Here is a 68709-nt window from a genome sequence, read left to right on the forward strand (position 1 = left end):
GGGAAGAACAAGAACTACGTCATCTAATCTAGTAATCAACTGAAAAAAAAATTTTGCAACAAAAATGTCTAACAACACAAAAACTCAACGACCAGCAGCCTCAAGCTAAACGAAAGAACCACAGTAAAGAACCACTCACTGACTTCAACACCATTCATCAAAGCACATGACTAGGGAACTGTGTTCCGAAAGCTAGCGCAACTTACTATTGCCACAGCAAACTCGCAGCATCAGGCTAAGACAGATCGTTTAAATCTACCTTGTGAAATCTAACCACTTGTTCGCATTAAACTATCAAACATGTCACCATCTGACCTCAAACTTGCTTTAATACAGATAGAACTTCTCCACTCATAGAACTGTCGCCACTTGTGTCCCGACGATTGTCGATGCTCTGAAGTTAAGTCCACAATCGTCGTGAAGTGTGACGTCACAGTCACAAATGCAGGTCTAAAAGAAATGGTTTAACATTAGAATTTTATGTCAGCGCTTCAAACCTGCAAATGTCAACTTAGATGTCGGAATTTTCATCAACGATTTAAAGCCGCAAGTACTTCGTAATGCCATTAAAAAGCTTTCAATTTCAAATGTTCGTTTCTAAATTTTGCCGCAGAGGGTCTGAAGGGCTTTCCCCAAAAATTGTTGAAAAAATGCCTTGAAATTGCGCATTCTAAGAGTAATTTTAGCCTAAATCAAAAGTAAAACTCTGTCGAATGATGCTGTGACAGAGCGTAAAATGGTTATTTAAGTTAGATACAAGTTAAAAACCAAAACAGCAGTGAGAATAAATAGACTGGACTAGGCCTATAATTTATTGCAAGCCTAGTTCAGTCTATTTCTCACTGCTGTTTTGGTTAGGGCTATAACCAATATAATAGTGGGTTGAATGGTGAGTTTCTGGAAAATTTTATGTCGTCAATGTGCATTGTGATGCAATAAAATTAACTTGAACAGTTGTGCTCCCCTGCACTAGACACCACGGAGTTTGGACTCTAATTACGAGGAATGGCGTTGTCGATATTAAATTATAAAAATTACTTTTCAAATCAAACAACAGTTTTTTGAAACAAATTTGACAGAATTGTATGATGCTTCGACTGATCAAGATGGAAGTGCGTGGAAGGAAGGCTTGCTCTTATAATAATTGTTCCATTGTGATGCAGCTGGTGTATCACTATATCATCAAAGCAAAACATTTCATTGCAACTACACATCTTCAACGAGCTGGCCCGACTCAGAGGTAATTCTTCCAGTTTATATCGAAGTGAATGGTTTAAAATAAACAAATATCAACCATCACAGCTGAGTGGCTTGATTTTGTTTTAAGAAAGTGATTGAGAATAGAAATTCTAAATTATTCTGTTTGTGTAATTCATCAAACATCTTGTTTACCAGTAGATAGTTAACGATAAAACAATTGTTGGAAAAGATTTTAATCGATGCTTGAATCATTTCAGATGCGTCACCGCTGGGTCGGCTATTTTTTGTTTTGATAAAAAATAAAGATAAGCGCGGCATTATGAAGGAACAATAGCGCACCCAAGCGACTCACCATCGATACAAACGTCGACCCATCATTTCAAACAGTCGTTGCTGCGATTGTTGGTCATCTCAATAATATAAACTTGTAAATGTAAAGTGATCATCTGCGAGAACTTTCAATCTTTTCTACAAGTTCAGAAAACTTAACGCATTATGTTTGAACGTTGTACTTTCAACTCGACCACTTGTCTTTGTATCTGCACCCTCCTAGTAGGTTCAAACCTTACACTCCCCTCGTCGGTTCAAACCTTACACTCCCCTCGTCGGTTCAAACCCTGCACTCCTCTGGTCGGTTCATTATATTCACTACGGTTCAAACATTTCTGGCAAAAACATTTTTCAAAATTTATCAGAGGTTGTGCATTTTAGAAAAATATTTTTCTCGCTTGCAACATCATCAAGACAATTGGCATTGTGACGCATTGACGCAGTAATGCCGCAAACAACAATTGTGGTTTCATGACGACAAAACGCCTAAAGCGTCACCGCTGCTATATAAGCGGCTGCACGATGGACGAGACATTATTCACGAATAATACTAACAAAGCGTAGAACAATATAAAGATTCTAGAATGAAGTTGAATGCCATTTTATGCATCATTGTGACAGTGGTTGGTCTATCCGAAGGTGAGATTTGTTTCATCATAGAAACCAAACCATACAAACTTGTTAATTCGGTAAATACGATTACCGGTAGATGGCGTATGGAATCCTCTTGAAGTTCCGGTGCAATTGACGAAGTTGGTCATGAATAGCGTAGAAGCGTTGAAAAGTTATATCGGTTGATATGAGAGTGAGACCACCCCAATAACTGTAGCCTAAGTGCTAGAATAAGCACAAGAAGCAAAAAGTACAAATTAACAGAAAATGTTGGGAAGATTATTGACAGCGTAGGATGTTTCCCGGTAGTCGAGTGCAGCAAAATATGACAGCGATAGACACGTGTTTCGCCTATGAGGCGGGGCTCATCAGTATCGCACCACTGCTTTACACCACGCACCACTAATTCATAGCATTCAGCGCAGCGTGATGCATCTACTGACCCGCAAGTTGAGTGTAGCGCCCCCAAATGAATGCATTGCAGACCCCAAAATGTTTCGGGACATACCTGTTCTTGTGCACTGCTTTGGTTAAATTTAAATTTTACAAAAAAGTTGAAATGTTAACGGTCTGCTTCTAAACACTAGTTTCGCTAGCGCCACCTATCTAACCGTCACTCGGCATTCAGGTCTGCGATGTTGGACTTGTGATAACGCGAGAAGCAATGAGGAATGCGTGAGGAGAGGAAAACTGCAAACCTGCCAACAGAACCAGGTAAGGAGAGGCTGGACGAAGCGGTGTTTCAACGGTAAACAACGTAATCACAACGTTGCTGCTGGAACAGTTCTTTGGCCCCTTCAGTTGCTTCGTATTCGTAGCCAAACACACTTCGGCTTATAGGAATCATCAACTTACAAATATTGCCGCTAATTTGATTCCATAACTTTGATTATTATTCACTCTAGCATTTTCACCATCTCTTGACCTTGTTTATTACGAAACAATCCATTTCGTTATAGCGATAACATCGTCAGCTTTCTGTTGTTGCTATGACAATCCGTAGATATCCCTCGGCACTTGCGCACTTGAATCAAAACAGACACTAGTGCAGAGAAAGTGAAAAGTAAAAAAAAATATTTTCAACAAACCAATTTTCTATCTTCAACTAATCCAAACAACCAGCGTCGTATTAGCTCCAGGCATTGTTACGCACACGCAGTACGCATTATCACGTCACCATCACTTGCTACAGCGTGCTGAGAGCACAAAGCAGAAACAACAAACAGAATGCGACAAACGCACCAATCAATCAATCAATCACCAAAGCTGAATCTATTCTAGAAGAAGCAATTGGAAAAGAATTAAAATAAAATAACATGGAATTCATCAGTAGCCTACACCTACATACACATTCCAGTCTATCTTTAGCAACAAAACAATTGCTATTTTTACTTTTTTTATTCGTAATTTTATTTTTAATTTGCAAAACTCCTCCAGAACTAGACCTTTGCTGCCACTTTTGTTATGTATTTGCTGTGATGACCAGAAAGATGAATGAGTTGCCACAGCGCTGGTGCTAGAATAGGTTAGTTACTTGGGTTAGGGTTAGCTACTTGGCTGTTGGCCCACTGTTGGCCAACTGTTGTACCAACTGTTGTACCAACTGTTTGGCCTACTGTTGTCCACTGCGTTTCCAGTCCAGATTCTACTATTTAGAAGTCCATGGCTGGTGCTAGAAAGCAACACTGACCGCTTGACCAACCCTTCGCTTGAGGGGTGCCACGAACCCAGATGCCTACTGGCCGGTATCCCACCACTGGGTGGGTAGTTGCTGGTTCGATTCCAGGTTCAAATCATTTCCTTAAAACACGACCAATTGTGTTCTTTCTTGCATCAACTAGTGAGGGTAAACTCCATATTATAAAATCGACTCAACATTAGAAGGAGTGCAGAAGGTACAGTTGCTAAAATTCGTCACTTGCGCAACAACAATAATAAAACAAAATTGTTATTATTTTAATAGGAGGCTTGCCAGAATGAAGTGAGGAGGGGTCCTCAAGGGATCCTTGTGACCAAACGATGCAAGCAGGCTAGAGCCTGCGACAACAACTTCGCGCAGGTGAGACTTGCTGTTGGCTCACAAAAGCTCATTGTGACCACAAAGTTAATATTGTTACGTAAGGAATCGAATCAACAAGTTTGCGTCAAACTAATCAAACTTTTCGTATTTCTAGACGACCTTACTAATCTTTGCATTGGAGGTTTGTATCAAGCTATCAACTTATGACTAAAGCAAATAATATTCATAAGTGGAATCATCGAGCCATTTATTCGTTCACAATCCCACAAATTCATTTCCTTTATCATTGTTGGGATTCAAATAAACTATCACGTCATAAAGAAGCAGCAATACAATAAACACGCAGCAGAAAAAGTGATGATCAAAGCAAATTATTTCGTTTCGTTTTTACGCAAAAGGTTTTACGTTGTTTTTGTTTCACTTTGAAAAAAGTAATTTTGTTTTGCTATAAATTTGAAACGATTTATCAGTTATTTGGCTTATGAGGTACACAGGTTGCTTACTAGCCATGGGTGCACCAACATTTCGCTACGTTTCGATAAAAAATTAATTATTTTCTTGATTTCGTTTTGAACTCAAGTTTTGTGAAGAGTTTGGTTTAACTGAGAAAATAACTTTCCTGGCACAAACAGATGCATCCGACACAGACCGTAAAATTGCGATGTCAAACTAATTTTATCTCGAACACTAAACCAAATTATTCAAGTTGCAAAACAAGGGAAAAACTTACCAAAAATTTCAGACACTTCTGTGATTCCATAATGTAAACTCCATCCAGTCTGTTGATTTTCGTGCAAGTTGCAGCCTACCACTTACACAACAAGAGAAGTGATTAAGTGAAATTTTATCTCTTCTGTTTCATCTTTCACGGTTTCACCAACCCAGCTGAAGCTTCCATTCTTGCCCAACTTGGTCTGTTTGCGCCAAAACAAGTCTTTGTGACGTAACAAAGTACAACGGCATGTCAGATAAAAATGGCTGCCGCAAGAGGTTTCGTTTGTGAATTGTGAAAGTTGACTGAAGTTTTGGAATTAAAATTTAAACTAGAAGAGTTCAACAAAGTAATTCAAATTTAGATTAACAAAACAATGTGCCGTCGATTTAATTTAATTATGACGCAACAGAACCCTCGAGGTGTATGGCACCCCAAACAATGCAACAGTGATGCCCCCACCTCAGTGTGCAGATGTTGCTGCAACTTCGATGCCTGCAACGCTCCGGCGCTCAATTGTTTGGAAGGTAAGTTGCTAAGCAACTAATAGCTTTGTTTATGACGTAACAAGTTTAACTTATTGGTGTCCCAGAAAAGTTTCTGATAAGATTGTTCGCGGAAAAGTTATGAAATCATAAACTCCACGACTGCGATGTCACTGTGGCGGTTACTGGAAAAGCGCATCGCTTGGCTGTCGGCACCAATCGATTTTGACAACAATGACGCATATTTGTTTCAGACAATGATGGATTTCGACTTCGCGATAACTCTTTCGGAGAGTTTGAGGTGCCCATGTTTGCATGTACCATTCCAGTTACCCCCAAGTTTGGAAAGAAGACATGCAATTCTAGACAAAATAAAGTTCCAATTGGAACGAAATGCAACTTTCAATGCAACAAAGGTGAGTGCCCTGCCAGGAAATATAATTATTCATTGTTTTCTGCTAAAAAAAGCTGATTTCCTTACAACTTGTTGGCACTAAAGTGAGCTCACATGTACTTGAATCAAAATAGCGATATTGTCCATCTAATGACGCGGGAAGACATATGTGGCAACCCCTGGGCAAGGTAGGAGCTGCCTTAACTCCCCACTGGTCCCTCTTACGTAATGTTATTATCGAGTCACTGTTGCGTCAAATAATTGAGTCACTGTTGCACAGGTTACAGGATGATTGGCGCTCCCACTAGTGTTTGTGATCAGAATAAAAGATCCAAGAGATTCCGTTTCAACCGACCCCCTCCAACTTGCCAACGTAAGTGTAGGCTTTATACCGTCATATTACCTTACACACAGTGATTCAAATCAATTATTGAAACTTCACAATGTATAATTCTATATACTAACGTCTAAAGACAAGCAACGAACATGCTGCTAAAAGTGAAGCTCAATCTATTATTGAATAATTATTGAACCTTTCTATTCAATGAAAATCAACATTTTATGAGTTGCAAGCACTGCGTCAATATCAACATTAATATTATTTGAGGAACAAACCGCTTAGCTTGAGAGGGGGGTAATGTTTTTGTATTTTCAGCGACTTTGTGCCGCAAACGTCAAAGAGCGCCCAAGCGCGGATCTTTGCGATGCTCCGCTTCGAACAAGATCCGAAGTATTTGTTCATTCGGGTGTGAGGAAGGATTCATGCTGAGAGGGAAAAGAGCCACCCAGTGTCGTAAGTAACAAGACCAAGTCTGCCACGAGAGTCCTGATCTTACCACACTATGTGTTGGCGACGTATTGAGGTGATATAGCCGTAGAAGAATAAAACATTTAGGGGGTGCGATCAAAATTTGCCCAAATTATATTTTTGCAATGATAAACGCAGCAACTGGCGACGTTTTTAGAATTTTTCCAAATAACTGGACATGTTTGGCCAAAGATGCGATGTTTTTTTGTAGCAGGGATACGATTACATTGATTCAACGTCTGCAGATGTTGAATCAATGTAAAATGACGGACTTTGTTGACTGGTTGGCTTTTGCCGTTCCTAACATGTTTAGTTGAAGTTCCAGACGTCATTTGCTTTCCAGGGCCCTCCCAATCATGGAGCAGCCCCACTCCCAGATGCATTCCCGCCAAATGTCCGCCCATTCTCACCCATTTTACCAACGGATTGGTCACGTGCACTGACGTCAACAATCAAGGAAGCGCATGCGCGTAAGTAACTGTGTGACGTCAGATGAACAGATATTGTGAGCAGCGTTGTGTATGATCACGTTGCTTTGTGTGGACCCAAATAAAACACGGAATTTTAACTTTTACTTTAAGATTTCAATGCAATGCTGGGTTTTCACTGGAGGGGAATTCCCTATTGCAATGCTCGTGGGTGGGAAGTCACCTCAAATGGAGCCACGACTCTCCAAGGTGCCAGGGTGAGTTAGATTATGACGTCGAAGCTCGTAAATAAACTCTGTTTTGGAAGCAGCTTTTCAAACTGGTTGTGCATTCTCTCTGCAGCCATCTTGTGTCCACCCCACACAGCGCCCACTAACGGCGAGTTTGAATGCACCCGAAAGGTAGCGCTAGGGAGCATCTGCAATTTCATCTGTGACTCCGGATATTTTATGGACGGAGGAATGGAGTCGACATGCTTGGATGATTTTGATGACGATGCAATCGGAATGTGGAGCTTTCCGGCGCCTTCTTGCAAAAGTACCTGAGTATTTAAATTTCAGATTTGTATGTTTGGAAGTGAATTGTAATCGAAGCTATGCAAGATTACTAATTTGTTGGTGGCGAAAAGCTTGAACACAAAACGTTTTCCAAAGCAAAAGATTTAGCAATAAAACAAATTACACAAATTGAATAAGAATACACGAATAAGAATGCGCACAACCACCATTCAAGCGGCCACTACCATCATAATCACTACACTCCTGCACTGACACCCATGTTGGAGCCTCAAAAAAGATTAGATGACAGCGGAAGATTTCTTTTTATTACACAACAGTAATAATACAGATAATACACACAAAGAGATACCAACACAGACATTGTTCTCACCAGCATGGAGGCAAGTTCGAGTTTACCATCAATCTTAGGTGGTATCAGTTGGTGGTTTTTAAGTTCTCTTAATTGAACATGTTGCAAAACAATGACACCATGTGGTTGATTCTTTACAGCTCTCTTCTGCCCACGCGTGCATGAGGACCCATCAAACGGATCGATGATTTGCACAGAAGACACTTTCGAAGAGGTCGATTGTACTTTCGCGTGTGACAAAGGGTTTCGTCTTGTTGGGGTCAGTTCATCTTTATGCATGAGCATCAATGGGTCCCACAATGGGGCGTGGTCTACCCCAACTCCAATTTGCACACGTGAGGAATTGACATTTTGTTTCATATAAATTTGTTAAATTGAATTCCACCAGTTAAAGAAGAAACGTTTTCATGACGGTCCAACTGAACTTTTCTCCATTTCTCTTTGCAGCTGTGCGGTGCACAACGCCACTACTAGCGCCATCTGACGGCGTGATGTTCTGCACTCACGGTGATCACTTGGGCAGCGAATGTTCGTTTGAATGTGGGGAGGGGCTGACCATGCTAGGGGAGGCGATGGTGGTTTGTTTGGATGACAAACATAGTGACGACCTGGCGGTGTGGAGTTCTTTACCGCCAACTTGTGAAAACTACATAGGTGAGTTCATTCGTGCAAAGCAACTGCTCAATCCGACCAGGCCTCCCTTGGTAATCGACTGGCGGCAACACAGCATCTTAAATGTATTTTAATCCTTCCTTTAATCTTTCATAACAGATAGGATGCTTGTATATCAGATACAGTAATGTTAGAAAAGCGGCGATTTATGTCACTTTGCCAAAAGCACTATTTTAGGGCAGTGTTGATTAATTGGATGTTTTCGAAAGATTTCCTTTGCTTTTCTTGTACTTGGCATTTTGATGCTTTTCCTTTTCTTTTTTTTTAAAAACTTTTCTTTTTTTATCTGGCTGGTAGAGGTTCAACTTTGAATAAAAAAATTGTGGAACCGCTTTTATATTTTCTCAGTTGCCAAATGTCCAGAGTATGGCGCCCCAGAGCACGGCAGTATGTTTTGTTCAAACCTAAACATCCAGGACAGTGTCTGCGTCTTTGATTGTGACGTCGGTTATCGGCTGGATGGGACGTCTTTTGCTATGTGTGAACGACTGCCATCTGGTGATGAAACAGAAGGTCTTGGAAAATGGTCTGCAATGGCGCCCTCTTGCGAACGTAAGTAAAACTAATCTTTTATTACCAAAGTTCAACCAATGTGAAAATAAGTTAAAAGACAGATTTGATAATCGTCAATGAAAGGGTTACACATTCTGAATGAATTGAATGGAAAAGATTTGGATGTTCGAAGCTGATTATTCAGTCGGAACAAACTGATTTCGATTTTGTGTCTTGTACTTTTCAAACATTTACAAAAAGAGATATTTTTATTGTTCGTACATTGCTCCAGCTTTTGTATCCCACATGCATTATGACCCAACAAATTAACCTTATGACCAGTGAGTAAAAGCAATTGTGGCCTTTGTAGATTCTTACTTAAATATAGAAAGTGAGAAGAACAACTCAAGCGTAACATTATTTTTATTTAATAATTATGACGCGAACAGACGATAGCGCCTGTCATGGGACTGTAGGCTATAACTAAAAACCTCCAAACTGAAACAAAAAGAAGAGCGGTAAAAAATAAATCATAAAATCACCTACAAGATGCCTGAATGAGCTGCATCTGATTGGTTGAAAATTATTTCAGGAAATCGATGCCTACTTTCCCACAAAGCTCCATCTAACGGCCAAGTTGAATGCAGTGAAGAAACAGCGGCCAACAGCATCTGCATCTTCAGATGTGATCCACATTATTCGCTCATAGGAGAATCAAGAATCGTCTGCACTAATGAAGGCGTATGGAGCCATCCTGCCCCTTTGTGTAAACGTGAGCAACCTTCTAATATAATTTTCTTTCAGTCAAAACACTTTCACACATGAATATGTGGAACAAATAGGCCTCAATGTCCCCATCATCCTGTATGCTTCCAAGTATCAAAACTATTTGTTTTGCTATCTAGTAGAAACAATGCGTAGGATTTGAAAAGTTTTTTGAAATTTTTGAGCCCCTGATCTCGCAAGCTCGGTTAGTCGTGACTTAGTTGTGACGTAGCCTTTTTCTGATCGCTCCACTGCATACGGACACATTGTAACGTATGAATGACGTCAGCTTTTCTTTCATTAAATCTTGTTCTTCATCGACAGCAAGCGAATGCAGCGCAGTGACGTTATTAAACAATGGTGAAACGTCATGTTCACATGGCAACCTGACCGGTTCGGTGTGTGCATTCGAGTGCGACGAATACGCTGGATACACGTTGTATCCATCCACTGCTTCACAACGTGTATGCGAGGATGGCGAGTGGACACGACCGATGCCTTGTTGTAGAAGTGAGTGAACTTCTACGATTCTCTCAATTTACTTTCTAAGGTTATTCATGACACTGCATGAGCTTCGAACCGCCGAACTCACGTCTTTCCCAACTCGCAACTTCTTTATACATTGATTCGATGTCGTTCTGCAGCTGGGGTGAACACCAACCCACTATGACAACACAATAATCGCGATTATCTCACTCGCAGGAGAATGTCCTCCCTACGCTCTCATGGATCTCGTATTAGTCATCGACTCTTCATCTTTGATTGAAAAAAGGAACTGGGAATTGATCAAAAACTTCCTCAGTGAATTGATCAAGTGAGTCAAAATTTCCCACGTGGTTACTCTCTAGTGCACCCTCTCCTAGCTACAAGGACGTCATAAAGTTGGTCTATGTCCTTGCTGACGTCATTAACTTAGTCCATCGTGTTATTTGGTGATGTGTCAGCACTTTGCTCAAGTGGAGTGTAGCCAACTTTAAAAGTGTTTCCACCTGAAAAATCCGTAAACACTTTTCTAATTACCGTTTCACTGCATCGATTCATGCGCCATGACGCAATAATCACGACAATTCATGGAAACTATCCCATTGTAAGTTGACATATGACCTGTACGACATAGGTTGACCACTGCAGTGACTGATAGAGAGGTTAGGGTTAGACCCAAATCCTCTTGAACAACAAACCCTCCATTACAACAAAGTCTAAAGTCATCCACTCCGCCTTGAAACCTGTTCCCTAGCAACATGTAAGTCACGTGGTTCCAGAAGCAAGATCACGTCTGCCGCTTCTTGGGCGTTGGACAATCACTTGCTGAGCTCCACTGACTTGAAACTTCATTTTTATGTTTTCTTGCAGAATCTTCAGGGTTTCCCCGGAAATGACGCAAGTCGCCGTGTTTCGCTACAACCGCGTTGTCGATGTGACGTCACAGATATTGTTGAGCCACAGCAAGAACAACATGGAGTTTCTCGAGCGCTTCCATGATCTCCCTTACAATGGAACAGGTGAGTGATGAAGCAAAGTTTGTCATATCGATGAAGTCATAGCGATGAATGACGTCATATCGATGAAGGGGTTATCGTCATTAAAGTTCAAAATATTTTTGTTTAAAATTTGAGAGGAACCGTTTTCATGAGTGGCCTGATGGAATGTTGCTTCAGCAAATATCCGGCCAAACAACATGATATTAAGTTTAGTTTTGGCACTTCAAATTCTATGATGAAAGCCTTCCCGATGATTTGCATTCGTCATTAATTACTCGTTGATGAGGTCACAATGCAATGCGTTGATCGGCTGTTGTGATTGATCAGGGACAAACACCGGGCGCGCCATCGATCACGTGACAGATGTCATGCTCGCGACCGGCAGCGGCAACAGACCGGAAGCGAAAGATGTTGTCATAGTGATCACGAACGGCAAATCAAATGATGACGTGTTGTTGCCATCGCAACGTCTTCGGTCAAAAGGAGCGCTGGTGAGTTTTTTCGATATTCTTTTATTATCTTTCTAGTTATCGTACCCTACACCACTTTTTAGCCTCATTGTGGCTGTCAGATGGTCTTTCATTGGAAATCCTCCGCTTGTTTGCGAGTCTCGGCCAGGACGAGGCCGCTTCTTGACGAATCAATCAATCACTGGTTTATTTTTTTCTTAAATTATCACGACAAATACACTGGTACAATGGTACATTACATAGAAGTGAGAGAGGAAGGAAGCGAAAGACCTTATGACGTCACCAAGTCAGCTTCCACCCCGGGTCGGTTTTGTATCATCGCTCTCCGATTCGTTTTCATCAACTAATCGAAACATCCCCTTCCAGATGTACGCGGTGGGTGTGGAGCTTGGAACGTCGCGATTGGATCGAAACCAACTTCTGGAAATCGCCGGAAACGAAGATAACGTTGACGTCACAAACGGAGATTTCCAAAGTTTGAGGAAATCTGTGATGGCAAAACTCGCTAGCTCCATCTGCCGAAACGAATGCGTTGATTCTTATGGCCGCTTGTACAAACCTGAGCTCAAGGGAAGAGTTGAACCCGAAGTGAACCTCCCCATTCAGCCACTCGCTATTAGGGGTCTGGGGAGAGTCCCTCTATCGCGATCAACATTTCTAGGATCGATTTCAGGGTAAACATCCTTTGCAGCTGAACAATAAGTTAAATTGTTGCACTTCAAAAAGAACGTCCGTCATTGTGTCGTCATGGCTCTGCATGACGTCATTTCCAGATAAAGCAAAAGTTTGTGCATTGAAGTGATTAAAAGTAGGTTGGACACTAGACAGACATAGTTGAAACCCTCATTCCTGGCGTAACTACGCAAAGATGAAGTCACGACTTTATACCTATCAACCCATGATGACGTTTGTGCTTTATTAGATGAGAACCATCGTAGCGCATCAAGGCGACATCTGCTTCGCGCAAATTCTTTCTGCTTTTATTTATATTTTGTATTATTTAAGTTGTAGGTGTTGCTTTTTGCTTGATCTGTCAAGCCTAACGTTTTATATTTATTTATATTTTTCATGTATACCTTTCATTTATTACTTTTATTTCGCATTTTACTGTTGTTGCAATTGTCAATGCTTTTGTACGTGGAGTATCTCTAGTATTACGTCATCATTTCATAATAAACATTCTTTTGCACTTAACGGTTATTGGGTTTGTGTCGTGCATAGATTTGGCTCATACTATCCTCCAGCGGCCCTGCTTATGATCTACAACTCACTGAAGCATTGCCAGCAAAGAATCATTTGAACGTAGATTGCTAGCACGGAGTTAATTAAAGTTGTTTCGAGCAGGGAGTCGAACCGTTTGATTTTTCCGGTTCGGGTCCGGTTCTGGTTCAAAGATTGTTTCAAAATTTGGTTCAGTTCCGGTTCAGGTTCGAAGAAACTTAAAACCGGTTTTATAAGTTCCGGTTCGGGTCCGATAAAATTAGGCCTAGGCCTACTATTGCCCAACTACTAACTAGCCCAATTGGGCGTAAAAACCGCAAGGTTGGCAACACTGCTATGCTCAATTAACTTGCCTTTGTTGTTTGTTGCACAAGTTACAATCAAACTATATTGTCTATGATGTCACAGAACAGAAGTTGTTTACCTCAAAAATTCCTCTCCAAAGCATCGATGATAGTGGATCGTGTGTTACGGAATAGGCTATAATTCATCCGTACCATGTGGCTTCCAAGATAACAACATGCTACGTACAACTTCACTTACCACAATGCGAACAATGACGTAATGCTGGAGTGAACCGCTTTTTTCAACCGGTTCGGGTTCGGTTAGGGTTTAAGCTAACTCAAATTTTCGGTTCAGTTCCGGTTAAGGTTCAGACAAAATCGCACCAAAACCGGTTTACAAAAATCCGGTTCGGGTTCGGTTCGACTCCCTGGTTTCGAGTCATTGTTCGTCAATAAACTCTTCTGTGTTATTATCAATGACGTCATGTTAACAAAGGTTGAGCCAGAGTTTCTGAAGTTATGCCTGATCTTCAAAATATCTTCAGTTATAACGTCATGTTTTATTTCTGGGATAGTACCATAGACTATACCGTCAAAAAGTATTCCTCATAAATAAAAAAAAGTATAAGCGACAAAACGCGAACTTAGTGAGCTCGAGACTAAAAAGTTTAACAAATAAAAAAGATTTGATTGCAACATCTTGTGGAATTTATCAAGTGAAAGAAATGTAAAAAAAACATCAAAAATTGGTGTCTGAGACAAAAAAAAATCTTGATAGACAATGTCGGTCGGCTGTGATGCGATATCAAGAGAGTTGTTTGGCTGCTTTCCGTTGCTTGAGACATCAAGCACTTTTCCTGCGTAATTGACTTCAACAAACCAACATGCAGAAGTTATTTGAAGCAAGATTGTAATTACTTTGCTATCAAGGCGTGGCTGAAGAGGTTGCGATGGAACAATGAAAGAATTTTTATAAATAAATAGAAAATAATGTAATAGATTGAATTTAGACCTAATTTAGGTTTCGCCTCTTTATCTGATGCTTCTCAAAATATTATCCACCTGAGATATGGAACATAATTGTGACTATGAAAAGCATCAAATAATCGCGCCGATAAAGGGATCCATGGAGGACTTTTAGACCCGGGATAACTTTAGAGGCCGTTGCCATTCCAAGGACGGGGGGGGAGGGGGGGAACTAGAAGAAATCACCTCGCATTGTTTAAATACAATCCGATTTTTAGAAATGTCTTGATTTTGGTTCCGAGGATCTCGTTGATACCGGGCCCAGATTATCCTCCCAACGGCCCTAGCAACAAGACCTATTTGCATAACTTCAATATGTATCAACAACGCCTAGCCTTGAACCCATCCCTGCTAAGAAGCGTTGGATTAAGCTAGGCCAGTCAACTTGCTTCCACTAGAAATCGAACCGGTGCCGCCCGATTTGGACAAACCACTTCAACTTGGCTACCTGTAGTCGTCACAACATCCCATGACAGGTCAGAAGCATGTTTGTGAAAATACAGTCTAAGTTTCATAACAGATGCAAAAATACACTTGTGACAAAGTAATAATAAAAAATATCTTCGGAAGTGAATCAATTTGTCGCTTTTTCTGATGGGTCATCTCATTCTATTAGAATGACAAAGTAAAAATACAAAACTTTAAATAACAATGTTGAGAACATTCATTGTCAACTGGAAATAGCGTTGTTTCAATAATAGCCAGTTTCAATATAAATCGTGACATGTATTTCAGTCGTCACCCGCCATAAAACTGTCGTCACAAGCGCATCGCGGCTGACGCGATTTCTCATTCTTGCCAGGTAAGTGGGCACCTGTGGGCGGGAATAGATTCTTCCCTTCTCCGCCAGGATTCTAGGAATCGATCAGACATTGTCTCCAGTTAAAGGATACGACGAACAGGCAGCGGTCGCTTCGTTTGTTGCGTCACTGAGGCAACTGGCCACGTCATCATCGCTTTCCGCGTCGCTGTTGCGAAAACAAAGTAAACTCAACGCACAAAACAATCGAGGCATGTCAACGGCGTCAATAGTTGGATCGTTATATCGTGAAACAAAATTCACCCAATTTTTAGTAAATACAAAAACTTTTTTATAAAAATAAGCCTCAGGGAATTTTGCCTAAACGAAACTAAAAGGGAAAATTTTACCCAGAAAATGTAATCAACCTTTTTGCGGCGTCGTTCCACGTTGAACGACAGTTAAATTGCATCAAAAAAGCAACAATCGCATTTCGGCCGAACAACTTTCTATACAAATAATCAGGAAATGTTGAAGCCAATGAGCCAACAACCAATTCATCCATCGCGGTATTTGACCGACGCGTCACTGTGACATCACAACGCAAGCATTGCAACCAGCCATAGATAGAAATCGATGAGGAGACAAGCTTCAGATTGTGACGCAATTCGAAGAATCCAAATATTTTTGAGAAAAGCTTCAGTCATGAGGTGGGGAGAGTAAACACGAAGTTTCCATGGCAACAAACCAAATCGCACTCATCACCACCAACAATCGATGTTTATCCAACGTTGCTCTGTCGCGCAAAGCCGCAGGCGATGCCATGTGAGAAAATGCACGAACAAAATAGACCTGAAGGACGACTATGACGTGAACAATCATCGATGTATTTCACGCACTCGCGATCTATCTATAGAAGAATCCCCGAGGTGAAGTAGAAAAAGCAAAGTCCTTCGGAAAGAATTCAGACAACAGGCTATGATTATTTTTATTACTCAAGAACTTTTTTCTTCGCTTCAATCGTCGATGTTGTGATGATATAAAAGAAATCGCTCAATTGTAGCAAAACACAGTTCATTGGTTCACCAGCTCAACTGGTCTCAGAACAACTTGCTCCATCAACACTTTTCTTCAAGAGATATTTTAAGCTTATCAGAAGATAACTGTCATCAGTAATGACATTTCTTTCTGCTTTATTTCCAATGGCATCAAGGAATTCCAAATAAGTTGGCAAACTAACTTTTGTGGGAAGGATTTTACTTTGTAGTTTGACGATTCGTTTTATCGTTGATTTCTTGTGAGGGGCTGGGTTGCTACTCTGAGTAGCAGGAAGATGCATTGCAAGGAAAAGAACCCGATAATAGGAAATGTCAACCAGAATCAAGCGACTTGTTTAAAAACAAAATAAAAAACACAAAAGTACAAACAAGTTTTATTATAGAAATTTGTGGCACAATAATCTAATTCAATATTTTTTTATTTCAGACGAAAATAACAAAAAACTATCTATTAATTTATTTCAATTATTTATTGCAAAATGAACTACTTGATTGTCTGCATGCTCTTTTGCGCCATCAGTGTCGGTGATGGAGCTCCCGTGCAAACCATAGGTAAAGTGACGTCATAACTAGTGTGGTGAAGTTTATAAAAATAGAAACTCTCGAAATTAGAATCTATGTAGATGCAATTTGGAGAGCTACGAACCAACTTTAACTTCATTCTGTGACTAAACTTGCAATCGATGCTGTTTTGTATTTTGAAATGTTTTCACATTTTTAATTTCATTTCAGGGAGATTAAGTGAACTGCTCCTTCGGTTTCTTCAACAAGAACTTGGTGATTTGGACCAAGATGACACGACCATCCCTGAATCAACCACAACCACCCCGGAACCAACTACAACCACTGAGGAACCAATGGTGAAAACCATGCCTGGACAACCGGTAGGTGGCGCATTGCATGAATATGTTGAATATCCTTCATTTTCTAATCACCAGGTTTCACCTGGCAACCCTGTTGAGCCCTTGTGGACTTGGTAGCCACTTTAACAGAACAACCTTTGTAAGCGCCTGCAAAGCATGAACCAATCAGAAGCTGCGTTGTCTGTGACGTCATTACGTAAATGGAAGTTAGAGGTAGAACAGAGAAAACACGCAAACAGTTTTGATGGAAAGTAAATCAAGTGAACGTTTCGCAGTAACCAGCGTGTCTTAGAGGGTTGGGGCAGGGAATTTATTTGGATGACGTGGGTTCGATTCCCTCCCCTTCATAACTCTTATTTCTTCTGCAATTACCAAACAACGTTCAAATCACTGATCAACTCTCTGGCTGAGTGGTAGAAGGGTCACAATCGGACGGTAGCCACTTAAACGTAGCTTTTGATTGGTTGGTTCATGCTTTACAAGCTCTCACAAAAGTTGTTGTTAAAGAGGCTACCTGTGGACTTTTGACCAGCTATTGATAATCTTCATCACGTTTATCAAAAACACCTGATCAATTTCGATTCATCGCGAGCGTTCGGAGAATGACGCTTCGATTATTACGTCATAATCTTGAATTACTTTCATGAGTCATGTTTTAAAGTGATTGGTTATCGTGACTCGACAAAACGCTAGCGGTGTTTCTATCAAGCAAATATTCCAATATCCCACTAAACAGTTGTAAATTTTGTCACAAAGGTCACTCTCTCCGTCACGATAGAAACAAACAAAAACAAGTGATTTCATACCGGTAATTATTGTGACGTCATAAAGCACGGAGTGGTTAAGTCGAAACCCAAGTAGAAAACAAGCGGAATAGAGCGGTCCACAAATTGCTTGTTGTCTTCAACAGTAGTTGACAAACATCTTTCTTCTTTCAGATGACAGTGACAATAAATTGTTCTCCGTTCTGTGTACGGAACCAATACACGGGAATCTTCAAGATCAAGAAGTGTGCCGACAAGAAGAGACAATCCGGTAAGTTTATCACAAAATCAACATTGTTTAATCGTTTATTGACGTTGAAGTTTTGCATAGCAAACAGGAAAGAATATCAGCAAAATGTTTTGATGAGTCTGGGCAACTTAAAAAAGTTGAAATTATTTCTTAAGCCATGACAAATGTGCGCGCCATCCGTGGACGCAACATGCAATGAAATTGTATTTCTAGAAAATTGAATGAAATCTTTGTTTTGAAGGTGTTTGCTTGTTCTGCCGGGTAACACTGAACTGCATGACCAACTCCCACATCTTCAGCTGAGGAAGGAATGGAACGCGTCGCTACTGTAACAACTCGCATGGTGTTTCTACCACGCGCCGTCAACGTCGCTGTATCGAGACGTTCTCCAGACGTGGTTTGCTGACGATGAATTTCCATCATTCGATGATTCTATTTGAACTGAAGTTTCCATCGCGAACACTTTACAGATGATGACTATGCCGGGAAGTACCGACTGGGGACTTCCCGGGCACTCACTACGTTCCAGTTTAACTTTGCAAATATTTCGATTTCTGACGTGGCTCAATAAAGCCGAAAGCTTTTGATTTTATCGCTTTGTTTGTTTTCATGTTAGTGAATAAACCGATTATCGTTTTCAGCGTGAACAAATCGTTGCCGATCTAATCGCGTCGGTTTCTATGCATTCCTTACAGGCTACTTTCCACTTCACGTGCTGCACAACTTGAAGTTTATTTATGATTCTTATTGTCATTTGTGCTTCGATATTGAAAGTGACACGATAGGGAATTGAACCCGCGTCCTTTCTTTTGCCAACGCGTTAAATCTGCTGTTCTTCAATTACGTCATTGCTTTAACGTGCTTAGCACTGCCATCTAGCGATGAAGCGAATTCAAACCTCGCTGAGCAGATTCGTTTGTTGTAACGCCGTGCGTTTATTGTCATCTCTTTTCATCTGTGACGTTATGCTCGCTTCCAATAAAGAAAGCGGCGACTACTTTGTCTTGGGATTCGAGAAGCATTCACAGCAAACTCAGACAACCACAAACAAGCAACACATCGACGTAGAAGAGGTTGTAACATATCAGGATGTTCCCTGAAGAGTCAAACGAGCGCGAATCAAATTCAAACGATGCAGTTCATATTTATTTCTGGCAATCAAAACGAAAAATAATAACACTTGCCATGATATAACAGGGTCTATAAATTGTACTATATGGAGTTGGTAAAAATATCGGGCCCCTGACAATCATGCAGGGTCAAAGGGAACAATGAAACAGCGCTCTCCTAGTGGATATTTAGAAAACTGAAGATTCGGTTGCAATCGCACATCAAGGATAGAACTAACCTCTGGTAGACCTAAAACGCACGGTGTTGCTTAAAAGCAGACTGTTATCATTCAAAATGCGCGAATAATAATCTATTCAAGATTACTGCTCCATGTGAAATAAAATTGCATAGCATTAATACTGCGTCATATCACGTCATCCTCGTAATTAGAACAGTGGCCATTACGTCATTGCGTGTCAGTCTGTCTTGGGGGGGCTAGGAAAAGCCACTTTAAGAGGGGTGGTACTGAAGTGCATGATGTGGCGCTTATAGTGGACGCTGGCGAGGAACTTTCCGTTCGTGTTATGGAGTCGATCCAGGATTCCAAGCACTCCATAGCACTGGTTGAAACTGCGGGAATGAATCATACAAAGGTCAATGATGCGTGTCGTAACCAGCGATGCGTGTCGTAACCAGCAACATTTCAACAACAATCGGAAACTTCACTCTGTCAATCTCGGTAACCGGGCCCTGCGCCATGAGTTCAAAGCCTCTACAAGTATGCGAAGCTGCCACGAATACGATAAAACCAGAAAATCTGTCAATTTCTGCATTAATTTAACGTCTGTAAACGTTGAGTGAATGTAACATGGACCTTTTTACTGATTGAGAGACAATCACTCACACAACCGACTACAATGCTTACTTGAGGTGGTGGTAGTCATGTTGCTCTGGGGAGGGAAAACTAGGGAAGTGATACCCACAGTGGGAATTGGAAGTGTTCACCAGCGCCATGGTCACCCATAACCACATGGTGGCCAAGTGAGCCCCAACCACTATGGGACCGAGCAGGACCGGGAGAACGATTGAAAACTAAAAGTGTACAAAGGTTAGGGTTAGATCATTAGATGACAACGGGAATTTCGAAGCCTCGAGAATTGCGAATCCTCAAATAAAACTTTATGGAAACCCTCAAGTTGAACGAGTGGCGCCCTGGAGCTCGCATACGATGGGTCAAGGGTCATAGCCCATAGGTCAACAATATGATAACTAAGACTCCACCAACATTGCCGGATGCACAGATCAGAAGTACAAGCTTCGCAGACATCCCTGCAAACGGTGGACCGGACCCAAAAAGACAAAACCTCTGACCAAGTCATCGCTTGACGCGAATTAAAGCTGCAACGTCATCATGATGTCACACTCACCACGTTCTCCACTGGATGGCTGTAGAGACCGACGATGCCGATGGGGGCGGTCCACTCGTGATGGATCTTGTGGAATCGTTTGTAGAGCAACGGATGGTGGAGGAGCCTGAACACGAGAGGGCGGTAACTATCAGCCACAACCAACGCATTATGACCTAACATCGGCAAACCACACGAAACTTCTCGGTAATAAGTGATATTCTCTAGCTAAGCTACGAAAATTTGTGACAAAAAGCATGGTTCTGATGGGGGTTAAGGTCTTGTTGCAACTAAGAATTAACCAAGGATTTTGTTTCGAAATTAAAGCACTTGAGCAAGTGTCAAAACCAACTTTGATTTGTGAACTTCTAATCTTTGCAGCGCTCGCTTTGTGACGTCACTCTCACAAACAATACGTGAAGACCACTTCCTTTGCGTCTCATCCGCAATGAGCGGATTGATGGGCTCACGTCGAATACCTTCGCGGCTGGTGTCTGTGTGTAGACCGATCTAGCTCATACAAACAATTCGAATTGTCTTGTGTTATGACGTCCTTAGATCGCGAAAGATATCATGGTTATTGGTTGTTTTGCAAAAGGGCAACACTACAAAACACTTTTAAGGTTACTTCGAACTTTTTGAACACCCATGGTGTAAGTTAACCTAACAACTTAAGACCGCAAATTGGAAAGTAAATAACACAAACAAACTAAACATTGTCTTTCTAGGCTGCACCGCCCATTAGCGTCATGCTGTAAGATGCTGATGGTTTTGTTTAAAAACGTCATCTTGCTTTGCTTTGAAATATCATAGATAGTCGATTATGACGTCATCGACGAATAATAAACCTGTGGGAATAGTAAAAGCCGAACTCCTCCACCAGGATACAGCCGGACAACTCCAGGAGGACCACGAGGAATGATGGAAGTTGGGAATCCCAGAGCATTCCTCTCCACCGGAACACTGGGTAGAGGAGGGTGGTGACGATGAGGGAAACAAATTGGTTCAAAAGGACCACGAGAGCGCAGTGGATCACCTTCTTCCGGTCCACCTGAGGAGGAAGATCACTACGTCACAATGCACATCGTCAGATCTATTTATATTCAAGAAAATAAAATATTTATAAGAAACAAAACTTTCACTCTGTTGAGACAATGAAAAGCAAAAACAATCCAATTATCCTTGAAATGGGAAAACAATATAAATTTCCTTGCAACTTAACAATACAACATGAAGAACCAATGCAGAGAAGTTCTCCCATGACAAACTTGAGGATATCCAGCATAGGCACTGCATGGCTTCAAGTTTTACTTCTTCACAACAATGCTCAACATTTCATACCGGAACACGTTTGTCTTCCTGTATTTTGTAAGCTTGGAGAAACTTAGGCCGGCCGGTCAGATCGATGAACAATAGAAAAGCGTTATAGGTCCAGAAGACGGCGACGAGAACGATGTTCGTGCCTGGAACAAGAGGGGAGCTAAGTGCCCGGAGAAGATGCCGCTGAAATTGATCAGTATTTCTCAAAATATAAATTCCTGACTCAAAAGTAAACCAAATTGAAAATTACACGTTTTGTTTAGTAACCCACGGGCAACCCTATTAATATGTAAATAATTAAAATAATGAAAACATTACGCAGACAAAGGTAAGTTAAAAGCACACCAGTCTATGAAGAGTCTATTGAATCAAAAATTAAATATTTGTATTAGAAGCAAAACTAATGAAGAATTGCTTTTGAAGCAAACCAATGACAGAATACATAACTTAGGTCGTTAGTATACATTCAAGAGAAGTATAAGCGAAAACATTGCGTAAAGTATATCCGTCTACTAAGTGTGTGTTCAGCAAACAATTAAAAAGTATTAGCAGCAGCAATTTTATTCTAGAAAGTACATTAATCCAGCACAGATGATACTGACCCACAATGAAAAGCAATGGAGCATTGTACCCAAACAATTCCAAAACATTATCCCAAGTGGTTTGCCAAAAGTTATGGGAGACTCCCCACATCTGGGTAAGATGCCTGCAAACAAACAAACATGTTTAGTTAGCAATCAATCAACAGATGTTCTCAAATGAGTTTGTGGATGAATAATGAGCTAACAAACACAGAATGAAGAATTATGATGCAAAAAACATTGTCAAATTATGTTCAAAGAATAGTTTTCTCTTCCACCTAAAACTGTTTTGTTGTTTTCACTTTATTGTCTTGCCGGAAGTGCTCCAAGAAAAGTTCAACAATGGAGCCAAAATAAGATGTTTGGCAGAAGATTCCCTTCAGTGCACAACGAAAATAAAAAATCTTACAGTGAGATAATGCAAAAGCGAAAAGAACTTTGGAGGCTCTATTAACATTGTTTTTTAACCTCGAGACTATTGCCCATCCTATTGTGATCAAATAAACTACAAATGTTAATGAACCAAACAAATTGTATCAAGTTGATTCACTTCTCACCAAGTCAAAGAATTCCTGATGGCAGCTAGTCCCAATGTCAGCCCACCGATGACTAGCAGGGCAGCCTTGAGGCTTGAGCCCAAACTATACATCTGCAACATCAAAAACTATAAAATAAACTTTCTCAATGCAAAGTAAATGCACAACATGGCACCTTTGTTTCACACAGAACATATCCGACCCCTGGTAGTAATGCAGCCATTTGATTGTGCTTTCTGTACAGACAAGCAGTAGGATATCTATCAATCACTTGAGAATATAGAGAAATAAAACATAGTAACTGAAGCGGGTTTAGCATACTTTATTTCACACAAAATATAACATGATTTTTCTTGCAGCTTCGCATAATGTGTGCTCTTTAATTGCACATCGCCTCTTGTGAAGCGTGCACTGACAATGTCTCGATCGACCAATTTAAAATCATCTCTCGAGGCAGATCTGATTTTCAAACTAAGATCATGGAAGCCTTAAGAATCAAACGTAACAATCCATCTCTCGACCGGCAGTTATTCGCCTGTGGCTCATCGTTCCTTTTGTGTGTGTTCTAATTGTTTTTGTCCAACGCCTGTAGTTTACACCTCACGTGATCTGTTTCCCACCGCATAATTTACTCGCAATCATTCTCGTATCATTTGTTCAGTTTGTGCTTTCAGTCCAGTGTCGTTACTACAGTGCATAGTCAAATTTATCTTACGATTTTTCATTTTATGTATTGCAGATTTAATTCCTGATGAGGACACACGTACGTGTCGAAAACATTTGAGTTTATTTTATTTAATTATGTTATATTTTGTGTGAAATAAAGTATGCTAAACCCGCTTAAGTTACTATGTTTTATTTCTCTATGGTTCAACAAAGCAAACTCTCTACCAAAGCTTTTATCACTTGAGAACATAAGAGCAACAAATATCGGTTACCATATTTACTTGATTGTAAGCCGCGCTTGATTGTAAGCTGCCCTTGATTGTAAGCCGCATGTGATAGTGTTAAAAATTTAATGTAAGCCGTAAATATTGTTTACACACAAAGCTGAAACTGTTTACTGTTAAGTACCATAAATAAAACTGACAACTCCTTTTTTTCTTTCGAATACACGTCATAAATGCATGTGACAATTTAAAATTCACGTCACAACTTCACAATTGTCGGCATCAGACAACGCAGTACGGCAAAACATCAATGGCAAAGTCGACAAAGAAAAAGGCAAAAAGAAAAAATATAAGCCGCTTTTGATTGTAAGCCGCCCTTAAAGTTAAGCCGCAAACATGATGGAAAAAAAACTTTATAAGCTGCGGCTTACAATCAAGTAAATACGGTATGCAATACATTGAGTTTCGCTTTTAGCAACATGAACGTTGAATTGCTTCACAATGTAGACACTAACGACCTGTTTTAGCCTGATGCTTCGAGTTTGCTGTTTCTCTACCACAGCAAAATTGTATCATCAGGCTAAAACAGGTTAGAAATATCTACATTGTGAAGTACCAGTTAGTTTGAAAGGAAAGCACAGTGCTACACAAGGTTACTTTGTTTACATTCACAAAGTTTATGAGAATTTTCTTGGTACTTAAATCCACCACATTCACCATCAGTGCTTCCCACTCACATTCAAGTTATTGAAACTTCGTGTTTGCTATGCTCATAAACATTGAAAACTTACATTTCAAGAGATTTCTTTTGTTGCCAAAACTTAATAAACTTACTGAGTCGACAGTAAGTGGATATTGTCAAAGAATAGGTTATGCAAATGAACCGTGGACAAATTATAACCAGAAAATTTACCTTAAATGTGTAAATAACAGATTACAATAAAATAATGATAATCTTAGTTTGATATGTTTTTGTAAATTGTTTAAAGAAAACAGCTGAAACTTTAGCACAATAAACCTAAATAGGCCAATCAACCTATTTAGTAAAAAATACAAAATTCTATTTACTAAAACATTCACTGGTTCAGCTAAGTCAAACCTAAAGGAATTCCAGGGCCAAAATTTATGTTACAATTATAAAAAGGAGAACAACAATAGCACAAAAATGTAATTTGATGTTATCCTAAAGTGGCAAAGTTTTTAAAAGCTACACAGGATGCATGGCAGCACTGGATAAAGTGACCTTCATCTGGCGGTGCTCTTCCACAAGACGCCCTGTTGGTCAACCAGACAAAATGATGACGTCATAAAACGTCACACACATTGGAATGGACTATTATGAAGGAGGAAATGCGGGGTGGAAATGCAATGAAACACACCAGAAGGAAATTGTCTCCCATTTATTCATTTGTTTGTTTGTTTGTTTATCTTTATCCTGCATTGCGGGAAAGCGGACTTGAGCGCTATGCATCGGTGTACGCCTTCCGACATACACCTGACCCACGCTGCAGCCGACGGCAATGTCTGTTTTCCGGTTGTCTACTTTACTTATGACTTAAATTTGGTACTACCCATTACTCGAAATCGATCACTAGGTAGAGGCAATTATCGTTAAGTTTCTTGCCCAGAGAAACAACAGCATGTGCGGGTGGCTGGAGTCGAACATGCAGGCTCTCGACTGCGAGCCCAACGCGCTAACCACTCGACCACTCAGATTTGCTATCGTTGAAAAGCACAAGCATAGACCTAACCAACTAAATTAATACCAAGTCCCAAAATACTACTAGCTCCATCTAGTGGCCACCTAAACTTGATCACATGCAAACCATTGCATTTCAATGGCGAATCGATCGTCTTCCAGTTCACGCCCTGCATGTTCACGATAATTAATTGTCTCCCATTTATTCATTTCTTGCTCAATTTCAACAGATTTGCTATCGTTGAAAAGCAAAAGCATAGATCTAACCAACTAAATTAATACCAAGTCCCAAAATACTACTAGCTCCATCTGGTGGCCACCTAAACTTGACCAAATTCAAACCATCACCAAAACTTCATTTTAAATGATAAACAATCTAAATCAAATCCAATTAAAAGAACATGTTACTGTTTATTGGAGGGCTAACTTTCATTTTTGTATCTTATTTAATATGCGCGTAATCGTTGTTCGAAGACAGCCCCCCAACGAAGCTTTTGCCCAATGCATTTCAATGGCGAATCGATCGTCTTCCAGTTCACGCCCTGCATGTTCACGATAATTAATTGTCTCCCATTTATTCATTTCTTGCTCAATTTCAACAGATTTACTATCGTTGAAAAGCACAAGCAAGGATCTAACCAACTAAATTAATACCAAGTGCCAAAATACTACTAGCTCCATCTGGTGGCCACCTAAACTTGACCAAATTCAAACCATCACCAAAACTTCATTTTAAATGATAAACAATCTAAATTAAATCCAATTAAAAGAACATGTTACTGTTTATTGACGGGTTAACTTTCATTTTTGTATCTTATTTAATATGCGCGTAATCGTTGTTCGAAGACAGCCCCCCAACGAAGCTTTCGCCCAATGCATTTCAATAGCGAATCGATCGTCTTCCAGTTCACGCCCTGCATGTTCACGATAATTAATTGTCTCCCATTTATTCATTTCTTGCTCAATTTCAACAGATTTGCTATCGTTGAAAAGCAAAAGCAAGGATCTAACCAACTAAAATAATACCAAGTCCCAAAATACTACTAGCTCCATCTGGTGGCTACCTAAACTTGAGCAAATTCAAACCATTATCAAAACTTCATTTTAAATGATAAGAACATTAAACGACAGCCAAATAAAAGAACATGTTACTGTTTATTGAAGTGCTAACTTTCATTGTTATACCTTATTGAATATACGAGCAATCGTTGTTCGAAGACAGCCTCCCAACGAAGCTTTTGCACAATGCATTTCAATGACGAATCGATCGTCTTTCTGGATTCACATTGCGTGATTACGATAATTAATTGTCTCCCATTTATATTGATAAAATGCTAAAGTCATAGAAAGGATTAGGATCAGGCACACAAATAGCCTAATTGGTGGTGTAATGGCTTGTCCGAATCAAGTGATGTAACAAACACTGATCAATAGGAAAGCGATGTGTGCTCTAGAGCGGTGTAGAACTTTGATCCTTTCGGAGGTGGTGGAAGAATTCTTGTCACTCGGCCCTCAGTCGACATCAACTGGAAAAGCTCGGTTGAGGAAGCAAGTGATGTCAGCTCCAAGTGCAGGAGCCAGAAAATTGTTCCTATTTGGATGGAGAAACCTCTGCAAATAATAAAAAGCAACAACAACCAGCGAGACAGTGGGTGCGGATACTTAGCTTATGTTTTGTTCAAAGCTTAGCCAAGAAATTTTTTCAGAACACGTAGGCTAAGCCTAATGAACCTAGGCTTAAATATGGATCAAAGGTAAGTAACGAAACCGTAATGAAATGACTTGGGCTTGCATTCTCGTGTTCTTTCATTACCACACGAAGTCGTTTTCCCAAAGGCATTCGTGCGTGTAAACAAAATGATTCATAGGTCCAATCCTTAAACGTTGACACACAAAAATCATGTTACAAACGTACCGTAAGTTAAAACAATTATTTTGTTTCATCTGACATTGCACTTTTGTTAGCCTAGTTTGTTTGTTATAGAATAAATATCACAAAGTATGTGGGCAGCAACTCTTTTTTATCATTAGGTAGCCCTGAAAAGGGCTGTTTTTTTTTGGCAAATGGACGATGTGGTGGCTACAGTAAGGGATAGGACTCCCTTATGACGCGGAGAACTTCCGGAAAATGTCGTCCCCGTGGAAACTGATGTCGCCACATAAATTCATCAAGACACCCAGGTATCATGTGCCTTGTGGTGCCACACCCCTGTGGCCGAACCATAATGATGGTGATGGTTGACCGTTTGGTGGCGATATCCAAGATCTAAAAAAATACGAAAGCAACTTTAAATAAGTTTCAGCGTAAAATGCTTGCTGCAACGGTTTCCAAATAGAAATAACAAAAACATGTTAAATTGGTAAATATATTTTTATTGGATGCATAATTCTTTTGACATGAGCCATCGTGCTTTTTGAAAAGGAGCTGTGCAGTTAAGTGGCGAGGTCAGTTGATTGTTTTTTCTGCTCCCAAAGTAACTTTAAATGGTTAACTTTTGTTAACAATTTCTACACTATGAATAAGTTGTATCAAGTGGGACCTGGCATGACAGTTTAAGCCATATGGTTGGGTCTGATGCTATCACAACAGAAAAGTACACGTTGTACTGTGATATGTCTTCAGACAAGCTAAACACAAACTGGTGTTTGAATGACCAATGGGACTGTGCAAGCAATCACTTTTGGGACATAATCCTACGTTATTTTAAGGCTGAAAGGAATTTTTTTCACTTAAAAAGTATTTTTCACTAGGAATGAGATAAGAGCTACTGCTTTATTTTGTACAATCTTAAAAAGCCTTATTACACTACACTTTGCTATAGATCATGGCAAAAGTATATACCTTTTTAGATTTCAATTCATTGAACCTTTAAAGTGTCTTATTTTATCATGTCTGAAAAGAAAAGCGGGTCTATTTATTGATGAAAACCAAGAAACCACGTTCTGCTTCTTTTCTCTTGAGTCTCTTTCATTCCATCATACCCTTGACAATCAATTGATGTAGCCTATCTAGCAAAGTGTCCCCTGGGACATAGCCCCTTGTCCCATTGATCATGTGTGTAAGCAACCTATGGGACAGTTGTCTGACACTTTTTAATGATGATAAAAAAAACAATAAAGAATATTAGCCTACAGTCATCGCTGTTTTGATTTCATGTTATGAAACAATGACTAAACTTTGCAATAAAATTGCTTTAGTTCATGATTTGCTTTAAAATAACGTTTTATTAGAAATAATGTCATATTCGTCCCATGGGTGCCACATCTCCCCTACACATTTTTACTCTCAGTACACCTAGTATACACAAATGTTTAATCTACATGCATTTTATGTACTTCATCTAATCCATTTAATGTTTAACATAATCCACGTTAAGTGTTTACATGTTAGTGTATGTCATTTTAAAATAGAACTACAAGAAACACTCACTAGACAAATTAGAGTATGTACCCCATTCATCGGAATGGATCTCTGTTCCTGTGCGATGTGGCGTAGAATTTCTGCCTCCAGTGTAGCCCTGTCCCGCCGCGGTACCATTACGATGAAGCATTCTCTAATAGCACAATTTACTAGGGATATCTACAGGCATTGAGAAGCAAAAGAAAATGCCCTAAGTAGGGTGGGTTAAATAAAAGTGTCAAATATTCCTTCAAATCCCAAGCCCAAGTGATATTGCTCACCTGCTCGAACGTAGTTGACTATAGGCGTAGGCCTAGTTGTAGTGCGTAAACATGCACATATTATATAACTTACTTTGTTGTGGTGTCAATCCCGCCGAAGATCCACTGCTGTGGCACTGGGCGCCCTTGTGAATTTCCTCGTTTTGGTCTGGCCACCAAGGACTCACCGATAGCGACGATGTGGCCACTGGCCAGGTCCACCGATTTGATGCTGATTCCTCAACAAATCCTCCGAACAGATCTGTACGTTATCAACAAATGGCAAATATTCGTGTTCATCAATAGTGATGATGTGGCCTGAAGCCACATAGTATGCTTTTCGTAGAAGCACGAATATTTGTTGTTTCAAAACCGTTTGTGTTTGAATATTTTGCTTGGAGACTCAGGGCCTATGAGAAGAGGGTACTGAGGGTACGGCATACCCTTGAGGGCCCAGGCCTGTGATTGTTGGGAAGCCCGAAATTGTAATTTTATACTTTACGCAAAAAAATGATGGTTAAAACCACCCTAAACGACTAAATTCAAGCATAAAAGTTGTTATCCTCTAGTCCTGGGGGCCCGTAATGTAGCAAAAGGGCCCGGAAAATGCTTTACGTGCAAAAATGTTTCGTTTTAAAGCACCCAAAATTAAATCGTAAAAGTTGGTTTTTCTCCTGTTCGGGGGGGGGAGGACATAGGGAAGCAAAAGCAGGGTTGAGAAAAACCCGGGCTTTTTTAAAAAGCTCTGGTGATTTTGGGCTTTTTTGTGTTTTTTAAAAATTATTTGAAAAAGGTAGTTTCACGCTTATTTCACTTCAAAATGGATTTCGGAGTTGGAGCAAGAGCCGGAGTCAATACTTTCGGAGCAGGAACGGAACCGAGTCAAAAAAAAGTAACTTCGTTCACCTCTGCTAGGCATGTTGTGAATACAAAAGTTAATGAAGAAAGCTTATTGGTCAGACGATTAATTTGATGATGTTTTGACAAGATGTTATGTTTGAGCCTTGGTAGAGAGCTTGACTTGTTGTACCAGATACATATAACACTCAGTAACGTTAGTGGATTTAACATTTTTTATTAAACACACAAAAAACAAGAAACACTACTAAATCCAACGTTTTCGACACCAAATCATAGTGTCCTCATCAGGACTAATTATAGGCTACATCTAAGAGAAATAAATGAATGAATTTGAAAATTTTGCATTAAAGCTGTAAGCTACAAGCGACACCTCTCAACAGCACCGGCATCAACAACTGACACACGAATCCAATGCAGGATAGCCTACGCAAATTGGCGAGGGACAGATCACATGATAGGCTATACACAACACAAAACACTAAATAATAGTTTTATTGCAGCCTGATGCTATTATTGCGCACAGATGACCAATTCTGCAGTAAAATGTTGTATGGTGTGCAATACGCCTAAGTAAAATCACGCGCTTTGCCAAAGACAAAGAGGGCCCGGAGTGAGAGGGGGGCCCGGAATGACTCTTCGTACCCTTACTGAAAATTTTTCTCAGAGGCCCTGTGGAGACCTCAGTGCAACTATTAAGAAACACGAAGATTTAATTTTTCTACAACAATCGACAAGTGATGGTTTGCATGTGGTCAAGTTTAGGTGGCCACCAGATGGAGCTAGTAGTATTTTGGGACTTGATATTAATTTAGTTGGTTAGATCTATGCTTGTGCTTTTCAACGATAGCAAATCTGTTGAAATTGATCAAGAAATGAATAAATGGGAGATAATTAATTATCGTGAACATGCAGGGCGTGAACTGGAAGACGATCGATTCGCCATTGAAATGCATTGGGCAAAAGCTTCGTTGGGGGGCTGTCTTCGAACAACGATTGCGCGCATATTAAATAAGATACAAAAATGAAAGTTAACCCTTCAATAAACAGTAACATGTTCTTTTAATTGGATTTAATTTAGATTGTTTATCATTTAAAATGAAGTTTTGGTGATGGTTTGAATTTGGTCAAGTTTAGGTGGCCACCAGATGGAGCTAGTAGTATTTTGGGACTTCGTATTAATTTAGTTGGTTAGATCTATGCTTGTGCTTTTTAACGATAGTAAATCTGTTGAAATTGAGCAAGAAATGAATAAATGGGAGACAATTAATTATCGTGAACATGCAGGGCGTGAACTGGAAGACGATCGATTCGCCATTGAAATGCATTGGGCAAAAGCTTCGTTGGGGGGCTGTCTTCGAACAACGATTGCGCGCATATTAAATAAGATACAAAAATGAAAGTTAACCCTTCAATAAACAGTAACATGTTCTTTTATTTGGCTGTCGTTTAATGTTCTTATCATTTAAAATGAAGTTTTGATAATGGTTTGAATTTGCTCAAGTTTAGGTAGCCACCAGATGGAGCTAGTAGTATTTTGGGACTTGATATTAAATTAGTTGGTTAGATCTATGCTTGTGCTTTTCAACGATAGCAAATCTGTTGAAATTGAGCAAGAAATGAATAAACGGGAGACAATTAATTATCGTGAACATGCAGGGCGTGAACTGGAAGACGATCGATTCGCCATTGAAATGCATTGGGCAAAAGCTTCGTTGGGGGGCTGTCTTCGAACAACGATTACGCGCATATTAAATAAGATACAAAAATGAAAGTTAACCCGTCAATAAACAGTAACATGTTCTTTTAATTGGATTTAATTTAGATTGTTTATCATTTAAAATGAAGTTTTGGTGATGGTTTGAATTTGGTCAAGTTTAGGTGGCCACCAGATGGAGCTAGTAGTATTTTGGGACTTGGTATTAATTTAGTTGGTTAGATCCTTGCTTGTGCTTTTCAACGATAGTAAATCTGTTGAAATTGAGCAAGAAATGAATAAATGGGAGACAATTAATTATCGTGAACATGCAGGGCGTGAACTGGAAGACGATCGATTCGCCATTGAAATGCATTGGGCAAAAGCTTCGTTGGGGGGCTGTCTTCGAACAACGATTACGCGCATATTAAATAAGATACAAAAATGAAAGTTAGCCCTCCAATAAACAGTAACATGTTCTTTTAATTGGATTTAATTTAGATTGTTTATCATTTAAAATGAAGTTTTGGTGATGGTTTGAATTTGGTCAAGTTTAGGTGGCCACCAGATGGAGCTAGTAGTATTTTGGGACTTGGTATTAATTTAGTTGGTTAGATCTATGCTTGTGCTTTTCAACGATAGTAAATCTGTTGAAATTGAGCAAGAAATGAATAAATGGGAGACAATTAATTATCGTGAACATGCAGGGCGTGAACTGGAAGACGATCGATTCGCCATTGAAATGCATTGGGCAAAAGCTTCGTTTGGGGGCTGTCTTCGAACAACGATTACGCGCATATTAAATAAGATACAAAAATGAAAGTTAGCCCTCCAATAAACAGTAACATGTTCTTTTAATTGGATTTAATTTAGATTGTTTATCATTTAAAATGAAGTTTTGGTGATGGTTTGAATTTGGTCAAGTTTAGGTGGCCACCAGATGGAGCTAGTAGTATTTTGGGACTTGGTATTATTTTAGTTGGTTAGATCTATGCTTGTGCTTTTCAACGATAGCAAATCTGTTGAAATTGAGCAAGAAATGAATAAACGGGAGACAATTAATTATCGTGAACATGCAGGGCGTGAACTGGAAGACGATCGATTCGCCATTGAAATGCATTGGGCAAAAGCTTCGTTGGGGGGCTGTCTTCGAACAACGATTACGCGCATATTAAATAAGATACAAAAATGAAAGTTAACCCTTCAATAAACAGTAACATGTTCTTTAAATTGGATTTAATTTAGATTGTTTATCATTTAAAATGAAGTTTTGGTGATGGTTTGAATTTGGTCAAGTTTAGGTGGCCACCAGATGGAGCTAGTAGTATTTTGGGACTTGGTATTATTTTAGTTGGTTAGATCCTTGCTTGTGCTTTTCAACGATAGTAAATCTGTTGAAATTGAGCAAGAAATGAATAAATGGGAGACAATTAATTATCGTGAACATGCAGGGCGTGAACTGGAAGACGATCGATTCGCCATTGAAATGCATTGGGCAAAAGCTTCGTTGGGGGGCTGTCTTCGAACAACGATTACGCGCATATTAAATAAGATACAAAAATGAAAGTTAACCCTTCAATAAACAGTAACATGTTCTTTTAATTGGATTTAATTTAGATTGTTTATCATTTAAAATGAAGTTTTGGTGATGGTTTGAATTTGGTCAAGTTTAGGTGGCCACCAGATGGAGCTAGTAGTATTTTGGGACTTGGTATTAATTTAGTTGGTTAGATCCTTGCTTGTGCTTTTCAACGATAGTAAATCTGTTGAAATTGAGCAAGAAATGAATAAATGGGAGACAATTAATTATCGTGAACATGCAGGGCGTGAACTGGAAGACGATCGATTCGCCATTGAAATGCATTGGGCAAAAGCTTCGTTGGGGGGCTGTCTTCGAACAACGATTACGCGCATATTAAATAAGATACAAAAATGAAAGTTAACCCTTCAATAAACAGTAACATGTTCTTTTAATTGGATTTAATTTAGATTGTTTATCATTTAAAATGAAGTTTTGGTGATGGTTTGAATTTGGTCAAGTTTAGGTGGCCACCAGATGGAGCTAGTAGTATTTTGGGACTTGGTATTAATTTAGTTGGTTAGATCCTTGCTTGTGCTTTTCAACGATAGTAAATCTGTTGAAATTGAGCAAGAAATGAATAAATGGGAGACAATTAATTATCGTGAACATGCAGGGCGTGAACTGGAAGACGATCGATTCGCCATTGAAATGCATTGGGCAAAAGCTTCGTTGGGGGGCTGTCTTCGAACAACGATTACGCGCATATTAAATAAGATACAAAAATGAAAGTTAGCCCTCCAATAAACAGTAACATGTTCTTTTAATTGGATTTGATTTAGATTGTTTATCATTTAAAATGAAGTTTTGGTGATGGTTTGAATTTGGTCAAGTTTAGGTGGCCACCAGATGGAGCTAGTAGTATTTTGGGACTTGGTATTAATTTAGTTGGTTAGATCTATGCTTGTGCTTTTTAACGGTAGCAAATCTGTTAAAATTGAGCAAGAAATGAATAAATGGGAGACAATTAATTATCGTGAACATGCAGGGCGTGAACTGGAAGACGATCGATTCGCCATTGAAATGCATTGGGCAAAAGCTTCGTTTGGGGGCTGTCTTCGAACAACGATTACGCGCATATTAAATAAGATACAAAAATGAAAGTTAGCCCTCCAATAAACAGTAACATGTTCTTTTAATTGGATTTAATTTAGATTGTTTATCATTTAAAATGAAGTTTTGGTGATGGTTTGAATTTGGTCAAGTTTAGGTGGCCACCAGATGGAGCTAGTAGTATTTTGGGACTTGGTATTATTTTAGTTGGTTAGATCTATGCTTGTGCTTTTCAACGATAGCAAATCTGTTGAAATTGAGCAAGAAATGAATAAACGGGAGACAATTAATTATCGTGAACATGCAGGGCGTGAACTGGAAGACGATCGATTCGCCATTGAAATGCATTGGGCAAAAGCTTCGTTGGGGGGCTGTCTTCGAACAACGATTACGCGCATATTAAATAAGATACAAAAATGAAAGTTAACCCTTCAATAAACAGTAACATGTTCTTTAAATTGGATTTAATTTAGATTGTTTATCATTTAAAATGAAGTTTTGGTGATGGTTTGAATTTGGTCAAGTTTAGGTGGCCACCAGATGGAGCTAGTAGTATTTTGGGACTTGGTATTATTTTAGTTGGTTAGATCCTTGCTTGTGCTTTTCAACGATAGTAAATCTGTTGAAATTGAGCAAGAAATGAATAAATGGGAGACAATTAATTATCGTGAACATGCAGGGCGTGAACTGGAAGACGATCGATTCGCCATTGAAATGCATTGGGCAAAAGCTTCGTTGGGGGGCTGTCTTCGAACAACGATTACGCGCATATTAAATAAGATACAAAAATGAAAGTTAACCCTTCAATAAACAGTAACATGTTCTTTTAATTGGATTTAATTTAGATTGTTTATCATTTAAAATGAAGTTTTGGTGATGGTTTGAATTTGGTCAAGTTTAGGTGGCCACCAGATGGAGCTAGTAGTATTTTGGGACTTGGTATTAATTTAGTTGGTTAGATCCTTGCTTGTGCTTTTCAACGATAGTAAATCTGTTGAAATTGAGCAAGAAATGAATAAATGGGAGACAATTAATTATCGTGAACATGCAGGGCGTGAACTGGAAGACGATCGATTCGCCATTGAAATGCATTGGGCAAAAGCTTCGTTGGGGGGCTGTCTTCGAACAACGATTACGCGCATATTAAATAAGATACAAAAATGAAAGTTAACCCTTCAATAAACAGTAACATGTTCTTTTAATTGGATTTAATTTAGATTGTTTATCATTTAAAATGAAGTTTTGGTGATGGTTTGAATTTGGTCAAGTTTAGGTGGCCACCAGATGGAGCTAGTAGTATTTTGGGACTTGGTATTAATTTAGTTGGTTAGATCCTTGCTTGTGCTTTTCAACGATAGTAAATCTGTTGAAATTGAGCAAGAAATGAATAAATGGGAGACAATTAATTATCGTGAACATGCAGGGCGTGAACTGGAAGACGATCGATTCGCCATTGAAATGCATTGGGCAAAAGCTTCGTTGGGGGGCTGTCTTCGAACAACGATTACGCGCATATTAAATAAGATACAAAAATGAAAGTTAGCCCTCCAATAAACAGTAACATGTTCTTTTAATTGGATTTGATTTAGATTGTTTATCATTTAAAATGAAGTTTTGGTGATGGTTTGAATTTGGTCAAGTTTAGGTGGCCACCAGATGGAGCTAGTAGTATTTTGGGACTTGGTATTAATTTAGTTGGTTAGATCTATGCTTGTGCTTTTTAACGGTAGCAAATCTGTTAAAATTGAGCAAGAAATGAATAAATGGGAGACAATTAATTATCGTGAACATGCAGGGCGTGAACTGGAAGACGATCGATTCGCCATTGAAATGCAATGGTTTGCATGTGATCAAGTTTAGGTGGCCACTAGATGGAGCTAGTAGTATTTTGGGACTTGGTATTAATTTAGTTGGTGAGGTCTATGCTTGTGCTTTTCAACGATAGCAAATGTGTTGAAATTGAACAACAAATGAATAAATGGGAGACAATTTCCTTCTGGTGTGTTTCATTGCATTTCCACCCCGCATTTCCCACTTCATAATAGTCCATTCCAATGTGTGTGACGTATAAGACGTCATCATTTTGTCTGGTTGACCAACAGGGCGTCTTGTGGAAGAGCACCCATCTGGCTTTCCATCAACTGCTTCAAACCTTAAAAAATCTTAATGAAAAATGAATTTAGATGTCCGTACCAAGCCTTGTGATGTGATGACTAAAACCATAGCACTCTTTCATGTCAGCTGCTTAACTTTTGGGCTGAAAAGTTGATAAACAAAATACCTTGGTTGGTTTAAAGCTTTGTCCTTGGACTGAGAAAGCCTCCGAATGGTTATTCCCTGCAGCTTCGCATTCTTGTAGAAGGTTTGACCCATTGTCGCAGGCCGGTTATCAAGATAAAAGGTTCCACTTGTTGTCTGGACTTTGTTTATTCACTAGTTACCGAAGAATGAGGAGCAGTCCTTCAAATGCCTTGCTCAAGTGCACAGTAAGCACACCCCCCAGAGCTAAACCATTAACTTTGAGCACATTTTACTTAATAAAATTTATATATATCATTTCCTTTCACAATAACATGAAACCAAATACAAGACGTACAGTAGTAATAGAGCCACAGAAATACTTCAACTCAGCCCTACTTTCCTTATTACTGTGAGTGTGAAATGTATATTATAGTAAAAATTAACAGGAAATATCAACATTTCCATAAGACACAGAATGCTAAATCTATATATGGTTTAGGATAGTTTGACCACAATAAATACATGCTGACTTATAGTTTAGCACTGTATAAAGTTAAATTATTTATTTAAAGCGGTTTTCTTACAAAACTGTCATTTGCAATGATGTTCCTCAACATTTATATATCAGTTGTTTTGAAATATGTAAAGTACAGTATAGCCTACAGTACACTTTTATCGCCCAAAGTGCATACCGTACATCTGCACACAGGTTAAATAAGATATAGATCGATCCCTTTTCACTCGAAAGCAACTATCTGATGGCATCAGAATCTGATGCGTTTGCTAAAAGTTACTTTATGATTTCCAAGTTTTTTTTTTATCTCTTACGGTACTAGGCCTACACACAACCTCTTCACATTGAGCAATTTTCTTACCGTACCTTTCTATTTGACACATCCATGTTTGTTTGTTTATCTTTATCCTGCATTGCGGTAAAGCGGACTTGAGCGCTATGCATCGGTGTACGCCTTCCGAAATACACCTGACCCACGCTGCAGCCGACAGCAATGTCTGTTTCCGGTTGTCTACTTTACTTATGACTTAAATTTGGTACTACCCATTACTCGAAATCGATCACTGGGTAGAGGCAATTATCGTAAAGTTTCTTGCCCAGAGAAACAACAGCAAGTGCGAGTGGCTGGAGTCGAACATGCAGGCTCTCGACTGCGAGCCCAACGCGCTAACCACTCGGCCACGGCTTTGATTTGAACTTGTATCAAAGTCAGGTGTTAACCAATCCAGACTTTAGACTTTCAGTAAAGTTTGAAAAGGTCTTTGGATGAACACAGCAAGCTAAGCAAACACTTCGCTGAGAATGCAGCAAGTTCTGCAAGGCCAAGGCCAGCCACAGCCAGCCAGCTAGGCGACTTGTCTTGTGGTGTTTTTGTTTTTATCACGTGATCTGCGCACTGCGCGGACAGATTTGTTTTTCACAAATTTTCTATCAATTTTGAAGTCACACTTCCTCACTTCCTCAAATAAGTAAATTTCCTCACAAGTGGAAGCCCTGGAGAGATAGTAGGCTACCCGAAAAGCTTGGGCTTGTATATAAAATCAAACATAAACCCCACTTCGATAGCTCAGTTGGATAGCGCGTGACTTCGTGAACGAAGCTTTAAGATCAAGCGGCGCTGGTTTGACTCTTAGGATTGCTCTCCATTTAGCGGCATCTAATCGATGGAATAATTCCCCGGCAACAACATTTCAACAATCGGAAACTTTACTCTCTCCATCTCGGGACTGCGTTAGTGCGGTTCAAAGCCTCCACAAGTAGGCTATGCGAAACTGCCAGGATCAAGTCCTCGAAGAAGATTTCTCAGTCCATAGTTGTGCAATTTTAGTCACCGTTTTAAAACGTCAAAAGCAGTGGCGCGGGATCTATTTTTCTGTGGGGGAGGGCTGAAGCTGCCGTTATAGTGTTGTCAGCTTCTGGGGGCCACCCAGACCCTCTTATGTGGGAGAACATTTTCAACTGGTAGTGGGCATTCGGTCACTTCCTGTATAAAAAGAAAACGGCGCCAAAACACACACATTGTAAATTGTAACAAATTAAAGAATGAAAACGAACAAATTAGAAAGTAATATGAAAACGACAATTTGTGAAAATGTGCTCTCACACGCCTCCAAAGATGATTTTCGTTCTGGTGTTTTCTCTTTGAACTGTGTCATGAGTTCTTTGACATCGACATCAGTGTCCAAAATGTTTTGGTGGACATGCATCAACGCAAGATAAGTAGGCTACCATAGGATAAGTCTTTTTCGTGTCATTGAGCTTCTCAACCACGTTTTCAGGCGTCTTAGAGCAGAAAAAGAACGTTGTGATGATGCAGCTGAAACCGAGAGGCAAAGGCAGAACTCCACGAATCTTCGCGTTTCTTTGAAAAGATAGTGTTTGAGGGTTAGTTGCGATAATATCTCAGCAACCTTTTGAACGGAGTTTGCTGTTTTTCCACTTACAACATCGCTAAGCAAAGTAAGTTCCGCTTTTAGGCAATGGCATCGGGTAAGCTGATCTCAGTATCAGATCTTTATCTTTCCTCACGGTTTGCACATCTCAAAAAGGCCTCTCTGTTGGCTGCTGTAAACAGATCCGCCGCCTCCGGTCGAATCTTCGATCAAGCTCAGCTTAACCAAATCAAGGGCTTCGATGTATTGCCGTTTCCAAGCTCCTTCTCCTGCAGACGACAAAGTATCCGATTCCTCTATGTTTCAATCAATCAATCATTTTATTTTTCGTCATTAACGCGTTAATCTTGTTGGAGTTTTGCTCACTCGGGGATCCTTTGGCGTCTTTAGGTTATTGACAGACGCAAAGACGTTCGCTGCTTCCATAAGCTTGGAAACGAATTCATCTTTTCTGAGATTTTTGATCCGTTCGCGGAGAATGGTGATTGATTCCAAAGCTGAAGAAGCAAAGATCTTGTTTTGGAGCTGTCTTGCGACGGCTTCTGCAGGCTGAAAAACTTCACCGCTGCAGGTAATCGCAAAATAAAGCGCATCGTGCGTGCTGGTTTTACCAAGCCGAATATGTTTGCATATGCGTCTCCTCTCATTGCATTATCTTCTGTCATGTCGGTCAGACATGACAAAGCAATAGACTATCTTGTATTATTGTATGTTCAGAAGTAGGCTACGCATGAAATGTAAATATTACAGAATGATGTCCAATAAACGATGGACCGCCGTTTTTAGTAAGGAGGGTGGCTAGTAGGCTACCGCTACTGCGAGGTATAGCTTCCTGTGATTGAAGACTCTTTATTGCAAATGATGAGCGCGACCACACGTAACAGGAACTCGATTCATCGTAGCAATTATTGTACGAAAAAATTCTGAAAATATGTTATGTAGGTAAAGGGGAGTCCCATACTTGATTCAAGTGTTGGGTATGAGAAGATAAAGTTCTCATTGTACTAAGCCTTCGGCACTAAGGAGAATAGGGTGGCCAGTTCCTTTCTCTCGGCCGCCTTTACTTCAGCAACTACGCCCACCCAATTTATTACACCCTGGGTAGAGGTGAGCGCTGTTTTTCAACAACCAGCTGAAGCCGGGAGTCGAACCAGGTTTGCATAATTGGAAAGCCAACGTCTTGTCCGTTGCGCCATCCCACCGCATGTAGGCCTACCTTAAAATGTCAGAATTTTCTATGGGGGGCTGCAGCCCCTTGAGCACCTCTACTTCCCGCGCCCCTGGTCAAACGCACCTATCAGTTTATCTGCAAACTTTATTTTTGTTGGTAAATGCTTGTAGTATCACCACATCATAACGTTTGTTTACTAACTTTACTCATGATTCAGTTTTTGATTAAAATGTTAAAAATTGCACAACTATGGTCACTTTCCCCTAAGCACGTTTACAATTAAGTTAGGCGTATTTTGACCACCGGCGCCATATTCTGCCAAGCAATGTGGCTTATTCGTCTTTTTGCTACCTTTCTCCTAAACCCTTGCTGTGCTACGCAAGTCGCCTGTTAGTTTTCGCTTTGACGGTCAGATAAAAGGCTCGATTGTGAAAGCTGGGAATTTTTGAGACTAGCATAGCTTTGCATCCCCCTTATCTTATTCACGACGGGCTGGCAATCTTCAGGTAGGCAACAAATCGTTTGAATCAAATAAATGGACGAAAGAATTGTCATAGAATATTTTATTGAAAAAAATGAACAAAAACAGAATGAATTGAGCGATGAAGTGCAAAGGTTCCAATGACGTCACGATCGACCATGTCATGATGACGTCAGTATCGCCATGGTGCCTTGGCTCTACGGGAAGCTTGTGATCCTGTAAAGTTTACAACGATAATAACTTGGGCTACCGCAAGCCAGCCCAGGGGCGGATTCAAAGACAGACCTTGCATCATGCATAACAGGCTGGGACGATGGTACAGTACATAAGAGGGTGAGGCCGAATCAATCGATTCTGGTTCCGGCTTCGTTCACAATTTTAAATTGAAGCAAACATAAAAGAATATAAATCAAAGTGAGGCACGAAGGGGTGGAAATATTAATATCCCGTGGGAGATTCATCCATGCTTTAGTGACGTCACCACAAACTCACTTGCTTGCCGACGATTTCGCGGACGAGGCGGGACAGATCCGTGTTGGGGCCGGTTGGGAACGTCCACTTGGTGGTGACTTCCCACAGTGGGACTCGATACGTCATCGCGGGTCAGGTCTATGACGTCACGAGAAGCAGCTGGAGAGGAAGTTGTTCATGGGTTAGGTGGATTGAAACCAGGGACATCAGGCCGCGTGGGTTGACCGAGAGTGGATATCCAGTGGACTCAAACTTTTGGCAGAAACAAATTGGTTTCGAAGAATAATCAAATCCACCGATCACAACTTTTAAGTAAAACCGACAAAAAAGTTTAGCAAAATTATCCTCACATTTGGGAATTTTAGCGCTGAGGAAAGGGGATTATTTGGAAAAAAATTTAAAATTCAACTTTAGCCACGATTTTGGTTTACAACAAGAAGCCGAAAGCTTCATCTCACACACGTTTCCAAACCTGACTGATTTTATTCACTTCTTATGTTTAATTGTTCGGTTGCATCCTGAATGAAGGATCCTTGTATAACTTTTCATTCTCAATAACATCGAGAAACCAGAACAGAGGTTAAGAGACATCAGCGTCTACTTCATTACTTAATAACAAACTAATTATCATCTAAATATTTTTAAAACTTTTATCTTTTGGATGGAAGTTTTAGAAAGAAATCACCAAAGGTCTTTAAATACCTTGTTGTGTGAAAAATCAAGGCTAAAATTGTTTACTAAATAAGCTCTTGACCCTATTTGAAGTTTAATCTATTTTCTTAAGATGTGTGCATTTCAAAACTTTTCAGTCAGCCCATGCAGGAAGTGGACTTGTGGTTATCAACTATATGGTGACGTCATTGAAACCATCAGCGCAGCGCAAACCTTTTTGAGTATTTTTTTCAGCAAATTTTAGTTTGCTTGGGTTTAAAAAGTCCCTGGCTGAGGTTCAACCGAGTAGGTCCAGTGAGATCTTTTTTAAAAGGCGTAGGGGGTCGCCGAGTCTGCACTCTCTCATTCAAACCGTTATACGAAAGCAATTATTGCGTTTTTAAATAGCAAATTGACGCAATGAGAGGGTCATGTTGAGTGATTTATTACGTTTGAAGTGCTAGGGTTTTTAGCGAAATATCAAGATGAAGATAAAGTTGCGGATCAACATTTCATCGTCCACAGGCCGCAAAACAATCGGTGGATACATCCAACCTATCAACAATCGGTGGATACATCCAACCCATCAACAATCGGTGGATACATCCAACCCATCAACAATCGGTGGATACATCCAACCCATCAACAATCGGTGGATACATCCAACCCATCAACAATCGGTGGATACATCCAACCCATCAACAATCGGTGGATACATCCAACCCATCAACAATCGGTGGATACATCCAACCCATCAACAATCGGTGGATACATCCAACCTATCAACAACCGGTGGATACATCCAACCCATCAACAATCGGTGGATACATCCAACCCATCAACAATCGGTGGATACATCCAACCCATCAACAATCGGTGGATACATCCAACCCATCAACAATCGGTGGATACATCCAACCTATCAACAATCGGTGGATACATCCAACCCATCAACAATCGGTGGATACATCCAACCTATCAACAATCGGTGGATACATCCAACCCATCAACAATCGGTGGATACATCCAACCCATCAACAATCGGTGGATACATCCAACCCATCAACAATCGGTGGATACATCCAACCTATCAACAATCGGTGGATACATCCAACCCATCAACAACCGGTGGATACATCCAACCTATCAACAATCGGTGGATACATCCAACCCATCAACAATCGGTGGATACATCCAACCCATCAACAATCGGTGGATACATCCAACCCATCAACAATCGGTGGATACATCCAACCCATCAACAATCGGTGGATACATCCAACCTATCAACAACCGGTGGATACATCCAACCCATCAACAATCGGTGGATACATCCAACCCATCAACAATCGGTGGATACATCCAACCCATCAACAATCGGTGGATACATCCAACCCATCAACAATCGGTGGATACATCCAACCTATCAACAATCGGTGGATACATCCAACCCATCAACAATCGGTGGATACATCCAACCTATCAACAATCGGTGGATACATCCAACCCATCAACAATCGGTGGATACATCCAACCTATCAACAATCGGTGGATCCATCCAACCCATCAACAACCGGTGGATACATCCAACCCATCAATAATCGGTGGATACATCCAACCCATCAACAACCGGTGGATACATCCAACCTATCAACAATCGGTGGATACATCCAACCCATCAACAATCGGTGGATACATCCAACCTATCAACAATCGGTGGATACATCCAACCCATCAACAATCGGTGGATACATCCAACCCATCAACAATCGGTGGATACATCCAACCCATCAACAATCGGTGGATACATCCAACCCATCAACAATCGGTGGATACATCCAACCTATCAACAATCGGTGGATACATCCAACCTATCAACAATCGGTGGATACATCCAACCCATCAACAATCGGTGGATACATCCAACCCATCAACAATCGGTGGATACATCCAACCCATCAACAATCGGTGGATACATCCAACCTATCAACAATCGGTGGATACATCCAACCTATCAACAATCGGTGGATACATCCAACCCATCAACAATCGGTGGATACATCCAACCCATCAACAATCGGTGGATACATCCAACCCATCAACAATCGGTGGATACATCCAACCCATCAACAATCGGTGGATACATCCAACCCATCAACAACCACTCGGAAGTTAATTTAAGCTTGTAGGAACATAACTTGATAGAAGCGATGTTTTCATCACTCACCAGCTCTCTCTCGTTCTCTAACGATCAGTTCTCTCTCTCGCTGCTCCTCCTCTGTCATCTTCTTGACAAGTTCCGCCACCGCGTTGTCCAGCGCGAGGGAACGCGTCAGTGACTCGATTGCTTTGCGACAGGTGGGGCATTCCCTCTTTCGATCCACCCACTTATCAATGCACATCTGTCCACGGAGGGATCAACAATCAATGGGTTGCGCTCATTGTGACAACATAAAGTATCAGGGACATCACATCACGTGTAGTTCCGTTTTCCCGGACACACTAGAAAGGCCAATTGCCAATTTCATTTCGTCTTGCTACAAGCTTGCTTTTTACAAAAAACTTAAATTATTCAAGGTCTCGCACCGAGCGGTTCCGAAGCATAAGATCACCTGGCAGAAAGAATGGCGGCAGTTTGACGTCACGGCGTTGATAAACATCTCGCTGCAGAACAAACATTGGAGCTCGCTCTCCAGGTTGCCTAGCAACGACGATCGGCTTGTTTCCGCTGAGGCGCGTTGCTGAAGATGAAAAGTATCATGTTTATGTTAAGATAACTGAAGACAAACATAGCTACCTCGCTGAGTGGATGGAATAATTTACAGACCACTTCAGCAATCGTAAACTTCCCCTCCCCCAAGCTCGGTGAAGTGGTGTAAGTGATTCATTAAAGCCTCTACGAGCATGCAAACCTGCCAGGAATAAGCTCTGCAAGAAACTTTCCCAGTCCGAGGAAGAAGATTCTCACCAGCAGATTGGCGAGTGCATCCACAGTCGCCTACAGGCAAACTGCCGTTATGCCCCAGATATCACCGACAGCTCCTAGCAAAGAAACCGACTTTCCGAGATTTGGGACGTCGATTATGAAGTATGACGTCACGTGTTTGACGATTGGAAATATCGAGGACATCCATAAGATGATGGAAGGCAGCTCTGAGTGGAGGCAGGAGTAATGTAATAGTGTTACCTCTTCCTTTTGCTGGAGCTCCTTGGAGAACATGTCCGCTTGGCTCTTCAGATCTTTCAACTCCAGCTCTTTAGCTTTTAATTGCCGTTGAAATGTTTCTTCTTTCATCTTTAATTCCTGCTCCAAGACATCTTTCTCTTGCTTTACTGTTTCTTCCTTTTTTAAAACTTCCTTTATTTTTTCTTCTTTTTCTTTCATTATTTCTTCTTTTTCGAGTTTAACTCTTTCTTCTACTTTTTTTACTTCCTCTTCCCTAACTTTTTGTTCTTTCATTTTAATTTCCAGAGCAATCTCCAACTCTCTTTTCAGCTTGACTTCTTCGTCTTTCACGGATTGTAGCTCTGTCTATGACGAAACAAACACGCAATTATTAGTAAAAACACGTCACGAGTTAGAAAGTCGCACAACACTGAAACACCGCCAGGAAAGTTGCAACCATATAATCAGCAAAAACATGATGTTCCCAAGTCGTTTAACATTCAAAGGAAATCCTTGACCTCAGAAAGGAACTTTTCGAGGGCAGGGGGGGTTTGTACTAGGACCAAGTACAAACAACGGGGCACGATCTAACACGCTCATCAAAAATATATTTCTTTATCTGGTAATAAACCACCCTTGCCCCAGTGTTTCCATACACTTTTTTTTTCTTCCCCCGCTTCAAGTCCAATTGCACTCCCCTCCCCACCAGCGATTCCCACGATATGACCCAATCATAGGCCACAAAAGCCTGCAGTGGATAAAAGTCCATTGTGGAAACGAAGTGCACTTGAACTGAACACAACTACGCGTATAACGCCCGGAGCTTCGGGTGTTAGTGCTACGCAATAAAGACTGGTGACGTCACAAACCAATAGAAACGAATAAAGGACAACTTACTGACATTGTCTTCAGTTTTTCTTTCAAAACATCTTCGGTTTCATGCTGAAAACATTAAAAACCGAGTTGACATTTGTCACAATCAAGGTGCAATGCCTTGCGATGGTTTGCTTTGTATCTTCAACGAGCGTGTTGTTTTGCTATAGAATTCTGGTGCGATGTGTTATTATCGGGTATTGACCTAAAGTAACCTCTGATGACGAAATCTGTATTATGCAACGTGTTTTCTACAACCTTCGGCCCTACGTGACCTTCTAGACACTTCTGTTGTTTACATTTAAATGCTACGTGACCGAACGATGGTTCTTTATGATGTAACCTTTTCGAAGTTACTGGACTGAACAGCCAACTATAAATAGTGGTGTAGTTTGTGTAATGTTTATTCTGAGATTCTGAGATTATTATTATGGGAGTTGTATTATGATGAGTTGGTGATGAGAGTTCATTATTGTAGTAGTAGCAGTTGTTAATAGACGCAAAGATTATTGTTGATCGAGAGTGGAAGTATTGAATACGAGTACTGTAAAGCAAAGTTGATGCTAATATAATTTCTGATTGAAATTAGAATCGTATCAGAAGCTGTGAGTGGATCACGTTAAACTCGATCAATAGTCGCAAGCATTGGAATCATTTTCCCTACGTGACATTCTGGGGGCTCGTCCGGGAATAAACCGAAAAAGAATATAACCGAAAAAGGATTTAACCGAAGATTACCGAAGATTTATTAAAAGAATAATAAATTAATGTCAAGATGGCGGATACTGTCAAACATGAGATGATTGAAGACTTAGGGAGCATGGCTGAACGAATGGGGCTGACTGGTAATGAGAAGTCTCAGTTTGTGATAGAAGAGTATCACAAGATAATGGACCAAAAAGCTCAGCGAGAAGCTGACGAAAGAGAAGATAGAAGAGCTGCTCGTGAAATAAGGAAAGCAGAACTTGAAGCTGAAGAAAAACGAGCACAGCGTGAACTTGAAGCTGAAGCAGAGGAGAAGCGGGGGCAGCGCGAAGCTGAAGAAAAACAAGCGCAGCGCGAAGCTGAAGAAAAACGTGCTCAATGGCAGTACGAAACAGAAGCTGAAGAAAGAAGAGCGCAGCGCGAAGCAGAAGCTGAAGAAAGAAGAGCGCAATATGAATTGGAAAAGTTAAAACTTGAATTAGAAAGACAAAAGCTGGACATCGGTGAGCGATCTAATTCTAGTAATGATAATGCTCGAGATGTTATTGTGGCGCAAGTTAGACGTCCAGATTTGCCATCATTTGTTGAAGAAAAAGATGAGTTGGATAGTTATTTGTTAAGATTTGAAAGATATGCTACAATAGCCAAATTGGAGAAGTCGACGTGGGCTACCCAGCTAAGCATGTTATTATCGGGACAAGCTCTTGATGTATATTCAAGACTTTCGCAAGAAGAAGCCATGAATTACGACAGATTGAAGTTAGCTCTGTTAAAGCGATACAATTTTACCGAGCATGGATACCGTCAAAGATTCCGTGAGGCAAAGCCTGAACGACACGAAAGCCCAGGTCAATTTATTGAACGTTTAAGAAACCTTTTGTTAAAATGGTTTGAACTTTCGGGGGCCGAACAATCATTGGACGGATTGGCAAACCTTATAGGCCTAGTTAAGGAACAATTCACAGATTCATGTTCAAAAGATCTGTCTGTTTATCTAATGGAGAGAAGTCCAAAGAATCTAGAAGAAATAGCCAGTGTGGCAGAACAGTACTTAGTTGCTCATGATGAGAAGTTGTCGACTGAAGAAACGTTGTCATGCGATAATGACGAAGAGCAAACAAATAATTTTAAAGGAGGTGCTGTTCCAAGAGAAGTACGTTGTTTCAATTGTAATGGTTTAGGTCATAAATCTGTTAACTGCCGGAGGAAGACTAACAGAAATCATCAGGAATCGAGGAAGTGGTGCAATCGTTGCAATAGGCAAGGACACGAAGCGAAGGAATGCAAGGACAAGTCGTTTTCCTTACCTAATCAGTCTGGAAAAGATAAAGACACGGACGTTTATCGATGCGGTTGTGCGTTAATGATTCCTGAACCCACGCTTGACGAGGAGAATCCGGATGAAGATGTTTGCGGAAAAATAATACCTGAAGATCACCTGCCAGTAGTGGATGGAAAAGTTGGAGACAAAAAGGTAAAAGTTTTACGTGATTCTGGTTCTACTGGTATAATAGTGAGGAGAGATTTGGTTAAAGACAGTCAATTAACGGGAAAAACTGGCCATGTGACAAAAATAGATACCACTTCAATCCAAGGACCTTTAGCGATGATATCTATCGAAACTCCGTAATGTAGTGGGACTGTGAAAGCGTTATGTTTACAAAACTCTTTAGTTGATCTTATAATCGGAAATGTTATTGAGAAAGATTCTGAAGTTCTTGTGGCAAGAATGGTCACTTTGCTCGAGATTGTTCTGCAGATAATCAGCAACGATCTCACGATGACGGATATTACGAGCGCGATGAACCGAGGAGAAGAGGCAGGCGACGACCATTTGGAGTTTGCTATAGATGCGGTAGACGCGGACACTTTGCCAGGGAGTGCGTTGCTGACGGCGGAAATTCAGAAAACAGACGTTGCCGTGACAACCACTGCTACCGATGTGGGGAGATTGGACACATAGCCAGGAGCTGCTCTTTTGATGAAAAGGCTTGCTACAACTGTCACAGAGAAGGTCATCTCGCCAAGGACTGTCCGGAGAGGAGGTGTTTCCGATGTAGGAAAATGGGTCATCTTGCTCGCCGATGCACTGAAGATGTTGAGGACGTTGGAGACTTTCGCAGAAAACGTGACTATTGTTTTGAGAAAAGCTATCGTTGGTAGATCATGCAACGATAGACTTATGAGAACTGATTATTGAGTAATTAATTGTTTTATGGTGTGTTTTGGTATTGATTGTGTTGTTATATTGTTTGCAACAATATTCTAAGGGGGGGCGTATGTCACAATCAAGGTGCAATGCCTTGCGATGGTTTGCTTTGTATCTTCAACGAGCGTGTTGTTTTGCTATAGAATTCTGGTGCGATGTGTTATTATCGGGTATTGACCTAAAGTAACCTCTGATGACGAAATCTGTATTATGTAACGTGTTTTCTACAACCTTCGGCCCTACGTGACCTTCTAGACACTTCTGTTGTTTACATTTAAATGCTACGTGACCGAACGATGGTTCTTTATGATGTAACCTTTTCGAAGTTACTGGACTGAACAGCCAACTATAAATAGTGGTGTAGTTTGTGTAATGTTTATTCTGAGATTCTGAGATTATTATTATGGGAGTTGTATTATGATGAGTTGGTGATGAGAGTTCATTATTGTAGTAGTAGCAGTTGTTAATAGACGCAAAGATTATTGTTGATCGAGAGTGGAAGTATTGAATACGAGTACTGTAAAGCAAAGTTGATGCTAATATAATTTCTGATTGAAATTAGAATCGTATGAGAAGCTGTGAGTGGATCACGTTAAACTCGATCAATAGTCGCAAGCATTGGAATCTATTGCTGTTTACTATTACTTTGATTAATTGTTGGAAGTGGTGAACCATTCGTTGGAGTCCTTCAAGCGTTTTTATATATCATTTCACCAGTAGAACTATCTGTGAATTTAATTGACTGCTTTTCGGTTTGACCCATTAAACTACGTCATTGAACCTTTCCAAGTCTTTTTCCTGGTAAGAGATAGAAAGAAATCGTGACAACATTTTTTTAGGTTGTAAATTGCAACGTAAGCCAGTTTACAGGCGTGCTGCAATGTTAAGAGACCTCTCAGTCAATGTCAAGTTCTAACTTTGTTACAGAAATGTTTTAAACATATAGAAAAAATCTCAAACTTAATAAAATAAAACATTTGAAGTGTTATGGTAGGACCTGTGAAACTAACTCCACGCCGCAACAGATCGATAAAGGGCAATCTGCACACAATCGATCACAGCATGGGAGAACCCTACACACAATCGATCAAAACATGTGGCAACCCTGTACACAATCGTTAAAACACAGACTCAAATACTGAGCAGCTAAAGTGCTATTCTAGAATATTGTATTCCATTCTACCAACATTGCTACTAACCAATTGAAAGCTTTTCTCAGCAAGTTTCTTGTTGTATTCATCTTGTTTTGCTTCAAGTGATTCCTTCAGTGTTTCCCTTTCCTGAAACAAACAAATCAATGCAACCCAGTTCCCATCAAACTGATACAAACTCAATCTTCCAATCACAAGACACAATTAGAGGTGGATTCGGCCATCATAGGTAACGGGGACATCACCGGATTAAAACTGGCTTACCACCACACAAGTATGGACCACAAGGCTATTACCTCGGATATTTCCTTTATCTTTTCTTGCAGTTGTTTACTTTGTTCGTCGCTGGAAAAAACAAACAGAGTTAAACAAGAAGACGATGCTGTGGAAATTAGATGAAAGTATGGCAAGATGGCGTGCAAGTGTAAAGCAGCAGATTTTAATGAATCAAATAAATGATATGCAGCCTAACAGCAGTAACTGCTTCATATAACTATCTTTTGAAAAGGCTTTTTCTGTAAAAGTATATGGCCCCTGGAGTACTTTGAGAAAATTTGAGTATTACACTGGTTTGATGCAATGTAATTGCATCCAAGTAGGATATATTATATAATACATCCTTATGCATATAAAACATAAGGTACATCTTCATCCACAATCCACAGGAAAGTATCATACCAAAATCATACAGAGAACAAACGATGAGCTGTATGCCACATCTTAAACACAACAATCTTGAAAGGAACTAACTTGCAATTGTTGTTGGGATCACATTTTGGCCGCTTCACGTTTTGTGTTGGACTGTTTGAGAACTTTCTCTTTGCAGAAGATGCAACGGTTTGCTTAGTGGTGTGTGCCTTTGATGGGGTGGGTAGCTTCTCAAGCGATTCCTTGTCCAGCAGCTGAAATATCCGACAAACTAATAGTGATGAAACGACCTCCGGCTCCGGGCAAACTATGACCATTTTTTTCAATTCCGGCTCTAAGCCAGAGGTGATAGTGGCTCCGGCCAGGAGCCGGATGTGTATGTGCAAGCTGTGTGTTGTGTGTGTGACTGTGACCAGTAACCGGATGACTAGATGAGTATGTGCATTGTGCAAGCTGTGTCTTGTGTGTGTAACTGTGGCCAGGAGACGGATGTGTATGTGCAAGCTGTGTGTTGTGTGTGTGACTGTGGTCAGGAGACAGATGTGCATGTGCATTGTGCAAGCTGTGTGTTGTGTGTGTAACTGTGGTCAGGAGCCGGATGTGTATGTGCAAGCTGTGTCTTGTGTGTGTAACTGTGGCCAGGAGACGGTGTGTAATGTGCATGTGCAAGCTGTGTGTTGTGTGTGTGACTGTGGTCAGGAGACAGATGTGTATGTGTATTGTGCAAGCTGTGTGTTGTGTGTGTAATTGTGGCCAGGAGCCGGATGTGTATGTGCAAGCTAGTGTATGTTGTGTGTGTAACTGTGGCCAGTAACCAGATGAGTATGTGAAAGCTGTGTCTTGTGTGTGTAACTGTGGCCAGGAGACGGATGTGTATGTGCAAGCTGTGTGTTGTGTGTGTGACTGTGGTCAGGAGACAGATGTGTATGTGCATTGTGCAAGCTGTGTGTTGTGTGTGTAACTGTGGTCAGGAGCCGGATGTGTATGTGCAAGCTGTGTCTTGTGTGTGTAACTGTGGCCAGGAGACGGTGTGTAATGTGTATGTGCAAGCTGTGTGTTGTGTGTGTGACTGTGGTCAGGAGACAGATGTGTATGTGTATTGTGCAAGCTGTGTGTTGTGTGTGTAATTGTGGCCAGGAGCCGGATGTGTATGTGCAAGCTAGTGTATGTTGTGTGTGTAACTGTGGCCAGTAACCGGATGAGTATGTGAAAGCTGTGTCTTGTGTGTGTAACTGTGGCCAGGAGACGGATGTGTATGTGCAAGCTGTGTGTTGTGTGTGTGACTGTGGTCAGGAGACAGATGTGTATGTGCATTGTGCAAGCTGTGTGTTGTGTGTGTAACTGTGGCCAGGAGCAGGATGTGTATGTGCAAGCTGCGTGTTGTGTGTGCAACTGTGGCCAGGAGCCGGATGTGTAAGCAGTGTGTTGTGTGTGTGACTCCAGCCCGGAGACGGATGTGTTGTGTATGTGCAAGCTGTGTGTTGTGTGTGTAACTCCGGCCCGGAGACGGATGTGCATATGTGCAAGCTGTGTGTTGTGTGTGTGACTGTGGTCAGGTTCATGACTTTTGATCAATCTAACTTTATATTATTGTGGACTTGTGGTACCGGTACTGCAGCAATACAAGAACAAGTTACGCACGTAGCCTGTTAACCAACACAGAATATTTAGCAGTACAACATTTCTGTTGGATATATGCAACATGTGGCGCTACGTGAGATGTAAGGTTAAAACTGGATCAAGGAAGTTAATCACAAATCTTCAACATCTTAATTATAATTCTACATCGAGTGGATAGAAAATATAGCTAAATTTGACATCCACCTAACAGTTTACTCCTGAATGGGGGTCTGCTACTATTCGGTGAGTCCGATTCGGTGAGTCCGATTCGGTGAGTTTGATTCGGTGAGTTCCTAACCTCTAACCCCTAACCCTAACTCCAAACCCCTAACCCTAAAACGGCAATGATAATTAGGCCACGGTACCCGATAATTTAAAAAAAAAATTGAAAAAATCCCCCGTTAAGGGATCGGACTCACCGAATCAGACTCACCGAATCGGACTCACCGAATCGGACTCACCGAAACGGGCCATTCCGCCTGAATGGATCCTTTCAAAGAACTCTAAACATTGCCATTTGGCACTTTTTAGAGTGCTTGGTGAGAGTGGTACCGGTATACATTATACAACTGCTTGGTTGAAACATTGATTATTATATTTATGAAGTAGATATTACCAAAGGTATTTTTCAAACTTTCTTTTTTACATGTGCTAGCTGAAGATGCTATTACTACAGTGAAATCGATTCTTACTAAATTACACTAAGTAAGAGGTTAGATTGTTGTGCAAATGCAAGCATTTGATGAACACATAATAGCAGTACCACCACAATCAAAAAGTGAAATCAAAGATATGATAAATCAGTGATGGGTTAGGGCGAAAAACTAAAGTGAAATACTATTACTGATGTAACAATAATGAGACATTCAGAAAATGAGGATGGGAAACTTACTAACCCAGTTCCTCTACTAACAACCCACTCACCCTCAGAACATAAACAAACATATCATCCTTGTTCATTTCAATTTCATCACTTTCTGGTCTCCCAACTTCAATGATGTCCCCACAAACCAACTTATGGGGAAGATTTGGAGTGATTTTTTTCTTGTTTACGATAACTCCACATTTAGACTGTTAATAACATAGAAAGAGCTTAGACTAGGCCAATGATCCTACAACTTAAAGCATTTGAAATGTGCATGAGTAGTGAGGCCCAAGTCTGTATGCCTTAATGTAAGTGTAACATGTTTGTATATTTATATACCATGTTTCTACAAGCCTTAAAGCAGCCGGCGGCCATGACCGCTAGGCGCTAAGTAGTGCTTGAATGACCGCCGGTGCTACCTTCTCAGTCGGCCAAGTTTGGCCGCCGGTTTCTTCTAGCTAATTATTTAATTTTGCGGTAGAATGATCGTGGATTAACTGTCGAAAATATGTAGTATCAAAGAGTGACGCAGAATTAGGTCAGCGCGTTATAATCACCACTGTTGTATTGTGCGGGACATTTGCTATTGTATATATGGAATATATCCAGCTGCGATTACCAGCTGTACCCGCGCATTCGGCCGACGCGCATTCATCCATTTTGCGCGAGTAATAGTGTTAATTACCATGACGCGAAACCACAAGTTGCAGGTTTGCGATTTTTTGTACGATTATAGAGCAGTGCTAGAAGAACATAACTGAACAAAAACAAGACAAATTTTCCGCTTCTTAAATGATCTACAATAAAGTTTTTAAAAAAAACCTTTGAGCGTTTGCCTGTTTGACTAAGTCTTGTTTGTAATTCCCCACGTTTATTTTAACAAAGTGTTAAATCCGAAGTGCTAATTTACATTGGCTTGCAATATTGTCGTTTTTATGTCGATGCAATGTTGTCGGACATTAAATCGTTGTTAAAAAGGAGAACTAGGTTAGTTGACATCCGAGAGGAAAACATGTGTCTTCATAGTTGAGAAATGTTCTCGCTATGGGTTAGTGACTTCACACCCTCAATAGTGACATCATAACGGTATAAATGGTTAGATTTTATGAATGGCGGTATTCGGTAATGCAGTTGAAAGAGGGGCCCTTTTACGCTATTCCGTGCATCGTTATCCGGGCCGCGTGCGGGCCTGATTTTTGAAACAATTTAATGAGCAGCCAGCGAGCAGTTGAAACAATTTAGTGTGGTTAGATAATCCCACAATACCGGATTACAATCCGGATAAAGCAGTGATTGCGTGGTACAACGATTCTATTGCAGGACGTCGCCCAGACTTTAACAACGCTAAGTGATCATTGTAGCAAGTTTAAGTATATTTACTTGTGCTATCGTTATTTGCATTTTGGCCTCCAAGCGCACAGATTTGGCCGCCGAGAAGGAGCTCCCGGTAGGCCACGATGGCTGCCGGAAAAAAATACGAGTTTTAAGGCCTGTTTCTAACTGACATGGCACATGTTAGTTGTTACATGGCCAATAATGGCCATGTAATTATTGTGACCACAACGCATTCTTCTACTACACTAAACTCGTCAGTCGTCATACACAAATATTTACCTTTCAGTTTTGAAAAAGCTTCTGATCACTGCAGTGTTTCATTTATGATTTACCAATTAATTTCATTACTTTGCATTGCAAATCAACTTTGATCATTGACATAAATTATGAACAAATGTAACCAAATCACTAACTATATCGCATACATTCAAATCTGTGATTTCTGAGTGATTCAGTTTATGTTCCACCACAGTATGATCACGAGACACATGGATGGATAACAACCGCACATCCGATGACATCGATCGCCCAAGCTTTATCTAAAAATTAAAATATGTTACACAGTTCAACCCCATATTGCAACATGATTTCAACCTTTACGTAGTTTTTGTTTCATTCTGCTGAGTTGCTATCCACTACGGTAGTAATATGAAACAACCTAAAAAAGTACCAGCTACAACAGAAGATGTCCCAGCACACCAACAAACTAAGGAAGGCAACAAACAGTATACGAAAGTGATTAAAAAGTATCAAAAAAGATCAGTTTAAAAACTTAAGTAATTAAGAAAAAAAAACAATACTATAATTCTTATAAAATGTATAGTCATAATCGGTTAAGTGCGTACTGCGTAGGGCATAATATGCTTAAGCGTATCAATCATTTTACTCTATCAAAATCTGAAATCCCAAACCAAACCCTTTCTAATGTTAATAAAACTATCAGTTTAACGTATCCCACTTAAAGGAATATATCAGATAAGTGTAAGCAATTGCTTCTTGCTTGCATACTTCACTCATTTAAGTGTATCATTGGGAGCTGGTACACAAGTCCCTTCCCCCCCCCCCCTGGCAACTCATGACAAAGAGGAATTGACAAAAACATGTGGACTGAAGTGTGTGAACAGTAAAGCAAAGTACCGTATTTTACGGACCATAAGGCGCACTTTAAATTCTTTTTTTTCCTCATAAATTGATCGTGCGCCTTATGGTCCGATGCGTCTTATGTATGGATCAAGTGCGGTAGTGCTTTATTGCCTACACTCAAAACCAGTACCGATATACTATTATGTATGGTCCAGTGCGCCTTATGGTCCGGTGTGCCTTATAGTCCGGTGCGCCTTATGTATGAACAAAAAACTAATCAAAGCAATTTATTGACAGTGCGCCTTATGGTCCGGTGCGCCTTATGGTCCGTAAAATACGGTAGTTTCACCCTATGGCATATATGTTTGGTGAGTCCTGTCTTTGTCATGAGTTACCAAGGGGAGAGATTTGTATACCAGCTCCTATCATTGTCTTCGCTTACAAATATCTGGACAAAGGCAATGAGTCACGCGACAAACGTTTACCGGTAAGTGAAGGGGGAATGTCCCTTTTTTTTCGCCTAACTGTTTGCCATGTGCAAAAGCAAAGTAAAGAAAATAAGGTCACGAGACAGATGTGTGCTATTTAAAGAAAAGCAAGCGACTGTAATCCCATGCTGTGATCTTATGTGCAAGATATCGCGCCGCAAACGTATAATCTTACACAGCTTGACTTCGTTACTGGAAAAAGAACAAATGAAATAAACAATCACACTGCACCAGTAATAAAACTAGCACGCTAGAAACAAAGACTCGTCTTGTGAAGTCACAGAGACTGTTAAAGATAAAAGGAGTCCAATTGCCACAGTTTGCGAGAAAATGCTTTGATTATATATACAACCAATTGCTAGCAATACACTGTGTTGTGTAACAAAGCACTAAAATCAGATTTCGCGTTTAATTAGAGTTGCAAACAATTGTAGGATGAAACAGCACAGTGAAGCTCAATGAACCCAGTTAGCACATTTCAAACAATAATGCCTGTTCACAAGAAACCTCTTTAGAGCAAATAACGCATCAATTGGATAATCGTATGAAAATGTCTGGCAAATGGCTGATATGTTTAATCGATTTTGTCTGCACATATGTGGCTATAACTCACATATAGGCAAGTCGCAAACGAAAAAAAATATTGCTAATCTTAAAACAATTGGCTTACTTTTTTCCCAAGAACAAGATGGACCCAGTCACATGTTTTTGCTGAAGTGTTTATCCTTTCAAGGATAGTTTCCATTGGTTAGATTGGCTTGTATTTACTACCGGTAACACTAAACAATTGAGCTGTAGAAAAACTAAGGTTGCTGCAATGATTAAATAAGTTAAGACGAAAAATGATGAACAATAAAAAGCTGGTCTACACTGTGTCTTCAGCAAAGCTACAAACTGTTGCAGGTGATTAGGCATGATGAGACCAAGAACAATACCTAATGGTAAAAAATTTGGCCGCCAAAGTTCCAAGGGTGCAACCTAGTTCGTACCCTCAGTTCGTACCCTGAAAAGATCGAGAAAAAAAGTTAAAAAAGCCGAAGTCGCTGAGTCGCTAGTAGAAGTGTAGATTGAAATGATACACTGAATGCTCAAATTCGCGCAAATTTTGTTGCCCAGCTCACGCGTTCTGCTTGAGTAATCACTGGGGCCGACAAAAGTCAATAAAGTCAAATTTTTTTAAGGATTTTGTCTATTGTCTATCCACGAATCAAAGAATAAAGTTGTTTTCAGCACCTAGGGGACTGTTTCTAAGAAATTTGTAGGTCAAAATAAAGTCAAAATTTGCAATAAAGTCAAAATTTGTCAAATTATCGCTTTTGACAAACTTTTTGTGTTTTTTGAGAGTGATTTTTGTCAAAATCCTCGTGGAAGCATTTTAAATCAGGAACTGCAACACAATTATTCCATATTAACCTATAAACCTGAAATAAATGCCTGGAACAATTTGCCAACAACAGTCATATAAATGCACTTAGCTTGAATGCATTTAAGGCAAGGCTTGACAAGCACTGAAGCAGTGATCCATTGAAATTTACCTTGAAATCATCTTATGATTAGGGCAACCAAAAGTCAATAAAGTCAAAAATTTTCTGCCTTGTTCAAAGTTTATAAAACGTCCAGAAACTAAATTTCAGGTTGACAGGAAGAGAGGTTTCAAAGTTATTAAGTAAAAAAAAGTCAAATTTTTTGGTTAGGTCAAAATTTTCTTTTAACGTAATTTTTCTTCTCTCTATTGATATTTTATTAAAGCTACACAGATACTGATTTTTTGTTGCAATTTATGTTGCTATTCTGACGTAATAATCCATTTGTTGCAATTTCTGTGGTAATAGTCTTGTTTCGCCCTGCCAAATTGGAAAATGGGACGAGATGATATTTCACCACATTCAGTGATGGGCATTATCGGCGATAATTTATCGGCGATAATTATCGGCGATAAATTTTTATCGCTTATCGTTATCGCTTAATTTTTTTTTCAGTTATCGTTTATCGTTATCGCCAAAGGCAATATTTGATTATCGCCGATAATTAATCGCCGATAAATTTTATTTCGGATCAACACACAAGTGGAAAGAAGATGAAAAGTAATATTTTTACTAGCCACCTAGTTCATGAAACTAAAATTAAAACCAGTTCTTCTTCAGTGCCTGAAGTGTGTGTGCACAGGTCGTTGTCATGGGAAGGGCACGCCCCCTGCAGCGACGGCCCTGACAACACAATAATTTTTAGAGTTGCAAATTGCAATGCAATGAAATGCATGCAACAAGTAGTCTCTTGTTGTTTTGCTGCAATCGGCAATCGCGAGTGAATTTTACAATTAAAATGTAAGCGCACAGGCGGTACAGATTCCTTTGAAGCGAAGCGAAAGAAATTGGCAAGTGGTTTATGAAAGTGTCGCGATGCGAGGCCGCTTTTACATCGGAAACATGGTCTTTCGCGCCACCATCACTGAAACAAGTCATTGCAGAATGTGATATTGCTTGAAGCATTCGACATGCAGACCGACATCACACTTTTTGCATCTTGTACCGTAGTAGTTTTTGCATGACAAGAGGCGCATCGAGTTGCGTGGTAAAATTATGCTAAATACATTAAGTTTATAACCTTTCTCATTTACCTATGCTGCATAGCCGAGTGGTGAGAGCGCTGGAACGGCAATCGAAAGGGCAGGACACTGTCTTTCGCAGGACACTTAAAGGCATGCCTGAAAGTGGACATGAAGATTGGCTTCCTTGCCTTCCCGTCCACTTAATCTAAATCTTCAACCACCGGGCGTAAGCCTGGATACGACGACGATTTACCTATGAGACATAGCCAACGCTCAATCAAATATTTTTATTCCCACTATTAATACAGTGCCTATATTGTAATTCTTATCTCAACAACTCAGCGTTCTGCCATTGCTTTAATGATGGTGTTCACAAAGAAAACAGAAAAATTTATCTGAAACTATCAGTAAATTACGATAATTATGTTATTGTTCTTGAAAAAACACGACTAATTTGACAAGCATGATGGATTTCACAGTATGCACATTTTTACTACCAATAACGCTTAATATTACTGATAAATTTTCAAGCATTTTGCGTTTTTTGGAATTTTTTCAATTATTGCTGACTTTGCTGTAAACAGCCCGTAGAAAGCAAAATACAAAGTTTGGAATTTTTTATGGTATTTTCATTTGATTTAAATATTTTGCCTACTGCACGTAAGCGGCAGTGTAACTCAATTGATAAAAGCATCCAACTGGTATCTGAAGGTATAATTATAAGCACGGCGGTTACCTCAGTGGTTTGATTCTGGATCAAGAGGTTGAAGATTCGATACCTACTGCCGCTGTTGCGATTCTATTCATGCATAACTTACAAAAAGTTTTGTCCCTTTACAGTATATTATGTTCGATTTTTCGTCATGTTGATGAAAACAGTTCGTGCTGCATGGGATGGTGCAGCGCTAATCAAGAAAAAAAAATTATCGTTATCGGACATTATCGGCGATAATTTATCGTTTATCGTTATCGCTTAACTTTTTTTTTGATTTATCGTTTATCGTTATCGCTTTAGGCATTTTTCGTTTATCGATTATCGTTATCGCTTAACTGAAAAATGAGTTATCGCGCCCAACACTGACCACATTTATATAGCCTACTGAGGAACTCCGAAGCAACTTCTGTATCAGTAGCAGCCTAATACACAAACTGCAAATGCACAAAGGTCACAGAGAGCCACTTTGGATGCCGTTGGTTTAAAAGCTCACAAAATGGGCTATATTGTTTCTTGTGTTTCTTCGTGGAAACTCAAAATAAAACTTGTTTGTTTCGAGTGGTTTATACCGTGTGAATGTATGGCACCTAGCAAACAAAATTATTCTATGTTAGTTTATGCGCTGACGCTGATGCCGCCAACTTTTTGTACAAGTTACGTCGACGCATACGGCGTATGGTTTTTCCAGGGATATCTAGAGAAGGGGATATGAAGGCTCGCAGCGATTGCTTTATTCTCGTGACACTACCAGGGCGGTAGTTTGTAGTGCTTTAAACATGTGGTTCTTTTTAAAATCGTAGAAAGTTTTCTAGTGCAGCTGATACAATGAGCTACAGAAGACAGTTAGCAAACGTTACATAGAGCATATCCAAAGAATACTTGTCTACAAAGTCAGCTGAAAAGTTGCCAGTAAGCTGTTTTTTTTAACAAAGTCTATGCAGTAGGCCAGATGTAAAGCAAGTATGAGTAGTTGAATTAACAAGCAACCATGAGCATGCTGTGAATATCCAGGCCTGATGCTAATAGCGCAATGCAAGTTGTCATAACAAGATTTATTAAACTACTATCAGTCCCAATTGTCATTTTACGATAAACACAGATTATTTACGATAAACAAAAGCCCTTCTATTGTCAGACGTAATAAAAGCCTTCGTATCCCCTTCTTTAGATATCTCTGGGTTTTTCGAACATTTGCGTTTACGCTGACGGCGTCAATATTTTTTGTATGCTCGTACATCACTGATCAGATGTTATTGATGGTTATAGAGTTATTACTTATTGGTTATGAAACTAGCTGTTAACCTAATTAACAGCAAATGCATTGTGTATAGGCTATCAGAATGATGAAAAAGCACCATGGTGCTTAATAATAATAATCGTGTTTTTATTTGCGCCGTTGCGATAACATAGCCTACAGTACACTGCGATCACAGATGCGATACAACAGACGACAGAAAGCAGCGAAGTGACATATAGTCTTCGAGTCAGCTGCTCTCTTTTTTGGCTTGCCATTAAGTGTCTTTCGCCGAGACACAGCCACGTGCTCTGGAGCGGTGTCGACACCACGTCCTTTCGAACGTCGCGCAGACGTTCTCACCACTCGGCTACGCAGCTACGCAACAACTTTTACTCGACTACGCAGCTACGCTTACCGCTTACAACATCAAATATTTATTATTATTATTATTATATAAAAGCAGGAAATATGTCACAATGTCAACGGATTACCGGTAGCAGTAACGTTTATCGCAAATTGTCCACTGTTTATTCGTTGTTACTTAGGCTATTTAAATAATTCTTATAAAACACTCCCTTTTTACAAACGTGGTCTTTTCGAAGATGAACAGTTTGGATTTTAGGAATAGCCTACTGATATTCTGTAATACAAAAATGCCTAAGCAAGCTAAATCTTCTTCAGCAAAAGGTAGACATAGGCTACTTGTGGAGATTTTCCTATCGCCAAAAAACATGACGTACTTTTGGTCACAACGGTAAACCATAAGTAACGAAGTTCTGCCAAAATTGCAGAGTTAAAAATTTTAGTCAAAAGAGCATGGAAATGCCGTAAATCCTCTTCCAAAGTAAAGAACTTAGGTCTAAAAATTGGCAATTCTCGCTTATCACCCAAAGAACCTAGGGCTACAGAAAGTTCCCCAATTGGAGTAAAAATATCCCTTCTAAGATGCCGGGCCTCTCGAACTGACTTAGCCTCATCGTTACTGGGTCCCTCCCCAGAATGGCCTGCCCGACCGCAAAGAACATCATCAGGCTTAAACTCAGTCGAGTCGACGGCGGTCGAGTCCTTGTCGCCACCGAGTGTAGATATTTTAAATGTTGGGGCTAAATTTAACAATTAAAAAATTAGGTTACACAAACACACAAAAATATTGCAGTAGGCTACTGTAGTTATAAAAAACTTACGGTAACTGCAAAGACCGTAAAAATACAAAAAGAATTTAAATGCACAATACCGTAGTTGTAGGGGTATTATTATATGAAGTCCTAAAGTTCCACAAAACTTGCTTGAATTCGTCCATTTGAATCTTCAAGCACAGATCGATTGTATTTAATCTTTTTTCTTGCCAATGAATGTCAATGTTGTTTTTCTTGATTACCAACAAAGAAACGTCTTTAATTTTCAACTTGAACTGAGAAGAAACGTCTTTAATTTTCTTTTGTGCTTCTGGAACTGACAACAACACGTCTTTATTATTTCTTGTGCTTTAAGTTCTTCTGTAGCCTACCAACCAACAAGACGGTGTTTATTATTTTGCTTCTGTAGACTACCAATACCAACCAGCAACAAACCGTCTTTATTATTTCTGTGCCTCTGTAGCCTACCAACCAACAGCAATCCGTCTTTATTATTAATGTGCTTTAAGTTCTTCTTGGTCTACCAACTAACAAACCATGTCTTTATTATTTCTTGTGCTTTTGTAGCCTACCAACCAACAACAAACCGTCTTTATTATTTATGGCCACAACGGTACACCATAATTTCTTCGTGAAAAAATTGTAACATAAGATTCTCGGATCCGTTCGTCTGTATGCAATGACCGAGAAGAAACACTCTTCTGAAAACGTCTATTCAAGAATTGTATTTCTGTAAAATTAGCCTCAAGGCTGTCGAAATTGAACACCGTAGGTTACGCCACTAAAATTTGTCACTACAATACAAATTACTGAGATAAAGACGGAAATTTCGTCCAGCTGGTTCTTCTTCTTTCGTTTGAGACTAGATCAAATCAAATTTCAAGGTAGGTTTTTGGAGAGCCAGGTGAGTGTAGCTTCGTCCAGCGTTGCTATACCATGCGTTCCATTTGGTACCTTGTAGATGGGGAATTCGAGAACGACATGGTCAGCAGTTTGTTCCTCCGCGCCGCATTCGCAGGCCGATGAGGGAGCCAGACCCCACTTGTGCAAGTTGGAATGGAAGCGACCGACTCCGGTTCGGATTCTGTTGAGCTTGACCCAAGTCGGCCGAGGCAGGTCCATACCAGGGGGGCGGGCCACCGCGTGGGGTATAAAACCATGTAGTTTGGTGTCGATGGCGCACCACGCTGCATTCCAAGTGTCTTCCATGAAATGTGCTGCGCTGATGACATGATCGCTGAATGGATGTAGTAATTCAACAGCAGCTGGCACAAAGGGGTGTCTTGACTTTAGTTGCCGGGGTGATTCCTGAGGTTGGATGTTGAGTTTTGCATGAAGCAAGTGGTTAGGATCCCCCGCCCGGCGAGCCAGGTGTAGCCTATGATGGCTCAATTTTTGGCGGAGCTCAGCAGATTGGTTGCCTGCAAGGATTGGTAAATACCACTGTGGTAAATACTCTGTTGGAGTTGGGCGCAGGCATCCAGTCACAGTTCGCAATGCGTCGTTGATTGGACTGTCGATGAGGCGGGTATGGGCACTGCGGCACCAGGCAGGGGCGCAGTATTCAGCAGTGGAGTGAACCAAGGCCAGGGTTGCAGTGCGCAAGGTGTCAGCACCTGCACCCCAAGTTGTGCCTGCCAAACGTCTCAGCAGGGCGCGGGACTCATGTTGTCAACCTCCTCGCGGTGAGTCCTGGTAACTGCACAAAACAGGCTAATGACAACAAACAGAGACACATCAGGGCGTCTCTGGGGTGGTAAAAGGATAAACCTTCGGCCCCAGAGAACGAAGAAGTCCAGCTGGTAAGCACTAAGCAAAACAGTTAAATATGCGACCACTTTTCAAGCAACAATTTTCAAATAATGAGAATAGATTGCAATATTTCAAACGCACGAGTTCAGTGCTTTACACTTTAGTTTGCACAGTCGTCTCGATATCACTTATTTCTATCCTTCTACAGAAATATATTTTTAATTGGACTTGGCACCAGTGGGTCTACTCAATTCGATAGAAGCAAGATTTCTTGGTAGCCTTATCAATCAACTTCTGATCACAATAGAATGAGCTTTGCAAATGAAGAAAAATGACTTTACAACCACTAATTTAAAATTACTGCTGCAGATTGTTGGTTGCATTTGCTTCACATGTTGTTTATTTTGAGTTTAAAAGTGGAAACTCTGATAGCATATGTTTCTTGCTCGCATAGTGAAGCCATTTCTGCTCCAAATACGGAGAAAAAAGGCAAAAGTTTGATTTGCTATGAGACTTGGAAGTACGCGAAGCTGGGTTGCTCTCAGAAATTAGTGACAAAATTTGATGTGTTTCATGCAAAAGTATTTCGCTGCAAGTGAGATGAGCAAAAACATGTTTTTTTTCACAGCAAGTAGCACATGGGTGTCAATGTTAATCACAAAACGTTTTAGCGAAAGAAAATTTGTTGACAGCTAGTTTTTAGTCTTATTTGCTAATTTGTAATCAAACTTCAAAAACGGCTGAGAGGCTGAGAATTTGCTAACTCAGGGTAGAGCTTGATGTTAAAAACTTTAACTGATTTCATCTGAAAATTGCCTTAATCGGTTGCCATAGATCTCGTCCAATCAAAGTTTCAGTTAGATTTGATTATTGACTTCATTGTCATGACATAGCCGAGGTCTGGAAAAAGCTGGAATCGTTGAAGCACGAAAGTTAAGACAGGCTATAACTGACGTGCCCGATGCATAACTATGATCTTGATGCTGTTTCAAGCGTTAAGCTCTTCCTCTATTGTCAAGTTGGTGTTGTCGAAAATGATGCTTTTTCGGTCAGAGTTGGTTTGATAAGCAATGATTAGAATTTGTAGAAGGCAGACGTTGCATACTCAGGCATCAGTAATCGCGTAAGTATCTTTGGTTTGTTGTAAATAATTTATGTTTATGCAACGTGGAAGCGCGATGCATCGAAAACGCGAAGACCGCGACAACACCCAGTTTATTGTAATCCATGACTATGTAGTGTCGTCGTTTTGTGACGTCAGAATAACGTTACCTGCACCTCGCCAAGCTGCAAACCACGAGACGTGACAGTTTCGAACAATGTTTTTAGAGCTCTGGCGTTAGATTTCCACTACATGACGTCACGAGGCGGCAGACAAGCCAGCCAGTCGAATGGCTTCCTCGCTATATCGCGTTCACGCGCGCGCTATCGAACATTCGAAATCTGTCGCATGTTTTCAAGCCGAATGTTGTTCACTGCTAAGTGCTGCTGCTTTCAGTTACTGAAGGACTTCATTGAGTTAATTCATTGTTTAAGAGAAGCAACCGCCATTAGCATATTTACTTTCTTGCGACTAAACAACAAACATTTTGAATAATATTTCGCATGGACATTGATGGTTCTGCCGCCAACCTCATCGTTGTGGCAGCTGCTTGTCTATGTATCACCCTCGAATAAAAGAGTTTTGCTGACAACAATGTTGTCCCAAGGCAAAACAACAAGACTGTTCGCAGTCGCCCATCCTTGACGTGAGAACAAAAACAATTAATTAAAAGTTCCCTGAAAGCAACGCCATCCACAATTTGAACAAGCTCAACGTTTTGGCGTCTACACAATCACATGCTAACCCAGCCACAACCTTCGTGAGATCTATCGCTTCAGCGTGCGCAATCGTGTTTGCCGATGCAGACGCGGCTGCACTTGGATGCAACATCCGGGAACTTGTACTTTCGTGTTGACAACTTGCTTTGATTAATCGATGACGTCATCGCGTGCACGCTAATGTGTTTTTCATTGGTTGTCACGTTTTGATGAAAGCCGCCAATTCCGCGCGCGAGCAACGCTATGGACGCTACTGGTGCCAACAAATATTCAAGCTTTTGACAACTGGAGTTCTGGTGTGGATTCAAGGCACAACCGCGTTCCCTCGATGGGCGATTGTTCCATCTAAGTGGGATCCTGAATAGCCGCAATGTTCTTTTTTTACATCAATCCAACATCTGCAGACGTTGAATCAACGTAAAAAGTACCAGTTTTGTTCGTGGCAGGATCATTCTTGATTGGCTTGTTCAGGAAAGGAAATGATCAGTAGCTTTCTTCCTGTTTACCCCTACTAATAAATACTTTCAAGTCTTTGGCATCAAGTTACCCCAGAATCAGCAGCAGACTCTTCTCGGAAGTTTCATTACGAGATCTTCGGCTTGATCTCCAAGGTCCTGGCTGCAGCGTCTCAGGGATGGCGATATCTTCCAAGTTGCCTTCTTAATTCTTAAATGCAGAAAAAAAGCATTATATTTATGCTTACTTGATAACACGTTTTTATAATAACACGTTTTTTATTTTGCGCCCATTGCGACAACATACAGTACACTGCGATTGCATATGCAACACAACAGACGACTGGAAGCAGCGAAAGAACTATACAGTTATCGAGTCAGCTGCTCCCATTATTTTGGCCTGTGTCTTGCCGAGACACAGCCGCGTGCTCTGGAGCGGTGTCGAACCAACGTCCTTTCGAACGTCGCGCAGACGCTCTCACCACTCGGCAACGCAAGCCGTCTTCATCAATGCAAGCAGCGCAGCGCAATGCAATACTTCATCAATGCAAGCAGCGCATCCAGTTTGTGATTGATGAGGTCATAATAGGAGATGGGCTGCATTTTTCAGCATTCAGATTTTGGACTCTCCTGGCATCGAGCCGGGTTTTCTTCCTCAAACAACCGAGTAGCCCCCAACGGATCGCGATTATCAGGACGACTGGTTGTCGAGTTGGAAATGCTCGTTTGCAATTTGCATTGTTTACAAATGACGTCATGTGATGACGCATCGATTTCGTAATCCAGAAAGGTTGTTTAGTCGGTTACCATGGTAACCACATGGACTATTAATCATCGGTAAATTGTGTTGGTTCGTTTGTGAGTAACAATTAGGTTTGCAGTCAACAAAGATGGGTCCTTCTGTAGCGCGAGAGCTGCCGCGTTGTTTTGGGTTTGAGGATGATGTTTATAAAAATTAATCCTTGAAAACTTTTCAAAGGCAAAAATTGTGAAATGATATTTCAAGTTCCTTTGAACTGTAAGAAAATAATAATTTACTCGAAATTTGTTGGTTGTTCTGAATGGTTTTGATAATTTGTTTTTCGTTATGTTTAGAACGATTCGTTTTCAATCTTTCATCTTAAGATCCTATCGGTTATCTCCAGTGTCAATAACCAGTGGGTTGTTAAATGTTTTCCATATGTTGCACTTTTGCCAATCTCAGTGATGGTCACTTCCGTATTGATCTTACCCTTGTCGATGGCCGCTCTCTACATCCCACTATTGTAACGACATAATCCGATGTAAACTCTTTGGTCCTTTTTCCACGAGCTAACGGTGTCGCTTATGGCAACTTCCACTGTCTTGTTCTAGCTCCTCCACAATAGATTTTTTGGTTATTTTCCTTTCATTCTTCGACCAACATAAATCTGCTGCTAGTTATTTTGCCTCATTGTGTGAACAAAAAGGTCAAGTTGCCTTGATCAAGTAATTTTGCGTTTGTTGTTTGAATGTTCATGGACAGCAGCGTTGCATTTATCGTAGGGACGATAGTTCATCTTCAGCAGCAGTAATTTGATTTGTTTTTCTGGTCATCCGCTACTGTCGCGATCAACAAGTGACTTTCAAGCGCAAGAAGCAAAAAATTCTGTTGATGCGAGCGATGTTGCTGAATCTGATGTGTTCGTCTCTTTCATGTACTTCATTGTTCGATTGCATCACGTGTACATTGTTACATCACAGTAGTTGCAATTGTGCAAATATTATTGATAGTTGTGTGTTTTGCGCCATTTCTGTTGATCTGGGAATCGTAAAGTTCTGTCGTAAATCGCCATCTTGCGAAATTAAGTGTGCCAAAGAGTTCACTTCAGTTTCTATTGGGAAAAGTATCTCTGTTTGCGTCTGAATGACATCCGTCGACGTTGTTTTGCTGCAAACCGATCAGTTTCTGTCGTAGTTTACACAGTTGTCACTTTCAACCATCGCCAACACATTTTGATGGAACGCTTGTAAACAAGGCGACGCTATTTAAGCGCCAGCATCGCTTGCTGGAGATCTGCTTCGGAAGCCGCGGAATCTGTTACCTGAGTTCACTTGAGCTTGCAGTTGTGCGTTCAGTAGATGACTGATAACGTTGTATCAACATAAAATATTAGACCGTCTGGTACTAGTTTTCCGGTTGGCTGGTCAGGTATGTTGCCCGCGGCTTAACTGACTGACTACAACCTCAAAGGTTGTCTCAATGTGGTTATCATCGGACTAATGTTATTCAACATCGAAATAACGTCAGCTAGACAGAAGTTTGTCAGAAACTGATTGAATTTCAGAACCGAGCACGTTCTGTTGGTAAATCTTGATCGTTCTCGAGTAAAAGCGCTTTGTGGCTTCTAAGCATGAAAAATGAAAACAATTTTACGTCATTTGTTGAAAGAAATAAATGAAACAAACTTAAACTTTATCAAAAAGTAAAGAGCCCAAAATGTAGATACTAAACTCTGTTCTGCAAACGTTTCCAAAACTGTATTGTCTCCATCTTCAGTGGAATAAATGTTTTCTATGTTTAACTGGAACTTTTTAAGGAAAAATCTGAGCAATGTTTCACTTGTGAAGACATCTGCTTCCGTGTCTCACTGTGAGGTAACAATGCCCTGAATCCAACTGCTTTCCTGGATGTGGAAATCCATAGTAAAATGAGAATCTTCATCAAGAATATCATTGCGTAATAATTTCTTCCGTTCTTCCGATGACTGTAGACCAGGTTACCTGAGAATGGAAACTAGCTTTATTTCCAGAAGAACACAAAGAATTATTTTGTAATCCATGGAAGTTGTAGATGGTTGCTTTCCAGATTGTGAAAGGATGAAGACACAACAGAAACTCCTCAATGATTGTTTTATTGGAATGCGATGTTTCGTCACTGAAACAATCCACGAAAATGGAATGGGCGTCACTTTGTCGCTGAACTTCACTGCTAGCGCCTGTAAAATCATTAAACAAACTAACGTGTCGGTTAAATCTCGTGCTTGGAATGTCAAACTGACGTCCTGGCAATGACATTTTAAAAAGCATCAGTTTGTTCCTTTTATTTGCTTTCAAATTTAATAATCATCTTCTTTCTTATGAGGCAGTAATTCAGGCGGCATCTCCCAACTGCTGCAACCATTGCACTGTATCAGTGTTAGGATCTATTAGATCCACATGTACTGAAGGTCGGAAAGTTGCACAGTAATGGA

The 68709-nt window shown here is 40.3% G+C and overlaps 4 protein-coding genes across 8 annotated transcripts; 2 read left to right on the plus strand and 2 right to left on the minus strand.

The window, feature by feature from the left end:
• Positions 1 to 2084: 2084 nt before the first annotated feature.
• Positions 2085 to 12930, plus strand: LOC145779486 (P-selectin-like). Its single transcript, XM_082591088.1, has 19 exons — positions 2085 to 2169; positions 2771 to 2856; positions 4106 to 4201; positions 5287 to 5401; positions 5614 to 5775; positions 6034 to 6126; positions 6409 to 6546; positions 6905 to 7031; positions 7143 to 7246; positions 7332 to 7526; positions 7997 to 8191; positions 8304 to 8510; positions 8877 to 9080; positions 9613 to 9792; positions 10110 to 10295; positions 10488 to 10599; positions 11139 to 11287; positions 11594 to 11757; positions 12103 to 12930. Exons 1-19 carry the CDS (start codon positions 2115 to 2117, stop codon positions 12412 to 12414), a joined length of 2880 nt encoding a protein of 959 aa, XP_082447214.1. The 5' UTR covers positions 2085 to 2114; the 3' UTR covers positions 12415 to 12930.
• A 3385-nt stretch (positions 12931 to 16315) lies between these two features.
• On the plus strand, positions 16316 to 18533 carry LOC145779406 (uncharacterized). The gene is made up of 4 exons (XM_082590990.1): positions 16316 to 16616; positions 16797 to 16948; positions 17866 to 17962; positions 18183 to 18533. The coding sequence occupies exons 1-4, from the start codon at positions 16544 to 16546 to the stop codon at positions 18242 to 18244; spliced, it is 384 nt and encodes a 127-aa protein (XP_082447116.1). The 5' UTR covers positions 16316 to 16543; the 3' UTR covers positions 18245 to 18533.
• Positions 18534 to 19065: 532 nt separating this feature from the next.
• On the minus strand, positions 19066 to 37413 carry LOC145779405 (fatty acid hydroxylase domain-containing protein 2-like). 5 transcript variants are annotated; one of them, XM_082590985.1, is made up of 8 exons: positions 37391 to 37413; positions 22856 to 22947; positions 22320 to 22423; positions 21739 to 21860; positions 21246 to 21448; positions 20419 to 20524; positions 19917 to 20083; positions 19066 to 19621 (listed from the first exon to the last, which is right to left on the minus strand). In XM_082590985.1, exons 1-8 carry the CDS (start codon positions 37409 to 37411, stop codon positions 19468 to 19470), a joined length of 969 nt encoding a protein of 322 aa, XP_082447111.1. In that variant the 5' UTR covers positions 37412 to 37413; the 3' UTR covers positions 19066 to 19467. The 5 variants fall into 5 exon arrangements, with proteins under 5 accessions (XP_082447111.1, XP_082447115.1, XP_082447112.1 ...); XM_082590989.1 differs by lacking the exon at positions 37391 to 37413 and adding an exon at positions 24638 to 24656; XM_082590986.1 differs by lacking the exon at positions 37391 to 37413 and adding an exon at positions 24516 to 24637.
• Positions 37414 to 40641: 3228 nt separating this feature from the next.
• Positions 40642 to 56641, minus strand: LOC145779860 (uncharacterized). The gene is made up of 12 exons (XM_082591524.1): positions 56504 to 56641; positions 54688 to 54801; positions 52987 to 53133; positions 50545 to 50696; positions 50091 to 50139; positions 49843 to 49923; positions 45754 to 45798; positions 44878 to 45222; positions 44303 to 44431; positions 43918 to 44092; positions 41061 to 41198; positions 40642 to 40784 (listed from the first exon to the last, which is right to left on the minus strand). The coding sequence occupies exons 1-12, from the start codon at positions 56576 to 56578 to the stop codon at positions 40741 to 40743; spliced, it is 1494 nt and encodes a 497-aa protein (XP_082447650.1). The 5' UTR covers positions 56579 to 56641; the 3' UTR covers positions 40642 to 40740.
• Between the last annotated feature and the right edge of the window lie 12068 nt (positions 56642 to 68709).

This window comes from Aplidium turbinatum, chromosome 11 (genome assembly GCF_918807975.1).
Source record: "Aplidium turbinatum chromosome 11, kaAplTurb1.1, whole genome shotgun sequence".
Classification (NCBI taxonomy): domain Eukaryota; kingdom Metazoa; phylum Chordata; class Ascidiacea; order Aplousobranchia; family Polyclinidae; genus Aplidium; species Aplidium turbinatum.

What these genes read in the sequence shown, in the direction of transcription:
- LOC145779486 (XM_082591088.1), top strand. Translation starts at nt 2,115, where the DNA reads ATGAAGTTGAATGCCATTTTATGCATCATTGTGACAGTGGTTGGTCTA. An exon ending in CAACTTTCAATGCAACAAAG is followed by an intron (nt 5,776 to 6,033) that starts GTGAGTGCCCTG and finishes ACTGTTGCACAG; the next exon opens with GTTACAGGATGATTGGCGCT. An exon ending in TTCGGTCAAAAGGAGCGCTG is followed by an intron (nt 11,758 to 12,102) that starts GTGAGTTTTTTC and finishes ATCCCCTTCCAG; the next exon opens with ATGTACGCGGTGGGTGTGGA.
- LOC145779406 (XM_082590990.1), top strand. Translation starts at nt 16,544, where the DNA reads ATGAACTACTTGATTGTCTGCATGCTCTTTTGCGCCATCAGTGTCGGT. An exon ending in AGCTCCCGTGCAAACCATAG is followed by an intron (nt 16,617 to 16,796) that starts GTAAAGTGACGT and finishes ATTTCATTTCAG; the next exon opens with GGAGATTAAGTGAACTGCTC. An exon ending in AAACCATGCCTGGACAACCG is followed by an intron (nt 16,949 to 17,865) that starts GTAGGTGGCGCA and finishes TTCTTCTTTCAG; the next exon opens with ATGACAGTGACAATAAATTG.
- LOC145779405 (XM_082590985.1), bottom strand. Translation starts at nt 37,411, where the DNA reads ATGGATGTGTCAAATAGAAAG. An exon ending in TCCATTGCTTTTCATTGTGG is followed by an intron (nt 21,861 to 22,319) that starts GTCAGTATCATC and finishes CTCTTGTTCCAG; the next exon opens with GCACGAACATCGTTCTCGTC. An exon ending in AGGAAGACAAACGTGTTCCG is followed by an intron (nt 21,449 to 21,738) that starts GTATGAAATGTT and finishes CTTCCTCCTCAG; the next exon opens with GTGGACCGGAAGAAGGTGAT.
- LOC145779860 (XM_082591524.1), bottom strand. Translation starts at nt 56,578, where the DNA reads ATGGAAACTATCCTTGAAAGGATAAACACTTCAGCAAAAACATGTGAC. An exon ending in AAAAACTGAAGACAATGTCA is followed by an intron (nt 45,223 to 45,753) that starts GTAAGTTGTCCT and finishes GTTTCGTCATAG; the next exon opens with ACAGAGCTACAATCCGTGAA. An exon ending in TAGAGAACGAGAGAGAGCTG is followed by an intron (nt 41,199 to 43,917) that starts GTGAGTGATGAA and finishes CTTCCTCTCCAG; the next exon opens with CTGCTTCTCGTGACGTCATA.